The sequence below is a fragment of the Actinia tenebrosa genome, unplaced genomic scaffold, assembly GCF_029948245.1.
Source record: "Actinia tenebrosa isolate PJP-AT-01 unplaced genomic scaffold, QUT_ActTen_1.0 PGA_scaffold4__44_contigs__length_22323623, whole genome shotgun sequence".
NCBI classification, from domain to species: domain Eukaryota; kingdom Metazoa; phylum Cnidaria; class Anthozoa; order Actiniaria; family Actiniidae; genus Actinia; species Actinia tenebrosa.
Genome location: NW_028292581.1, coordinates 8,216,184 through 8,272,766, shown reverse-complemented (window position 1 = coordinate 8,272,766; position 56,583 = coordinate 8,216,184). Strand labels below are relative to the sequence as shown.

Sequence of the window (56,583 nt, the reverse complement as noted above, 5' to 3'; positions counted from 1 at the left end):
AATAAATATGGTTGAACGTTGAATAAGGGGTTGAACGTTGAATTATAAGGGGTTGAACGTTGAATAAGGGGTTGAACGTTGAATAAGGGGTTGAACGTTGAATAAGGGGTTGAACGTTGAATAAATATGGTTGAACGTTGAATAAATATGGTTGAACGTTGAATAAACGAGCTGAATTGAATATTGCTACATTCGGCTTGCCATATAGGGTCATCACGGCGCTTACAATCGATTTAGGTTCACATGAAACACTTTATTTACACTGTGAACTAAGCGAATATTTTATAGAAATTCGTTTAGGAATACTATTTCTTTTGACTTCATTCAAGTCTGTAAATTACTAATTATTTATTGGAGCGAATTCTCGTTAGTCTCGAGCGACATCTATTGGGTAGATTTGTACCTTCGCAGTTAGATACAAGAACATTGCCTCAGCTGTTTGTGATGTCCGATAATCAATCTATCTACTTTTTATTCTGAACGGCTTATTTAGATGACAAAACTAGCCGAACTTTCTTCAAGACTCCATGACTCTCGTTTTGAAATCGAATGAAAAGTTATTTTTTCGATGCATCCGGCTCTAACTACGAGTCTTCTGAGAGGATCTAAATATGTTGACGATTGTACGTAAGCGTTTCTGTTTACTTTATCGCATCAGCAAAAAAAAGTTTGACTAATTGGAATTTGGGTGTGCCGGAAACCTGGACCTTGGCCATGGCCCTACCTATGGCCTACCTTTATTTCTAATAAATTCTCTGAAATATCAACATTTTTCACAGTATAATGCATTTATTGCCAGAAATCCTCTGAAAGAATCATAGCTGACAATGGCAGCCCGACAGCCATCTTGTTAGCAGGAGCCCAAACTTCTATTGTAACTAATATTGGTCTTTCTGTGCATTTATTTGAGACAGTTGTTTTGATGAGTCAGCAGATTTGTTTTTCTTGACTTTTCGAGCACGAGGTGAGTTCGTTTGAAATGAACTGCTGATGTTTCATGTGGGACACTTTCTAGCAATAAGGACCCACTCTGCACATGCGCAAACTCGCACTTAGTTTTATCTTCGGATTATTTATATCAAAAGAATCAAGGAAAGATGCAACTTGAATACGATTAACGCCTAAAACTAAAATTCCAAGGGTGTGCCGAAAACCTGAACCTAGGTCATGGCCCGTGACACATTTGCATATTCAGACCCCTCACAATAACTCGTTTCTACGCTTCGCGTATCCACGAGTTAAAAAAGAACACTCAAAGTAAATTTGCTTCTCGTTTAATAAACATTTAATATTTTCACTATCGTTACATAAATTGTCTCAAATCTGTCAAGGACAACTCTAAAATCATGAAACACATTTGAATGGTTTGTTCATAGTTCATAGTTCTATTAACTATGGTTTGTTACAACAATGAATATGGAACTGCGGCACAGAATTATGAAATAGATTTCAAGCTGTCAAGGGTATCTTTCTAATTATTCTAGTTATCTTGATAACTAGAATAAAATTAATTTTTTTCCCATGATAAAATATTCGGGATATTTGCCTCTAATTTTTAAAATTCGGTCTCAGACTCCCAAATTTTAACCCTAAATTGTAGCAAAATTTTCGAACAAAAATAAAAATGTCAAGTTGCATGGGTGGATCCAGGGTAGTTTATATGATTTCCGGAAACTTCTCAAACTTTTTCAAACCTAAAATTTATTATCATATAAAGACGAATGTGGTTGTTATTTCTCTGTAGAAACTACTAGAAACCACTCATCTTCTTGTCTTGCAATTTATAATTTAAGAGAAAACAAACAAAAATGAGTCATCTTGTCATTTCTGTCATAGGCAGGCAAATTAACCATTTCCGGGCAAGGTTTTAGGTTTCCGGCACGTGGAGTGCGTGGCGTCATCGTTCCTGCTAAAACGCTTCGGAAAGCAATCGGAAATGGATCGGAAAACGGTCCATGTCAATTTAGTAAGCAGGGAGTGGGGCTGGATTGGGAATGTCTTGACCAGAAACTACTGAAATTGCTTCTTTGATTGGCTAGACGCGCTTGCATTGTTTCGGAAACTACTCAGAGATGTTTCTGATTGGCTAACGACATCGGAAACTACTTTGGGAAACTACCGCAAAACTATAAAAGACTTGACTCTCCCGGTAGAGTTATTTCGTTCTTTATGTTTCCAACCGAGATAGTATCAAATATGCGTGGCGAACCGATTTTTAGGGGGGGGGGGGGGGGGGGGGGGAGACTGTTCTCCCTTCAAGGAAATTGGGTCTGCTTCACCACAGGAAAAGCTGAGGTTCATTGACAACGTGTGGAGACCAGGTGAGATTTTTGTTTTTTCTGTGTCGAACGAAAATTCGAAATCACGCAAGTTTGTCTTTGACTGGCTCAAAAGATACCCCTGGTTTGTTTACTCAAAATACCTCGAGTGCATTTTGTGTTACAGGTTGATCATCCGCGGTCTCGAGGCTTAGTAAACATGCCAGCGGGAATTACGAAGTATTCTACATGCATAATTATTTTGTGCCAACAGGCCATCAGTGTTTCTTGAGTACTTGTAAGTTATGTTCCATCTGGGTTACATATTTTTAATTAAAATCCTGAAACTAATGGAGAGCTGGTGTAAGTCTGTGGTACAACAGGAATTATTACAACTTATTTTTTTCTAGCGTCAACTATGATGATATTCTATATATTTTGTGTTTTAAATTTGCAGTGGGTTTTCATTAAGCTTAAGAGCGACTGTCTGTAAAAATCAAACATACGGCGGAAAGGCTCAAATTTTCGAATTCGCTCTACTTTTGGATTTTAGTAGTGTATGATGAAGGAAGAAACGCTGTGTGGTTAGTTTTGAAAAATACTTTTTTGTTTTCGAGAAATAGAGAAAAATCGGTTTGAGCTCCAGGGACGATTTTCGCTGCCAAAAGATGACTGAAAATTGTTTACTTTCGCTTGGTCCGTGTATCAAAACTATTAATCCAAATAGCCTTCTAATACTTTCTGCCAAAAGTACAACTCTTATTTGCTCAATTAAGAGTAGTTTTATAAAAATCGAACAACTCAGAATTATTTTACACAATAAAAAGCAATGGGCACTGAGTTACAATGCTGGTCAGTGGTTCTCGAAAACTGCGAGTTTCCCTATGTGCCATCCTTCCAACTCTTATGAAATTATAGTCAACAACTATTGGGAAACTACTCTTTTGAAAAATGTATTTTTTATTTTGGGGAAATAATTGTGCGCTTTTTGCGAGAGCTTTTATTTTGACTCATTAAATATGCAGAAATCATTGTTTGGCGATTGCGTGACTAAAGACTTCTCGAAATAAATTCCCTTGAAACATCATTGTTTTTCAAATCTAGTCTATACAAATAAAAGAAAACATTAACATACTAACCTTCAACACGAAAAGGTCTTTTCCGTTGCTCCATTCATCGGAGTTATCAAGAAATTAGAATTGGCAACCGTGGCGTTGGCTTGTTTTATGCAACCGATTTCCGAAAATACCATCCATCAGTAACTTGTCAGATTTCAATAAGAAATATACAGAACAGTATAATAATAATACTTTATTCAAAAAATGTAGATTACATATTTTGAAAAGGAAGACATTGAGGTTAGCCCTATATAAGTCCCCTAATTTAAAATAAATAAATAATTTTAAGAACTAATAATATATATATATATATATATGTACAATACTAACTTCAAAAAATGTTCATGTGTTTCTTAAGTCTTGTTTTAAATTTATTTACGTTGGGTTCATCTGTATGATTTACTACGTTATTAGGAAGATCATTCCAAGATTTGATTATTCGCACAAAAAAAGAATATTTGTAACAATTTATTCTAGCAGATTTGGTCTGTATTTTAAATTGGTGATTAGCTCTCGTTTTCGTACTTTTACAAAGTTCAAAATAGTCACTGAAATCTAGACCGTTCATCTTGTGTACAATCTTATAGCACTCAACTAGAGAGAGGAATTCCCTTCTAAGTTGCAAAGAGTTCCATTTGAGTATCTTACATCTGTCTTCATATGCCATCTCTTGTCGTTTTTGACCTAGTGCGATGCGTGGCGCTCTTCGTTGTATAGATTCAATTGCATGGATATCCTTTACTAGGTGTGGTGCCCAAACTGGGCATGCATATTCCGGAATGGGACGGACCAGTGATTTATAGAGTATGGAAAAGATTTCCTTATTTCTACTACCCGTGGTACGTTTAACTAAACCAAGGACTTTATTTGCTTTATGTACAATTGCTTCTACATGTTTGGACCAACTTAGATCGCTCGACATTATAACTCCAAGGTCTTTGTAGTCATGTACGTTCTTTAATGCTGTGTCGGATATGTGATATTGTGTTCTATTCTTATCACCCTTATGAGTTATCCTCATGGCTTCACACTTTTTAGGGTTAAACTTGACTTGCCAATCCGCCGCCCAGTCTTCTAAAGAAGCAAGGTCCGACTGTAGAGCTGTTACATCCCCAACGTCGGTTAGTCGTCGATAGATCTTAGTATCATCAGCAAACAATTTGATGCTTGATGTGGCTACATTTGGAATGTCATTTACATATAACAGAAACAAGATCGGCCCCAGAATTGAACCTGCGGGACACCCGATGTTACTGGAGACCAATCAGAAAAGGATCCACGTATTTGCACTCTTTGTTTTCTATTAGTTAGAAAATTCCTGAACCACTATAGTAATTGATCGTCAATGCCATACCTGTTAAGCTTGAAGAGTAGGCGTTCATGTGGAACGCTGTCAAACGCCTTTGACAGGTCTAAAAAGATAACATCTGTCGCTTTTGAGGTATTTCTTGATAAACACCAGTCATTATAGCTGCTTAGAAGTTGGCCTACCGTTGATCTGCCTTTTAAGTATCCAAATTGATTTTGGTTTAATAGTTGATGTTCTGTCCAGAAGGCTATGACTCTTGATCGTACTATTTTCTCTGCCACTTTACAAATGATAGATGTCAACGAGATTTGACGGTAATTTTCCTTGTTGTGTTTTGGACCTTACAGTATAAGGCCAGGGATCCACCTTTGGCTATTTCTTCCAAGAACTACTAGTCAGTAGCGCGTTGATAAATTGGTTTGTAATATTTAACAGATCGATCGGCAATTGTTTGCGAGTAACTGTAATAAACTTATACCGAGACAGCATTCCAGCGTGCAGATCGTGTTGTGGGACCATAGTGCACCGACCACTGTTCTTCAACGAAGGAGAAAGAAAGAAAACAGGAATTTGTCTTGCAACAAGCTGGCTTCTTAAAGAGAAATCTAGTGCAGGAACTAATCACAGGAAACAAAATTATTTAATGAAATATATCAAAACGGAGCAGTATGGCATAGTAGTTCGCACAGGTGCCCCTAGCCGACTCCACCATAATCTATTGAGAGAACCACTTTTAAAATTGCTCACAAAGGGCTTTTAATGTTAAAATGGCATAATAGTGTATATCTCGACTCTTTTTCTTGCCAAGGATAATACATAAAATTCCAAGACCACTAGGGTATGGACAGAACCGGAAGAAACTACGGTACGCTCTTTTCTCGCGCCAACTGTAACAACTAAACAACTTGCCAGTGAAGCTAGAATAACCTACTGGACTCTGTAGGAATCGAATTTAGTATACTATTCTGTATATTTCTTATTGAAATCTGACTAGTTGTTTGTAAAGAAACACGAACTGTGCATGTCGACTGGTACTGATAGATGCGGTATTTTCGGAAATCGGTTGCATAAAACAAGCCAACGCCACGGTTGCCAATTCTAATTTCTTGATAACTCCGATGAATGGAGCAACGGAAAAGACCTTTTCGTGTTGAAGGTTAGTATGTTAATGTTTTCTTTTATTTGTATAGACTAGATTTGAAAAACAATGATGTTTCAAGGGAATTTATTTCGAGAAGTCTTTAGTCACGCAATCGCCAAACAATGATTTCTGCATATTTAATGAGTCAAAATAAAAGCTCTCGCAAAAAGCGCACAATTATTTCCCCAAAATAAAAAATACATTTTTCAAAAGAGTAGTTTCCCAATAGTTGTTGACTATAATTTCATAAGAGTTGGAAGGATGGCACATAGGGAAACTCGCAGTTTTCGAGATGCACTGACCAGCATTGTAACTCAGTGCCCATTGCTTTTTATTGTGTAAAATAATTCTGAGTTGTTCGATTTTTATAAAACTACTCTTAATTGAGCAAATAAGAGTTGTACTTTTGGCAGAAAGTATTAGAAGACTATTTGGATTAATGGTTTTGATACACGGACCAAGCGAAAGTAAACAATTTTCAGCCATCTTTTGGCAGCGAAAATCGTCCCTGGAGCTCAAACCGATTTTTCCCTATTTCTCGAAAACAAAAAAGCACCTTTCAAAACTAACCACACTATGGCGTACGAAGCCGTTCAAAATTCATCCGGGCTATTATCGATATCGGTTATTCAATTATCGATGTCGGGTATTGCATTATCGAGGTCTGACTCTATTATCGATATCGGGTATTCCGTTCGCGTGGTCTGAACTTTATTATCCATATCCGGTTTTCCATTCTCGGGGTCTGAACTTTATTATCCAAGTCCGGTATTCCATTCTCGTGGTCTGACACTAATTCTCGGGGTCTGACATTTAATAACAACGATGTCGGATATCGAATTGCATTTCAGTTTCACACATTCAGTAATTTTATGTAAAGTAAATGAAAGAGATTGTGTTATGTAAAGTAAATGAAGGGATTTTTTTGTGGAAAGGAAATGAAAGAGATTTTTTATGGAAGGGAAATGACTTTTTCTTTAAGGATATTATGGAATGAATGTGTGAGCATATGCTTCGAAACGTTGCCTTGGCTACAATTCTTTTCTATTCTCAGATCTGTACGTAGTCACGTCTTTTATTATGCAGTCGTTAAAAAAGTACACCTCCCGAGTAATAACCCTCCCTTCATCCTTAGCTTGGCCGGGTCCGAATACCTGTTTTTGCATGAATATATTCTTGTACATTTTTTGCTTGACTGATATTCTTGCATATTTATAAAACTAAATATAAAAAGAAAAATGAAAAGAAAGAAAAAGAAATTTGCTCGTTTGAGTTTTTACTAGTTTCTACTTTTCACTTTTGTTCATTTTCATCGTCAATTTATCAGTATATCGCTTTCACCTAAAAGAGCATTGAAAAGTGAGTAAGCAGGGAAAGTTTCAATACTGAGGTGTTTTTCTGATAAGACATCATGGAATGAATGTACAGATATAAGTATGAGATTTTGCTGATCAATAACGACTAGCCTCGCTTTGGTGTCATGTAGCACTTTACAACTCCTAAAATAATCACTTTTTTCTGTCAGATTGTTCACAGAATCCTTACTTATCATTCATTTCTTTTCAGGCATTAAATTTTAAAAATATATAATTTAAAGCGGCCATTTCCCGAATGGGTTTATATACAGGGTTTTTCCTTTCCTTTTTCATTCATTTTGAATCATTTTAAAAACTTTTAATCTTTAAATATAGGGACACATAATGACTGAACCGCTGAATTTTGAATATCTTCATTTGTCATTTATTTATTCATTCATTCTTTTTTTTCAAGATATCCATTTTAACACATGACATTTTATATAGACAATAAATATAGAATATCTGATTCAAGGAAATGTAAGTGGCTACATTAAGTCGATATATTTTATTATGACTTTTTTCCAAGGAAGAAAACAAACTAGAAAATTTTCTTTTACACTTTCCGTAACTTTAACAAAGGTACAGAAGTTAAAAACGATGTAAATATATATGATAATTATCTTTAAAAATTCCCCACGCACAAACTAAGACATGTACAAGTTTTGATTTGTAAACCTGCCCCTCCCTGTCATACACTTTGAACGCAGTCTTATCCCCCGTCTTTCGGGTCCTAGACGTTTCAGAATGCCTAATACGATTCAAAATCGTCTCCGTCCAATATTAGGGATCGTATAAAATATCAAACTTTTTGTGACCTAACAAAATGCTTATCATAGTATTTTGCAAAAAGCGAAAAAGTATTTTCCTTGATTGTTTCTAAACTTGAACGGTTGTCTATTTTATCTACAATTACCTCTTACTCATTATTGGACAATGGCTCATCCCTTTGCAGGGTTTAAAATAGGAAATATGCCAAAATATTGTTGGAAAAATCGTAAAAGTAAGAAAATGTATACCTTAAGTGCACTTTAGAATTGGCCAATTTTTTCGCCTTTACATTAGTCACCCTTTTCTTTATTACACCTTTGTAAAAGGATTTATTCGTCCCTGATAACCCATTATTGAAAAAACTAACCAAAAAGTTTTTTTAAGGTTACTGAAATTATAGATCGCAAAGCCTAGTGGGATCGAAATGAGGACAAACTTTGCAAAAAGGGTTCGCCGTTACATGGATAAGACTATCAATATCAGTAAAAAGGTATAAGTACGTTTATTCCACGAATTGGAAAAACAAGAAAACTGACAAAATATTGTTGCAACATTGTTGCAGCATGTGTTCTGGGCTCGGTTTGTCTGCATTTCAATCCTATAATGTACTAATACTTCTAGTTGTCATCATATTGGATATTTGTCATTTCATATTGCACCGTTTCTATGATGACCTTAACCCTTAAGTCTTTTGTGCCCTCGGCTATTGTTTCTAATGCCGAAAGGTGTATCTCTGATCCATACATCTGACCTTCCTTCAAATGTATTGGCTCAACAGTAAAAACTGTATCTTTTAGTTCATCAGATACCTCTATCACGAACCTACAGGCAGCAAAAAATAATCATTATTAATCCTGAAAACTTCTGCTATTGGGGTGTTGGTGCATCGCATACTGAAACCAAAACATCGCGTAAGAGTAAGGCAGCCTGATCTACTAAATATGTAATAAACTACTGCTGGCACAAACCTTATCCCAACATGTATAGTTGTGGCGGCCGACACAAGCTGCAAGTAGAGACTGCATTTCTCTGCAATTTGAAGAATCAGCCTCCACTTGCACCCATGAGCATCAATATTGGGGCTTGTTAGGGGCTCTCGGCGCGTATTCCCTCCAAAGCCAGCGAATATTCTTTTGAAATCTCTAATTTCCCATAGGAAACTTACAATATTTTCTTTCCTAAGAAATAAAAGGTCTGTCTTCTGTTGAATGAAAGAAGAGTATGTATTAGAAATACGATGAAACACCACAGCATACTGATACTATACTACTTTATTCGTTTTTGGGCTTTACCTTATGTAACAACGACTCCTTGAACTTTTCCTCACTTCTTAATAATAGCTTCACGTGTTGGCAGGCATGTTCAACATCGTGTGCAATTTTTTCTTCTTTATTTCCCCAGAAGTGGCACCCAGATATTGAACAATTATTTCTTCTCTTGGTGCATCTTTCAGTATGTAGATGGAGTTCGTTCCTGTAATAAAGTACGGAAAAATGGAATCCAAAATACCTAATTAGTTCGCAGAAGAAATCGCATTTTTAGGAGTAGCAATGTGTATATCGCATTGGTGCAACACGATGGAAGTGATGATAATTACAAAATGGAATACCTTTTTATGCATTCTTCACAACCTAGCGGACAATACATGTCTCCGTATGGACAGCACAGCTCGCTATGTTCTTCCATGTTCTTTGCCAGTATCTCTTTCTTGCATCCCGTGCAGTTGTTCTTTCTGTGGTGACACTCTTTTTTGTGCACTTCTTTTTCTTTTCTTTTCACTTTCTGCGTGCACCCCTCGTTTGTGCATGACATCTCTTCCTCGGGACAAGCATGAGTCATAAGCTGTCCTATTAGCCCCTCAGCCTGGCAGAGATTACATTTTCCTTGCAGTTTTGCAACCACTTGCTTCACGATGAAGTTACAATGCAATATAGTGGAATAATGTATTCCCTTTCGGCAATCTGGGCAGTGCCTATTGAGAACGTTCTTTTTAATCCGCGATATGCAACAGAGGCAAAATGTATGGCCGCATTCCAATACCATTGGCTCGAGCATGACGTTGTTACTGCAAAATGAAAATGAAATGCATACTTTATATTCATTTCAAGGTATTTACGAGGAAACTAATTAGTGGAAAAATTATATCGGTAATATATTTTTTCGTTTTTATTTAACGTTAATCGATTATCTTATCAAAACAATACCGGAGAAAAGTAGAGTGCAAACAAAATCAGTTATCAGTTCTAACGTTATCCCAATAATGAATTTATATGAAAACATTAGATTTAAAGCGAAATAATGCCAATAGCAAGATAAAATACCTGTTTAGCAAGTATACAATTAACTGTCGCTCTTATTCCCGCGTAAATAACCTTTACTATATATGTAACTGCTAAACTACATAACTGCGGTTAAGACTGGGAAGCTATTGTGTAAAACGGATCTTTCACAAGCAATAGTAAATTACACCGGTTGCAAAATTTGATGACGTTCTTCGAGAACGCACTACCTCACAAGGCACAGTTTATTCATTTAACTATACGAAATTGCAGTAAAACATTATTGAAAGCGATTCTCACTTAGACATTTTGTTAAAGGTGGGTTTTATAGTCAAGACAATGTAGTTGTAAATATTATTTAGCGTTTTTCTTAAAGAGTCAATATCGAATTAATTTGTGTTTGGAAAATTGATTCAATATCTTTATCGTTTTTACTTTGTAGTCACAACCACCTTCAGCTTAAATTTATGATTCATAATGAATGTTTGTCTTTTTTATACCTACTACCTCAGACATAATTTCTTAACGCCTTTGTTTTTCAAAATCGGAATCGATCACATGTGTTTTAGAGAGTTCTCAAAATAACAAAGTAAAAAAACCTACGCTATTGTGCAAATTTACTCGTTCAAACGTATTCCGAAATTGATCGCAGTCGCAACCATATGTTCATACAAGAACAGTTGTAAACGCATGATAACTGAGTTTCAACAATAATATATTTCGTTTCGATACTCGAAATGCGCAATGGAGCATTTGAAATTATAGTTTTCCGCATTTTCTCTATGTTCCCTTGGCAACGGTTGTCAGGGACGCTACGAGACGATACGCGTCGTATATCGCAGTTCAAACGGTTAAATCTTAAACATTTCCGTGTTCTTCTACCACCACAATACTTACTATAACAACTTGTTCTCATTGTGTCTATTAAAAAGTTCTGCCACATACGTTGTGACAAAGAGCATAGGGTTGTTGTGGACAGTTTCAACGTCATATTAGGGTTACATACGTCTTGTCCGACCATCGTTTTGAAAGACGTCAACATCCTCCCAAAGAAACCAACAAACAAAAAACTCAAAGTAACTAATTATTACCAAATGCTTCAGTATGTTATCCATCCTATTTAGTTTTTCCCGCTTCGACTATAACAATATTATTCAAGCAGTTACGACTACTTCATAACTTGAAAAAGGTTTCTTAGCTTCTGGCTGTATACACTAGAGCTCGAGCTTTAATCACTGAATGCTTATTCATTACTTACCAAACGTGGCATAGATACTCCTGTGGTACTTCATTTATGGCGCAAATATTTTCCATTTCCAAATGCTTTGCAATTTGCTCTTGGTTATTTTCCAAAATGTAACACGAAAGTGACACGAAAGTTGGATTAAAGCTCTTTTTTTATCTTTTGCACGTCGAAGGATAGATTCTAAATGGTGTGACGTGTAGTTGATTTTGCATATCTAATTGGGCAATAACGTCATGTCAATGACGTAATTTTCAAACAATAGCGAACCAATCAACGTTGCAGAGTTTTTCTAATGGAATAAAAAGTCTTGTCCAATAAAAAACTACACTGGATCTGATTTAAAAATAACACAAGGCTTTCCAGGCAATTTTCCTTTATTTGCACAAGAAAGTAAACCATTGAAACAATTAATCATCAATCTATTTTCCGTGATCTGAGATATTATAACTAAGAACAATGAGGACTGAAACAATCTGCTTTTCACCCAGGATTATAACAATTATGTGCTGGTCGAATTCAAATACCTTGTGACAATTCTTTTACATTCAACATACATGGGGATGTAGTGCTTTGTATCTACAGATGTCAAACTATTTTCTGTGATGCCCCGTAGTTCTGTCAAGCAAGCAGATGGCAGATCAACTTCAATGGTCGGGATTCTAATGTTATTGTCTCTGTTTTGAGAGATAACTTCCTCCGTTTCAGGTACATTTGTTCCGTAATGTTCCTCGTCTATGCTGTCTGGCTCAAAAAATTCGTTTACATTCCTATAATTGGAGCCAAACAGTCGCAACATTCCTTGAATGTACAACTGATTTGGGGTTCTGCCTTGTTCAGTGGAAAGTTTATGATTATTTCACGCCCCTTTAAATTTGTTTAGTGCAGAATTTATCTTTGGGAGGTATACAAAAAGCAAACAGAATAAATCTGTTTCACTTGTTGGATCTAACAAATTATTTTCTTCCATAAAAAAGAAAAGTTTACGGTAATACTCCGACACTATCCTTCTCATGTCTCTCCACAGTCGTTCTATTCGCTGGTTGTGAACGAAGCTTCCCAGAATCATGCTCCCCCTTCCCTCTCCATGTTTTTCTATCATCATCCTCAAGACTTGAACATTTTCCGTTCCTTTGTCTGCTCTTACTCTTGATGGCCAACAATACTCTTCTGTTGCTTTAAGAAAAAGCGATCCAACAGTCGTTGCCTTGTTGTTATTAGAGCATTCCATGTACACAACTACCCGCGAGTACCCATCAATAGCTGCATGTACTACAAGACGCCACCTGTATTAAAAAAAAAAATGACGATATTCTGCATTTTTGTCAATTTTTAATCTCGTATTTCTTTCGGTACGGTAGTGTACTGTACACACCTTATTAGTTTGTAGATGCCATCTATATGCCACAGACTATTGGGACCTATTTCCCAAGAATGAAAAAAAATTGGAATACTATTCAGTATTCTAAAACCATTACATGACGTATAAATAGGGCAAAATAAATAATTTTTGGAATGACTTGATTCTTCATGAAATGGTAGGTAATTGATGTAACACTGTGACAAAGCAACAACCAGAACATCGTAAGTACTTCACTGAAAAAGACTGAGCTCTTTTTACCTGGTACACTGTACGTCACACGTGGGATTTGTTCATTCCACCTAATGATGGCGCCTATGGGGTCCAATATCCTTAGAACTTCTGCTATATCATCTCTTGATGACCTTAAACCTATACTTCTTAGTTGCCCTTCTATCATTCGTATTCCTATACCGGGTGCTGTTTCTTGGAGTTCCATTATAAACCCTTTCAATTCTGGTTTGGTAATTTTTCGTCCGTTGTCAGATCTTGTTTCCATATTGAACTTTACACGCCTTCTCCAAATGGTTGCTAGGGAGACGCCTTATAAGGAAATAAAATGCAGGTTTTAATCACAGTTCACAGTTCACAGAGCCATGTGCATAGAAGGTCCCGCGCTTCGCAATACCTCAACCTCAACAGGCTATATTTCTAAATTAATTCGATCAGCTGAGGTTACTTGGAGTAATGGTTATATACCTTATACCTCGGTGGATATGAGAATGATCAACCCGAGACGAAGCCGTTGTGTGAATATGAAAGAAAAAAACCGCCAGTGAACAAAAGAAACTGACACAATGATGATATAATTAATTAAGGTTTACCTAAAGATTTTGCTATGTCTGTCCATCTGAGTCCATAATAACGCATCGCTTCCAGCTGCTCTTTACTTATCAAATAGGCAGGCCTTCCAACTACACCGCTTTCTCGTGTTGGGGCTCGATACGATTGCTCTTCCATCAAGAATGTAGCAACGCTGGTAAGCCGATGTACCATAACTCCAACCTTTTCTTCTAGGCCGGACAGATTGTCAATAAGAGTAGTCAAAAGTTGATCCGAACATGCCTGTTGCGTCACTAAAAACCACTGTATCTTCTTTAGATGCAAAACTGCTGCATCAAGGCCGATGCTGTACCGCGATAACTGCTCTGGTTGTACGTTAGGATTTCCTATGTCTGTTGCGGCCTGTAAATATCGTCGATGCACTTCGCGTACAAAAGCTTCGATAGTTGTTACATCGTAGCAGGAACCTATGATAGTAATAAATCAGTCAGTTCCAATTTTAGCATTATCCTATGACAAAAATTTTGTTAAAACAAATTTTGTTACCTTTGTTTGATATCAAGGTCATGTAAAACAAAAAGAAGCCGGGAGGTAGATAAATGTTTTTCATTTTGTGCAATGGATTCCTTGCGTCAGAAATTCATGCACTAGCAGCAGTAAGGCGGACTCGCGGAGCGTCGGCAACGCACCTGGAATTATGCGGGTATTACTGGGGCTTGGGACCCCCTTGCGCGATCCGGCGACCGTGTCAAGGAGCGCCTTACTGCTGCTGTGTTTGCGAAGATCGTAAACGAAGGTTAAAATATTTCCTAGATATAGATGGACAACATCACGAGCATTCGAAATAGGACTGTACGTAGGTTACGAACTCAAGTGTTGGATCGTTTGGATGCCGACTTCGCCTTCACGACATTCACAGAAGGAGACATAGAAGAAATTATGGACGAAGAAAGAGCTGAAAGAATAATCGACTTAATGCCGGAAGGTGACTACCGTCTTGAATTGACGTTCATAAAGTATCTAGATGGCGATTGGGTGATAGAGAGGGGTCGTAATCCTATCCGGGCGTCAGGTAAGCGAAACTTGTTTGTATTAAACAAGGATACAAGACCTGGTGCGATGGTGGGTATAGACGCGTTATTCTATGAAGTTGCCTATCCTGTTACTGTAGTTGTCTACGGCGCGTATAAGATTGAAGAGCCAGACGTTAGGAGCCTCAGGCCGATGAGACATCCCGGTAACTGCGTTGGGAAGTTGATGAGGGAGTTCTTTGAGGATTCCTCTCGTGGTGGTAAGTTAACCCCAAAGAGAAAAGAAGCCATAAGAAAATGGGAAAACTCCACTTATAAAGCCGGAGCAACGATAGACAACATCAAACAATTAGAAACCCTCTTAGAAAGGCGCATACATGTGAAAGACATCACAGACGGATTCATTTACCCGGGGACGCATAAGTATGGAGGTAGGGGTGCTCCCATAGTCATTTATCAACATAATGGACACGCTTGGAGAGAGTTAAGATTCCCAAAGAAGAAAGAGACAAAGGTCTACGAGAATTCTCCATTGGTGGAGTTAATCCATGAGAATTCTATTTGGTTAATGGATTCGGAAGGAAGCCAGTTTATGACGCAAGATGGTACTCTTTACCGCCTCGAAATCGAACATCTACGCATCCAGAGCGCCTGCAAAACCCTTGGGGAAGACTTCTCAGATGAAGTGCTCAGCTCTCGCAGCTTGGACTTCTTAGCGGCCAAAAAGAGGAATGGATGGAAACCTACCCCAAAAGAGTTCAAAGATATCTCCAAAGCGTGCGTAGAACACGGTCATGGAGGTCTTTGGAACATGGAGTACGACGAAGACGAATACGTATCTTTAGACATGAAGCACTGTTATCCTGCCAGCTTCAAAGGCCTGGGGGATTGTAAGGAATATTATGATAGATACGGCCATCCAGATTCACAGTTCTTTCGTGTGTCCTTAGACGACAGCTACGACGCGCCAGCTACGGGGTTCGTCAGATTAACGTCTTGGAAGTTGGCTAAAGACTTGCACCCCATAATTTACGCATGGTACGGGAAGCATCTACAAGAGAAAGAATGGATACCAGTGCCATTGTTAAAGTTCTTTGAAGAGCGCGAACTCTTAAAATACACAGCGCATGAAGCCATACTTTGCCATAGCGCCTACACAAAGTGGCTCCCAGAGCACAACCCAACCGCCCGAATAGTCATAGGAAAGTTTACACAGCGCGCCAACGAAGGCGAGAAGCACATGCAACGGCGTTTAATAACAGACGGAGGAGAGTTAAGCTTCCTCATAAAACGTGCCCACGATCAAGGAACGATGGTGTCTGTAGAGAAATGGGATTACCTCGTAGAAGATCAGCTGCACAAATGGAATGCGCTGTGTTATTACCAGGACCATCGACCGCAATATTATCATCTGCGTGCCCGCATGTTAGCCTACGCGCACATTAACCTTCTCGCAATGCTCTTGCGGTTTGACAAAGAAGACATTCCACGCGTAGCCACGGATTCTTTGTACGTGAAGCCCAGTGTGTTGGAAAAGATGAAAGAATTCTACACAGAAGACGAGTTGGCGGAAAGTGGACAGTGGCGCGTCAAAGACGAAGAGATAAAAGCTTGGAGAGGCCGCGTAAAATATCACGGAGAGCACACCCGCGGTAGCATGGAGCCAACGGAAGAGCCACTTCCTCCAGTTGAGGACCCGATATCTTACCAACGCTTCTCTTATCTTTATGGTACGGGAGGAAGTGGTAAGACAACGCGCGCGTTGGAGCTTTTTCCTAAGATAAAGGTGCTAACGCCAACGCATCGCTTGGAAAGGGAACTTTGCGAACAGGGCTACGATGCGCAGACTTACCACAGCTTCTTTCGCTGGAATAGCCAAAAGTGGGTGCCGAAAGCTATCCACGAAATTCCGCCCGTCAGATTGTAGGATGAGATTTGTACCGTTCCCTTGGAGATCCTTAAGGAGTTCGTAGAATTCCTAAGAGGAAAGTGTCAGGTAGTATTTGCGGGGGATCCTTGCCAACCACCTCCTATAGCCAGAGAAATGCCCCATGAATGGTTAAAAGAAATGGTAGACTATCATGAAGAAATCAACGCCGACTATCGCAGCAAGGATCAGATAAGAAACTTGAAGGCCGAATTAAGGGGCCTTAGCGACGCCGAACAATCTAAAGTGTTGCGTAAGCGCGTGCGGTCAAAGACGTATAAGGAATTCTTACAAGCTTGGCATCCTGAGCATTTGGTATTGAGCAGCAAACGCGCAGCGCAGTCGCGCATACAAAAGGACTTGTTGAGAGTGCACCAAGAGCGCTTCCCTGGTCATCTGGTGCCGGTTTGTTATAAGCCGCGCGATACCCGTATGCAAAAAAGAGATGTCTTAGTACCAGGCACGAATGTTCAACTAGAGAACGCAGTTACCCACGATAAAGCCTGGGTGCCCATAGAAAAGGTGGAAAAAATAACCTCCCATCCAGACTGGCGCTTGGGCTATTGCATGACAGTCCACAGCGCGCAAGGGCTTACCATAAAGGAAACCTTATGGATCATAGACCAGCGGCTGTGTTGGAGTAACCTTATCTACACCGCCGTAAGCCGCGTAGAATATGCCAAACAGTTAAAAAGAGCCTGGGGGCCGCAACTGCGTTACGACCGCACCCCGGAAGACATAGCAAAGGAGAACATTGCCAAGAAACTCCTTCTCTACAAAAGACACGACGAAGAGAAGGGTCATGTCTTTGACTTATGCGTGGACGACGTCTAGGAGAAAGGGGCAAGGTGTGCCAAATGTAACATACCTCTACTATGGAGGTTTGACCCGAATGACGATCAGCAGTTCTCCGTGGATCGTATAAATAACAAGCGCGGGCATTGCAGAGGCAACATAAGGCTGACATGCCTAGAGTGTAATCGGGCGCGTGGAGCAGCACTACTCTGAGTCTTTGGGGACTATGAGCAGCTCTTCCTTGACAAATCCACGACTTGGGCCATTTAGGTAATACAACACAGGCTGCCCTTCCTTGGTGACGGACTTCGAAATCTCATACGTTTCCAGTGACCAGTTAGGATCCGTGGCTCTCTTACTGCCACCTTCGAGTTCCCCCGGCTGATAGAGGTATCGTACCACTATGTCGCGGGGAAGCTTTTTTTCCTTCAGTCCGACCGCCCTTGAACTTCTGACGTAGGACTTGTGTTCCACGTGTTTCTTTTTTATGGCATCCTTGGGTTTCATTCCCGTAGCCCTGGCCGCCTCGTTGTTTAAAGCCGCGACGACCTGGGGGAGCCTCTGAGTCCATTCCCTGTTGCGTTTGGAGGGATCTTCCAGCTCTTTCCAATACTGGTATCCAAATAGACGCTCGGCCAGGGTCTTATTGAATCTTTCGACGATGCTCTGACCCCTGTCGTACTCAGCTTCGGCTCTCCTAATCTTAGTGTCGTGGTCTTTCAGGGTCTTGGTAACCACGCCCATGAACTCTGTCCCCGCATCCGTTTGCAGCAGCTTAGGCCATTTCAAGACGCGCTTATAAATCTTACCTAGGGCTTCTGCGACTTCCCCAGAATCCTTGCTGGTTATGGGTTCGGCGTCCTTGTATCTGCTTGCGATTTCAACTACGGTCAAAGCGTATCTGTAGGTCTTTTTTCTCACCTTGCCGTGCGGTAAGAAAAGCAAATCTGCCTGATGGACTTCGTTGGGGGCATTTACGGTGAAGCTGGGCCTGGGAATGTGCTTAGGCACGGAAAGATGGACCTGCCAGAGGGTTTGTTTTTTTAACCAGTTCTTAGCCGTTTCTTCTGATACCCTGGCCGCGGTCGCGAGTTTCTTGATGGCTGACGCTCCTCTCCAATAGCCTTCAGGCCCATAGTAAATCCTCTTGAGTTTGTCCTCTACGCGGCCCATTATATGAATTCCAAAACAAGATTGATCTTGCGTCCGTTAAAATCCACCGTCTTTCCGTCCACCTTAATGGTGATGTTTATGCTTTCTACCAAATTAGACAAGTCATAGCTTAAAGAAATGGGAGTGTATTCTACCAGGTCAAATGGATTACCTTTGGGCAGAAACTTGGACATAAGAGAAGACGTTTCTGCATTGCTGTAACTATTGACCAAGTCGCAATAGACTTCGTAAGAGGATGCGACTTTCCATTTCACGGGTATGGCCGTGTTGGTAATCGTCTTGCCCGAGGCACATAATAAAGATCCCAATGGGTCAAACTTTCCAAAAGTTACTGAATAGTTTGGCATATTATGTTTGAGGGTCATTTCGTGCGGCAATCCTGTGGTGAGAGTATAACCGCGTTTGGCGAGCTCCTTAGCAAGGGTGATTGGCGTGTAATGTCCATCGGGTAGCGTTACGAGTTGATAACTGCCGGGCGACTTAAGTACGTTGACCATGCCCCCAATTAGGTTATACCAAGAATTGTACAAAGAGCAACTAACCAGCCGAACCTTACAGGCTTTGATGGGGGGATTCAAGTAAGTGGTAAAATCATTGTTGTCGCTTTCCAAAAAGACGATCATATATTAGACTAAATACGCCAAAGCCGCGCCTCCTGCCAGTCCTGCAACTCCTACGAAGACCAACTCATTGTCTTTTTGTTTCTTAGAAGGCTGGTAGTAATTCTTAAACTGAGGCCTTTTTAACCTCGTCGATGCCGCTGGGTGCGCCTGCGTATAAAGTTTAAATGCGTAGTCTGTATTTTCGAAGTTCTTATCCGCCTGCATTTTGTCTTGGTAGTTCTTATCCAACCAATCCCTGTAAGCTTGTCTTTTTTCATTCCAAGCCGCCACGTCTCGCTGATATTTCTCCAGCGCTAAGTCGTGCCTCTTTCTTTCGGCTTCGAGACTACTTCCGCCAGTTACCGCTTTTTCTATGTACTTACCCGCGTAACTAGCACCAGTAAATGCTAAAGCAGCAATTAGTGAACCTCCTATCATAGCAGCCATTTATATCTTAGAAGGGATGTACTTTTCCTTCTGCAGATGGTCCTTTAGCATGATAGCCCCGCCAACGGCAGCGGTCATCTTAGCAAAATTAGCAAAGCTCTTGCTTGGGTCTTCAGTAAAGTCTTCTTTGAGCACCTTTTTGCCTACTCAACCAATACCCGCAACGATGGAAGTAATGATAGCTGCTTCTTCAACAGTTTTCAATAACGCGGTTGACATTATATTACAAAGCGAGAAGGTTATTCCATCACGGGTATTTTGCTTCTCTTAGGAGGCTCCTGCGTCACATGTACGGGTTCTACTTTTGGCTTCGTAGCCCGCCATTGGAAGTAGAGGCTGCCTGGTGCTATAGGAACTCCCAACGCGCCAATGACTTGCCCAGGATTGATAAAGGATTCCTCTTCTCTTTCCTCCACCTTTTCTTCTTTTTTGGCTTTGTTTTTCCTGTTCATCTCTGCGAGCTTCTTACCGGCAGCAACTCTGCCTGGAGATTTAGCCTTGGTGATTAGTTGCTCCTCTACTTGAGGGGTTTCCTCCGCCTTCGATTCAGCTTCACTCATTTAATTCTAAGGACTTGAAGGACTTGATAAGTAACTTAAGACGACTTGACTAAGTACTTAAGGATGACTTAACTAGGTACTTGAGGCGACCTGGGTAATTCCCGCGAATGACTTGACTAAGTACTTGAGGTGCCTAAGCAAGTACTTGATAAGTCACTTGCAGGTACTTGACTAGGTACCTCAGCAAGTGCCGCCTCGAATACCCTTTCGACTTCTCTGTCCTTCTTAAAGTCCTTCCAAGATGTCGTAAGTTCCTTCAAGTTGACGTGCTGAGCTACGTGAAGTGCCGCAGAGGCGACTGCCATTAACTTACCGCACTTCAAAGACAACCAGCCGCAGGTTATCTTAAGTTCTTGGGCGATGACATAGTCATCTCTTATGTCCTTCTGTAGTTGCTCCACGTCGTCTATGGGCAGCGCAAGTCCGAGAAGCTTGGTGGCAAGTCGGATAGCGGAGTCTGCTACGGCGTCCGTGGTTTTACTTGCAAGGGCAGCCTCATACCTCTTATGGAACTTCTTAACTTCCTCTTCCGACAACTTATTAACTTGCTCATGGGTAAGTTCCTTGCCTATCATTTCTTTGCACTTCCCAGAAGACACAAGGATGTTAAGTTGTTCCTTAAGGTTACTTTCATCTAACTGTGTGGGGACTTCATCTATCAGCTGCTCAATCTCCATATACATTAGGAATCAAAGATTCCAACCGTGTAGGGAAACCTCAAAGAGAAGATCATCTTGGAATGTTGGTGCGTGTTTAAGTGCCGCATGTATTCGTGTAACTGTTCCTTGGATATTTCGCCGCCGTAGTCGCTTAAGATGGTTTCCAGGTCTGACTTACTTGGAGTATAAAATACGACAAGTGAACCTATGTTTTCCCTGAAGGGCTTAGAGACGCTGGTAAGCTGCTGCGAGAGCAACCAAACGCTAATGTTGTCATGTCTGCCGCTAAAGGCGAGCTTCACTAATTCGGAGGTGCGCCTTTTCACGTCGTCCCCGCAGGCGATGTCATCCAATATGAGCAAGGTTTGCGTATCTTTAGGGAATTGTTTGTGCCAAAACTTAAGATGTCCAGATAACTCGTTAGGGTCTAAGATATCTACAAAGAAGTCGTCATCTTTCGCGCCTACGCCCGTCCAGGTGCGGTTATTCACGTAGGTGGGACAAAGCAGCACGATATAGTCAAATCGGTATCTAAAGGGTCCTAATAGCTGCTCTACCACGAACTGGGTCTTTCCGCAGCCGGTGGGTCCTACTATCAGAGCGTTACAAGGCATGTGATACGGGTTCATTGTATTTCAGCAAACGAAGTTTGCTTCTAGTGAAAGTCGCAAGACTTTCTGAACTGGTATATATGGAGCCCGTGGACGCAGTCAGAGCGATGGTTAACGTCGTCAAAGAAAAGTCGGACCTGGAGAGGACGGTCGAAATGCAAAGGGAGGAGATCAATCGATTAAGAGAGCACGTGCAGGAGTTGTACGATGAAATGTGTGGTCTGAAGCGCGCGGAAAGGTTTGGTGCCCTGTTAACGATGGCCTCATGGGCTAAGGAATCCGTTAAGGACTTTATGAAGAATCCCATATGAGGCTTATTAAATTCTTATTATATCGATGGGGTGCAAGCATTGTGGTAAGGAGTTCAGCAGTAAGCAGATGTTAAAATATCACGTGTCAAAGAATGTTTGTAGGAAGACACAAAGTAGGCGTTGTGAACGCTGTAGCAGGTTGTTCAGCAGTAAGCAGATGCTAGCATATCACTTAGAAAACAAAGTGTGTATAAAGAATGTATGTAAGCGCTGCGAAGAACACAACGACGACGATTGGCATATGCTGCGCTGCCTGACGAACTATAATTTGAGCGGCGTAGCGTGTGAGACGCACGGCGACGTTGCCTCGCGCTGTTGCCCTAAAGAAACAACGACGGCGTTAATACGTCGAAAGAAGAAAATAGATACGCGCTTCGCATTTTTTGACCGCGTTGAAGGTGTGCGCTGGGAAGCCAGAGAATATTGGGAGGCGGACTGTCCGCGCTGCGGATGTCGTAGGGGCGAACAGCATGTGTGGCAGTGTTTATACGTGCACGCGGACGCACCAAGGACATTTAAAGAATTCGCTGATGACCTTGAAAGAAGCGCGCACCAGAAATGATGAGGAGCGCCTAATGAGATCTAAATAAGGATCGAAAAAGTATCGGGGGGGTCTGGAGGACCTCTCATCGAGTTACGGAAAGTGTTTCACGAAATCCTTTATTATTTATTAGATATTTATTACCCCTTTAATAGATAATAAAGACGCAATAAATAATAAAGGATTTTCCTTAAATAGTTTCCGGGGCATTCAATAAGGATCTAATAAATAATAAGGACTTCCTTAAAATAGTTTCCGACCTACCTTAATAATATATGCTAGCCTACGCAGCAGCATTCCTTGGGGGGTTCCTAATAACCCTTTCAATATATGGACTGTATTACATGCGAACCCTCTGCTGACTGCATCGTTAACAAAGAGTCGCCGACCCTCATTGTCAACGACCCTACCTTAGATAATGCTGCGCCTAACCACATAGGACCGAAGGAAGGATGCACTTTGCGACGTCAAACGCCCAGCGGCCATCCTTCTTACCATACGACCTCAGATGCGTAAACTCCTGTCCTTCGATGACGTAACGGACGCGATCCGGCGCCCACAGGCTGTACGTAACGCCTTCGTGCGCCAACAACAACCGTAGCCTGTCTTCAAAGGCTACGTAGTTTTTTATTTCGTAGGTAACACCCTCCTTTAAGTCTCTCCAGTGTATCTGCCTTACCGCGTTAAACGCCATATATTCTATGAAATATCTTTAAGTGCGTCTTTAAAGTGTCTGTGTTCCTAAAGCGCTTGCAGCACCACCTACAAGGCAGGCGAATTCCTCGCGCATACTCCGTGATGCTCCTGCAGATGTCGTCGTAGTCGTTGCTTATCAGCACCTTAAATCCATTTTCCTCGTAGCCGTCTAAGAGGCGGCGCTGATCCTCAGACAATACCCCGTTGCCTTTCGGAGTCTTCAGCTCGATGCAGAATCCACGGTACCGCCTGTGAGCATTAAGGATGAGCAGGTCGGGCTGACCGCGTTGATATCCTTTCTGCCAGCACTTTATGCGCTTGCCGTCGCTGTCCTGCAGTTCGCCTAGGCCGGGCGTTAAGAGCATTTGAGGGTAATACTTACGAATGTAATTTACCACCTTTTTATGCAGGTCGAATTCATTCTCTATTTTAAATACCAACTTGTTAGGGCTGTTAAAGCGCTTGTCTAATTCGTACTTACCAGTCTTCCTTAGCGCGGGTAGGACTTCCTCAAAAACCCAATCCTGGAATGCCTCTGCCTTTGGCATCTTCGAACTGAATATCAATTGATACAGCCCAGGTTCGGTTACGTACACAGAATGCGGGTGAATAGTAGAAGCATAACGATTCGTTACCCTTAACTCACTCAACCTTTTTTTGTGATTTTCAGAGACGTGGTCTTTGATAGCCTTTTTGGTGTTCTCATAGTCCAACGCAGCAGCCACTTCCTTCGCTTTGAAGTACAAAGTTTCGCCTTGCACTATGCATTGCAGTTTGGTGTTGTTGTTTTCGAATACGCGAAGCATATTATACATAAGGAATATTTTAATTTTTCGTTCACTTTGTTCACGAAACTAGTAAGCGACGCTCTTTAGTTGATTCATTTCTATGCTCAGTTGCGCGTCAGACACGACAAAGACGTACGCGTTTATCTTGTCGCCGTCGCCCGCGGAGGCATTCTTGGTGCGCTTGATCTCCAATGTTATACCATCCTGGGTATTTACTAGACGTAACCCCTGACCATGTAGGTCTTCGTCGTTCGTCGTGCGCATGTCAATCCACAGCGCATACTTATCATTAAAGAATTCCTCAGGGCTAATTTGGTCGCCAAACTTACGCATGGCCTCTCTGTACACGTCTGCGGGCTTTATTCCCTGGGAGTAGACCTTGTTTGGAACGCCGTTGACATTTACCCCCACGTTAGTAATGTTGGGGTTATGAAAGGCTTCGGAGTCGCGCTTACCGGCCTCGTAGGGTTTGGCAAACACCAACATTAACCCCGTGAGACTTCTTCGGGGGAGGTTAATGCTTTGGTTAATAACCTCGTCCGTCTTGTCCAAGAAGCTGAACGTCTTGTACATCACTACGTGGTCGTAAAGGAATGCCTTGCCGGAGCTGTATTCCATGCCAGCTCTACGGGCCAGCTCTTCGCTGTATACCGTCTCATACTGCAGCTCTAAGTTGGTAATGGAGTATGGAGTTGTTGTGGTAAGTGCAGTGGTCAGCCCACCAATGATGTTATTAGCATCTGCTAAGGTTACTTCAAACTGTAGCTCGGATAACTGTCTTGGGTAATACACACCGTTATTTGTGATTACTTCAAAGTCTAATGGTATGACATACTTACTACCATAGGCTGTCTTTATTCGCTTTGCGTCTGCTACTGCGGTTTCCCCACTGCCGTCAGTAGGTTGCGTTTTCGTAGGTGTGCGGACCTTACGCAGAATGACACCACCAATTCCTTGTTCTATTCTTTGCGCGCGGTCAAAGGCTGTTAGCCACATATCCTTATACGTGGTGTACAGATCGTACCTGTTCAAATCCAAAAGGGATTCCCCGGCGAACTTGATTCTCATCTTAGAGACCAAGTTGCGGCCCACGTTGTTAACGATAATCCTTTCATCCACAGTGCTGGGCTGCACCGCTAGGTCAAACCTTAGCGCTAACGTACCAGGAACTAAGACTAGGTTATCCGTTAGACGGGGCACGCCTACGTACAAGGTTTCTCCAGGCTTTGCGCTACTGGGGGTAAAGGTGACCCGGTGAAAGGTGCGTTATGCCTTTAGTCCGCCAACCTGCTTAGGTAATACGTTGGGGTTTAACTTTGTGCTTATCATATATAATGGAAGGAACGGATTTTGACCCCCTTTCCGAAGAAGGCCAAGTCGACATCAACGATGAAGAATACGAGTCTTTGCTTCCCGATGACAACGTAGACGGACGGGGCCTTTTTGACAAGCTAAGACGCAAATATGGCAGTAGGGCCCGCGATGCTATGCGCTCTTTAAGAGATAAATTCAAGTCTAAGAATTCCCACGAACCCGTCCCGGAGTATCTACAAATGGAAGACTTGGATCTCACGGACGCAAGAACTGAAATGTTAAGAGAAGTCATCGACAACGTAAAGCAGCGATATCCTAACGCAAATCTGGCTCTCTTAGAGTTCGGAGTAGGAGATAAAGGCCAAATCCAAGTTCGATACGCAGGTAGAGAAAAATGGTACGACTTTTATCAAAGAAAGGAGTCTACCTTACTTAACCACGGCCTTTCAAAAGAAATAACGGCAGCATTGGGAACTCCTAACCTAACGCTAATGTCTACCTTGAGTAAAAAGGAAACTACGAGGCTCCAAGAAAAATTCCTTAAAAGCGTCAAAATGCCAAGCACTACAGCAAGCCTTGAATCTATAAATGCATTACTTAATAAGCAACAAGAAAAACTCCAACAATTAGAAACCACTGAAGAGGAAAAGAGCGAAGAACTCAAAAAGCTTCCACCAAATAGTGACGCGACTGGAGGCTTGATGAGTTACTTACGAAACGCAAAAGCCGAAAAGGAAGCACTTCAAAAGGAAATACAGGAAAATAAGGTAACCATCAACGACCTTACGCGACAACTCGACGAAGCAACCAAGAAGGGGGGTGATATCAATAGTAAATTCGAAGCCGTCCAGGAGGAAAACCAAGCATTGCAGGGGCGCATAGAAGAATTGGAAGACGAATTCATGAAACAAGGCAGGCTAACTACTGAAAATCATGCCGTCGAAATTGCAGACTTAAAAGCTAGGCTCTCTAAGCTGCTAGAAGAAAAAAGCGCCGCAGGGAATCAGCTAAGGGTTGCTTTGAATGAATCGGCAGGAAAAGACGCAGAACTACAGCGCTTGGGAAAAGAATTAATGGAGTCCGTTGACAGAGAAAGGCAAGTAATGGCGGACAAGGCAGTGGCGGAGGAACGAATACGACAACTTCAACAGGCCGTCGAAGACTTGGAGGGGCAAATAGAGCGGCAGCAGGAAAAAAGTAATGACCAAACTCGTCCCGAAGAAGAAAGGGAAGCAGCTCAAAGGGAATTAGAGGCTCTTCAGGAAAGACTGGTGGAATTGCGTACGCAAAGAGAAGGCTTGGAAATGGAGTTGGGGCTTACCACCAAGGAAAAGATAAAAAAGCTCCTGGTGAAGTATGGTATTCCGCTGGCATTTGCGGTCGCTATTTCGAGCATAGTAGGAGTAATCCTATCCGCGCTTAAGGCTACAGGCGCGGGCGTAAGCAAGTTGGGTTCTGGTTTGACGGACTTAGGGAAAAAGATGGCAGCCGGCTTGCCTGGGCTGCTTGGTAGCGTTCTTAGCCTGGCACTTAGGACCGGCGGAGAACTGTTAAAGTTTGTAGGGAATAACATTTGGATCTTGGTCGTAGCTATTGGGGTGGTCCTCCTGAAGAAGATGAAGGCTTAATCTTATCCTTGTGCGTTGCTGGGGGCTTATCGTCGTCAGGCATCCTCGACTGGGGATAAGTAAAGATAGTATTCGCACCGCCTTGATAATGCGGCACCAGGGGCATGGCGGTCATGGTAGAAATGGTCTTATGATTCCAAGTAGCATCCGCCACGGCACCAGATCTCGAATAGGCGGTATTTATTCCAACGAAACCTGGATACTGGGAGGGATTCGAGAGGTCAGCATCACTGGGGCCAACTTGAAGCTTCGCATATTGACAATTGGCTATCATATGAAAAGTCACCGACGTTAGGTTCTCCGCACTTGCGGGCGTGGGCTCAAACGTGAAATGAGCCGGAGTCCTGTTATTCGTCTTTTTCCTGTAAGGCAATAATGGGGTGTTGGTCTCGTCAATGATCCTAAACCCGGCATTGCAGTTATTCCACCCGCTAATGGTAATGGTGCACATAGTCAATCCCAAACCCCCGACCTTCACCCACAACCCAGTGTCGCGCCAACTGTCACCCTTTCCATACCCCCCATCCTCCAAATAATGAAGAAACCAGTCCTCTTTTGCGTGTGGGTTCATATATTACAGGGAACAAGTCCTCTTCGTTAGAAGGGGCAGCAAACATAGTTTGCTTCTAGAGACTAACCACCGTAAGAGTGCTAATACTTTTGTGGTTATAAGCTGTATCTCTTTGATTTTCTATGCTATTTACCGTGACCTTTCCGGTATCGTCTACGCGCATTTGCAGCTTTACCTTTCCATGACAAACGGCGACCATGTGGAAAGTCCAAACGGAGTGATTCTCGGAGCTGCTGGGATTGGGCTCTACGGAGAAATGCGCAGGCTCCCTGTTGTTTGTCTTCGTACGCATAGGCTGCAGTATGCCGTTGTCATCCAGGAACCTAAAACCGACGTTGGCGTGACTACTCGTACCAATGCAAATACTGCAAAGGATTAACTTCTTTCCTGAGTAGTTCAAATCCACAGACATCCCCGTGACATCAACCCAAGAGCTCTGGTTGTTTTTTTTCTCGCCTGTGTAAGTCGTATAAACGCAATCTACTCCAGCTACATAGGGGTTGTTCATCGCCATATATAATAACTCAGACCAATGCTTGCGGTGGCTAGGCCGGCTTTTAGTAAGTTATGGTCATATTCCTCGGGTATCGTAGGCAGGTCCCTCTTCTTGATTACGTTCTTTGGTTTCCCTGCAGGATTCTCTACGTGCTCCTTCTTTGGCTTCTCCACGAAATGGGGAATGTTCCTAAGAGTGTCAGAGTTCACGTCATTCACCCCAAACTTCATATCCTTAGTAGCTCGTTGAAGTTTGTTGTTGTAACCCACGACGGAATCGGCGTTGATGACCAAATTACTTGGCATTAGCCAACAACCGGGCGACAAGGCGTAATCTAGCCGCACTTTAGATTGCTGCACCGCAAGTTGATATCTTTGAACTGACTTAGAAATCTCATTCTCGATAACAGCGCTTTCGAAGAGGACAAGGAATACTTGTTGCGTTTCCTGTGACGCACCACTGGCATCTACGATGGGGCTGCGAGTACTAACCTGTGCTCCTAGAATGCACTAAACAAAGGCTTCAATGCTGCGGTTAATCCTTGCTAGGTTTTTCAGTCCAATGCCCTTTGCGGCAAAGAAAGGCGCCCATGGATATCTCTGCTTGCTTTCTATGAAGTAGATCAGATTCCCTTTCGTTCCGCTGCCTCCTAAGTCGGAGAACTCGTAGGAACTGGGATACCCCATACCCGGCGTTTCTATGCTAGCACAGACGTAGGAGGCATAGGTGTAAGTTTCTCCTAAGCCATGGGCGGCACCCTCTTTGTTGCGGAAGTCGGGGTTATGGAGATGAAACTCATTCTTTAGACGCTCCCATGCGACTTTGTCATATTTGTTATCCTTTGGGTTAAAGACAGTGTCACCAGGAAGCGTCGCTCCTACCTCAAACAATATCCTACAAATAGTAAAGGCAACGTGAAATCGTAGGAAAGGAATATGGAACATATCCGCGGCTATACCACATCCTTTAGTAGCAGCCCAGACAGCAAAGTTTAACTGCTGCGGCCAATACCGCATGTTGGGAACTGATAACCATTCTCTGGATTCTTTCCCTGAGGTATGTTTCATGGCAGTTTCTCTAAAGATGTCTCTGACCTTTGTCTTGAAAGTCGTAGGACCCACGGGAATCTCCATAGAGGTAACCATCTTAGCAAAGTCTTCCGCATCTTTGTTGTCGTAAAATGGGTAATTCTGGGTTGTCGGTAATAAATTCTCCGGGAAATTAGGTTGCCTTTCTTTATGCTCGGGTTTTGGTTGTAAAATCTTAGGATGCTTTGGCCCCAAGTCCGCATTGCTGTACATCCTGGAGCCGTTAAAGTAAATCCCATCGGGTCTACGCTCAAACTTACTAGGGTCTGCATGTGGAAACATCTTCCTAAAGACCCTCCAGTTGGCATAATCCCTGTTGTCGTGATGTGGCTGCTCCTCAATATCATTCCCAAAAGCGTCGTACATTAGTATATATAATGGATGTTATACCATCAGCACCACAGTTGTACCCAGATGTTCCAAACTATCACACCACGGCACCCATCGAGAACGCTGAGAACTTTCGTTTGAACAAGGCTAATCTGATCCTGGCTTACTTGGACGCACAAGTTAAACACTACGAGAACGTAAGGAAGAAGTATGCCCGCGCCCGCAGCACTCTGCATAAGGTGGTGGTAACGACGGGATCTTTGTCTGTTGCTTTGACGGGCAGTGGTGTTGCTACTTCTTTGACGGGCCCCGGCGTCGTTGTGGGTGTCCCTTTGGCCGGCGTTGGGGCGGCTTGTGGTATTGTCTCCGCTGTCTCCACGGGCATCATGAAACAATTATCGAATAAGATATCCAAACATGACACGACCATAGCCCTAGCAAGGGCAAAGTCTAACACGATTGCCGACCTCGTCTCCAAAGCTCTTGTCGACCGTAAGATAGACGACGTGGAGTTTTCCTTGATTCTTGCGGAGGAGAAGAAGTACGAGGAGTTGAAGTCAGGCACCAAAAAAACAATCATAAGAGATCTGTCCGACGAAACCCGAAAGAAGATCTACGAACAGGCCAAGGAAGACCTACAAAGAAAACTCGCTCAGTAGACATTCACTTTGAATTCACGTCAACGTCTGGGTATCCATACTAACAGCGGATGCTCGGGGTCTATCTCCTTGAAGATCTCGTAGATCGCATCTGGATAGTGGGGAATATTCTCATCCAAACGGCAAAACAACCACTCAGCTCTACTCATCGCATCCCTAGACACCTCCGGGATGGGTTCATTGGTAATTTGAGATAAAAGGTAGGGAATAGCCTTGTAATATTTCCCTAGCTTTAGTCTTTTCAGCGTTTTTCGTAGACTTTGCGGGGTTGGCTCTTCTAAGTGGTCTATGATTTTCTTCTTTACTTCGTTGTCTAAATATACTGGTCGAAGTCCTCGTATGTGGTCCATACAGTCCCTAAAGTATTTTATTCTCTTATAAGGTGTTTTCTTACGACCTCCATTGGCGTAATACTGCTCTCTGGTAGCATTTGGTACGGCATTACGAATATTCTTACCACACTCGTAACACTGTGCTGACGTGTCGTCTTCTATTTGCATTTTTTTACCACAACACCAGAAACCCTTGGGCTTGGGTATGTTAACTTTGGGTCTTAGACAAATTATACAGAAGTCATAAGCAAACTCTTTACATTCATGCATATATAGAGCAAATATCTTCGCAAACACAGCAGCAGTAAGGCGCTCCTCGACACGGTCGCCGGATCGCGCAAGGGGGTCCCAAGCCCCAGTAATACCCGCATAATTCCAGGTGCGTTGCCGACGCTCCGAGAGTCCGCCTTACTGCTGCTTGCACTGCTTTACCTCTTGGAAATAATATGAGTCAGCATTGACATTAAAAATTGATTGACGCTGTCTATCATAAGTCAGCATACAATTGTTTTTGAAATCCAAAACCGATGAATCGCACAATACCTTTATTTCCGGTAGGTTGTTGTTTTTTGTTTGTAGAGTGTGATATACGATATTTTGAAATATACCAGGAAACCACTGCGGCTCTTTACATCGCAAACTCATGCGGTTATATTAACGCTTCGTTCGGTTGGAAAGCAGCATGGACGACGCAGAAGACACGTTCAACGGTCTACGAATGACGTTAGAGGATATGAGTAGAGAGTTAGAGGAAGAAGAAAATGCCAGTCAAATTGGCAACATAGGGGCACTTTTCAGTCCACGAAACCGTGGTGTATCGAGTGGACCACGAAGAAACCAACGAAGAGGCAATCATCCTTCTAGGATCTTTGTCTTTTTGGGATCAAGGAACCCAAATGATGTAGGGACTTCTGATTGTCCATCGAAAAAAAACTAAATTCCCTTCATCGTATACGCATGAAGAAATGATGGTCCTTTTAAAGAGGGAATTTACAGCTATGGGAACTTCTCCAAGGCAAGTAATTTTTTATATTCAAAACTTATATATGTTCTCGATATGCTCATGTAATCATACATTTATGCATCAACAATGTCTGTGAATTGATGCAGATCACATTCTTTGAGGGTAGTTTACTCGCAGGATAGTTAACCTAAAAAGTAAGCTTCAAAATGAAAGCGTTTTCACAAATTAAATGTTACTCCGCGCTTACTATCAATATGATAATAACAAGCGCGAAAATGGCGGGAGAAGCTTTTCTCGAATTCTCGTGGCACTTTTCCATCGCTTATGTGTAAATAGAAAATGGCCGGATAAAGTTTCTTAGTAAAGTTTATTTATAATATGAGCAACGACTGCCAGGAATAGTCGAAATCCATTACAACTAATAAATGCGCAATGAAAGAAAGAAGAAGAAGCATATGATTGAAGCATGACCTTTAAGGTCGACATTTTCACAGCTCATTTGTTCTTCTCTGTCATTGGTTAAGAACTCACATCTATCGTTTCCGCTTTTTCAATGATCTTTCAGGCATTTTGATGTCCAAATTTACAACAACAAAATCGTACGAAAACGCACCCTCACTTTCCAGCATTTTGCTAATTTTCCAAACTTTTGGATACCCCTTAGTAGAGTTCATAATTTGAACCATGTCTTGTTAAAAGCTTGCCACACTTTTTTTTTTTTTTTTTTATTTTGTTTTATAGGACTGTGTTCTACAAATCCGGCAGCCATGGGAACCATGCTCTCCATCGCATTGGAGAAAATCTTGACGCCAAAATGATCGTAACACATTTTAAATATGCTGCCACGAAAGTATACATTGGTGTGCAATCGGCTTCGCCACCAACGGCCACAATCACACATGATCCTACACCCACTACAGATGCAACATTTGTTGCACCAGCTCCTACACTAACTTCAACACCGACAAATACAGCATCAGAATCTTTCACCATTAGCGCTACCTCTGCCTCGGCATTTACCGCTAACCCTATCTCCGCATCTGCTGCCGCTGCCGGTGTGACTCCAGCTGTATCCCGCATCACGCTCACGGATTCGGATGACGAGTTAATATCCATTAACGCATTTTCTTCCCCACCACGTCCACAATATTCTGATGATGAAGATACAGTAGGTAAGAGGCCATCAGTTAATATGTTGGAGGAAAAGGGTTTATATATGTTTCATAAAGCTAGAAACTGAAATTGACTTCAGAAGCTCGCCCTGTGTAAATTAGTAATTCTGAGTTGATAATTTTGAAAGCGTTTGAGAAATTTTAATTATAGATTTGTGTGTTTTATTATAGGAGAGGTAATTCAACCTGGAAACCAACGGTCTTCCTTCTCTACAGGTACACATCTACAATTAAGATGTTAGCGAAATTCGTGAAATAATAAAAAAATAACCTTTTCTTGAGTTGATATATATTCAACAAGTTCTAGCAGTACATAGTTGCGATAATAATCCTTTTGAACCACCTTTTTTTCCCTTGCCAATATTTCAGGACGATATGGACCCGCGTTCCTATCACCTGGAGAACAAGATAAATATATTTTCATAATTATCCAAGTGGTTGTGGGAAAAAGGTTTTTGCGTTATGTCTTGCTGCTGCAATTTGAAATCCTTTGAAAAAAGACGTTATTTAAATAGAGTCCAGTGCATATGAAATGCTTTAGAAATCCTGCGTTTTTTCAATATTTATCATTTTTTGTTTTAATACATTTTCGAGTTAACACAAGAAACTGAGCTACTCTAACTTTTCTTATGATTTCAAATTTTATAGTTGGCACAATTCGTGAAGACTGTAGTGATAGAGGGCTATACTGTAGAGGTAAATAGAGGATATTACATGGGCGCGCGGAGATACGAAATTTATTTTCGAGGGTTTATTCTGTTTATTATATAATTATCCATAAAATCAACTTAATAAGTTTTTTATTTTTATAAAATGTTTTTATTTATAAATCAATAGCTTAAATACACATGATAACGAGATTTTTCACATGTGAAATTATCAGTTTTTCGAACAGGAGAAATATAGGTATTTTATGGATGATTATATGATAAATATGTTCATTTCATAGATACTGAGATTTACGCACGGAAATTTTTTTTTTTTTTTTTTTTTTTTTTTTTGAGTTTATGCTATGCTATATTTACTATGTAGTCAAAATTAGTAAAATTTAGTGAAAATTAGTTTTACTAATGTTTCACGGTTATATTGTTTGCACTATAATAGGACGTTTAGTAAAATCGTTTGAATATTCAATATGAAAGCTTGAGCTTATATTTAATGGACATTGATTTTATTTTATAGGACTGCTATTTTCACGACAGTTGAAATGCATTGCCCTAGCAAGAAACGTAATTGGGTACGCTGGGCCAATGTTTCTTGGTCACACGTTTAACAGTGTAAGTATTGTATATTTTTATCCAACTCAAATGAATAATAATATTATAAGCTTAGTATTCAATTAATTAGAGATTGACATCATTATTAATCAAATATTGATCATAATTTTTCAAACAGCTTTGCCACCTCATCCACCACAGCTTGCAGCCTGCAGTAATCATCCTTCTGAATGACTGTGGCAGACTAACTGCACTGGAGGAGAAAGTGTTAAGGTAAATAAATATCATCAACCTCATCTTAACCTGGACCTTTATTACTATCCAATAACTCTTTATGAAAAGTGATAAATATCCTCAATTTTGATAATAACAATGACCGCTATCATGTCATTATCGTTTTGTTTCACATTTAACTTAGTGAGCACTCTAAGCAATTAGTGGATGTAGCGCTATATAAACAAGTATAATTATTATTATTATTATGTCTACTGGAAGGACTTTTCTGAATAAGACTTCATGTAATATTATGTGTCACTATCATGCAATATCCTATATGACAAAGTGGAAAAAAGCTAGTAATGGGATCACATTGCTTGTTCGCCTCTACTTTAAAAATACCTTTAATACAGCAAAAATCCTTACGACCCCAAAATTATGATATTTATAGAATATATGATATGATATATATCATGAGTATATTACATGGGCGTGAGGAGATACGAAATTTATCTTCGAGTGTTGAAAAGATCTCTCATGAGTGAGCGCAGCAAAAGAGAGAGAGATTTTCAACAAAAGAATATAAATTTTGTATCTCTAAGCACCCATGTAATATTCTGTTTATAATATATTTATCCATAAAATCAACTTAATGAGCTTTTTATTATTATAACTAACTAAATAATAGGTTAAATACACATGATAACGAGATTTTTCACATGTGAAGTTATCAGTTTTTCGAAAAGGAGAAATAAAGGTATTTTATGGATAATCATATGATAATGATTAATATGTTCTTTCCATTCGCTTAGAAATCTTCAGCAGTGGTACTCCAGAAAGAAAGATCCAAAAATCCTCTTTTGGATATCTGCAAAAAATGTAGAAGATCACGACAGACAAGGTATACAAACTGCTAGAAAGAACGATATGGTTATTTTTATCCTAAATTTTTTTGAAATATTTTTCATATTTTTTCTGAACTTTAGCTTTGAAAGTCTTCAGATGCCACACCTTCACGTTTCCACAAGTGTTGGTAGCTAGTGCATCTTTAAGATTGCAATCAACCCCAACTCTTGTTGAACGTTTCTCAGGTATGTGAATTTTTTGGAATAATTTTTAGCTTGGAGTCAATGCTATTTATACTTGTCAAAATGCATTTGATGCCATTGCTATGCTTCAGTATTGTGACAGTTTGCTAACCATTATTTAATTGCCATTAATTTTGGAACAGTGATGTAAGGCCAAATTGTATATATCTTATATATATGCAGGGTCATAGCGAGGGGGTGGACAGCAGAGTATGCCAAAAAGTTTGACAAAGATCATAAACATTTTCCTTATTTTTTGGGGGGAAAAATGAAATAAAACATACAGTTTTTAGGATATGATTACAAGTTATCCTGTTGTATCTCCTCCCTATCTCAGCACCAGAATGTTAATAATTCAAATGTAAGATTGATGTGAAAGTGGTGGGGGGAAATGTACATATCCCACCCTCAAGTTCTCACCCCTGCTTTTAGGCTACACTGCAGGCATTGGCAAAGCTAGCACAGTGAGGCTTCTATATATTTAATTATTTTATACCATTGCATTTGTTTTATGTGCTTTTTCAGTCTTCTTGATCATATTTCTTAACTTTCGTATGGGTTCATGCAGGCACCATTTTAACTTCAGCAATTTCAATTTCTTTTAATAGGGTCCAACATTTGCATTGATGACCTTGACTTGTCTATTGATAGTGCAAGGCAAGCACTTGATGTGTTGAGAGTGAGACGGTAATTAATGTTCGGTGTAAATTCAGAAATGCAAAGGTTCACAAATTCTAGTTTAGTTCAATCAATTTTTATAAAAATAATAGATATTTCAAATTTTATTTTTAAACAGTGTCAATTATGAAAAGGAATGTGCCTTGAAAAAACAACAAGATGAGGCAATGAAACATCTAGGCACCAAAAAGGTAATTGCCATTGTATTTATGCCACATTTTGTTTAATTGTTTCATGTATCATGTTCATGACTTAACTTTATTAATTTATGCTATAAAATTGATTTTTATGTACTAACAATCAGCAAGTATATCAAAAGGGTATTCAGATATTATTATTGAATTTTATGCAAAAGACCAGTCAATGCAAACCATGCGCACAACACCAACTGATGAAGAAAGCACTTTCAGAATTGCTAACACTTATCATTGATTTTTATTTAATTAATTATAGACCTCAAGACAACAATTATCAGAATTATCAGAAACAAAATCAGAATCAGAAAAAGTAAGTAGAATTTTATAGAATAACCTAAAATGTTTCAAAACGAAACCAGTTTGATTAAAAAAGAATGAGAAATAATTGGAAAGGGATTTTCTAGGTGCAATTGATAACTCATAGTTTTTTGATGATGATGATGATGAATTCCTCCCCAGAGTGAGATTTCAAAATGGATGTAATAGCATTACTTTGTGTCATGCAATTTTGGTCTGTAATTAAACTAAGTGTTGTGGATTAACAAACTGCAGCACCTATGCGATTGTGCCATTTTTCATTTAATCATGCATTTGATCTCACACCAAATCACACTCCATGCCACTTAAAGTTCAATTACCATTAGCAGCAGGTAGGGGGACTCGCGGAATCCAAATCACCAAGCATCGAATTTCACGGGTATTACCTGCGTTTCAGGCCCCTCTAAATGTGTGCGTCTACATCGGGTATTACCCGCGCGACGATTCCCTTACTGCTGCTGTGTTTGCGAAGGTTAAAATATTTGTGTCGCAAACGAGGGTTAAAATATTTCCTAGATATAGATGGACGCCATCCAAAGCATTCAAAACAAAACTGTACGCAAGTTGCGAACCCAGGTATTGGGTCGTTTGGACGCCGACTTCGCCTTCACGACATTTATGGAAGGAGATACGGACGAGACTATGGACGACGCAAGGGCTGAAAAGATAATCGACTTAATGCACGAAGGCAATTACCGCTTGGAAGTAACGTTCATAAAGTATTTAGATGGCGACTGGGTAATAGAAAGGGGCCGTAATCCTATCCGGGCGTCTGGTAAGCAGAACCTGTTTGTATTAAACAAGGATACGAGACCTGGTGCGCTGGTGGGCATCGACATGCTGTTCTACGAAGTTGCCTATCCAGTCACCGTAGTTATTTATGCTGCTTATGAGATCAAGAAGCCTGATGTTAAAAAGCTTAAGCCAATGCGGCATCCTGGTAACTGCGTGGGTAAGTTGGTGAGGGAGTTCTTTGAGGATTCCTCTCGTGGTGGTAAGCTTACGTTGAAAAGAAGAGAAGCCATCAGCAACGATAGACAACATCAAAAAATTAGAAACTGCCTTAGAAAGGCGCATACACGTAAAAGATATCACAGACGGGTACATTTACCCTGGGACACATAAATACGGCGGCAGAGGTGCTCCTATAGTCATCTACCAGCATAACGGACACACTTGGCGAGAACTTCGGTTCCCTAAGAAGAAAGAGACTAAGGTCTATGAAACTTCCCCATTGGTAGACTTAATCCATGAGAACTCCGTTTGGCTGATGGATCCCGAAGGAAGTCAGTTTATGACGCAAGATGGTACTCTTTACCGCCCCGAAATCGAACGCCGGCGCATCCAAAGCGCCTGCGAAACCCTTGGGGAAGACTTCTCAGATGAAGTGCTTAGCTCCCGCAGCTTAGACTTCTTGGCGGCCAAGAAGAGAAACGGCTGGAAACCTACCCCAAAAGAGTTCAAAGATATCTCCAAAGCGTGCGTAGAACACGGTCATGGAGGTCTTTGGAATATGGAGTACGACGAAGACGAATACGTCTCCTTAGACATGAAGCATTGCTATCCTGCCAGCTTCAAAGGCCTGGGAGATTGTAAGGAGTATCATGACAGATACGGGCATCCAGACTCGCAATTCTTTAGGGTGTCCTTAGACGGCACCTACGATGCGCCAGCAACGGGGTTCGTCAGGCTAACATCTTGGAAGTTGGCTAAAGACTTACATCCCATAAGTTACGCATGGTACGGAAAGCATCTACAAGAGAAAGAATGGATACCCGTACCGTTGTTAAAGTTCCTCGAAGAACGTAAACTAGTCACCTACACCGCGCATGAAGCCATACTTTGCCATAGCGCCTACACGAAGTGGTTGCCAGAACACAACCCCACCGCGAGGATTGTCATAGGAAAGTTCACGCAAGGTGCTAAGGAGGGTGAAAAACATATGCAGCGACGCCTAATAACGGACGAAGGCGAACTAAGCTTCCTCATCAAGCGCGCCCACGACCAAGGAACGATGGTGTCCGTGGAGAAATGGGATTATTTCATAGAAGCCGAGCAGAGAGAACGTAAGTGGAATGCTTTGTGTTACTACCAGGACCATCGACCGCAGTATTACCATCTGCGTGCCAGCATGCTCGCATATGCGCACATTAACCTATTAGCGATGCTCCTGCGGTTTGACAAAGAAGACATCCCGCGAGTAGCTACGGATTCATTGTACGTGAAACCGCACGTCTTAGAACAGATGAAAGAATTCTATACCGAAGACGAACTCGCGGAAAGTGGTCAATGGCGCGTCAAAGACGAAGAGATCAAAGCTTGGAGGGAACGCGTAGAATACCACGGAGAACACACCCGTGGTTCCGCAACCCCCACCGCGGACCCCCTACCTTCAGTTGCGGACCCAATCTCTTACCAACGCTTCTCTTACCTCTACGGTACGGGAGGCAGCGGTAAGACGACGCGTGTGTTAGAACTCTTTCCTAAGATAAAGGTGCTAACGCCAACGCACCGTTTGGAAAGAGAACTCTGCGAAATGGGCCACGACGCACAAACCTACCACAGCTTCTTCCGTTGGAATGGTCAAAAGTGGGTACCGGAAACTATCCACGACGTACCACCAGTAATACTTTGGGATGCGATTTGCACCGTTCCTTTAGAAATCCTCAAAGAATTCGTAGAATTCCTCCGTGGAAAGTGTCAAGTAATATTCGCCGGAGATCCCTGCCAGCCTCCTCCAATAGCCGGAGAAATGCCCCACGAATGGCTGAAAGATTTCGTAGACCATGCGTAGGAAATTAACACCGACTACCGCAGCAAGGATCAAATACGTAAGCTAAAAGCGGAATTAAGGGGGCTCAGTGATGCCGAGCAATGCAAGACACTGCGCAAACGCGTACGAGCGAAGAAATACGAGGACTTTCTATGCGCCTGGCACCCTAAGGATCTGGTGCTAAGTAGTAAGCGTGCAGCACAGTCTCGCATACAAAAGGATTTGCTAAATATACACCGAGAGCGCTTCCCTACGCATCCCGTACCTGTTTGCTACAAACCTCACGACACCCGTATGCAAAAAAGAGACGTCTGGGTACCTGGTACCGACATCCAACTGCAGAACGCAGTTACCCACGATAAAGCCTGGGTGCCCATAGAAAAGGTGGAAAAAATAACCTCCCACCCAGACTGGCGCTTGGGCTATTGCATGACAGTCCACACCGCGCAAGGGCTTACCATAAAAGAAACCTTATGGATCATAGACCAGCGGCTGTGTTGGAGCAACCTTATCTACACCGCCGTAAGCCGCGTAGAATATGCCAAACAGTTAAAAAGAGCCTGGGGGCCGCAACTGCGTTACGACCGCACCCCAGAAGACATAGCAAAGGAGAGCATTGCCAAGAAACTCCTTCGCTACAAAAGACACGACGAAGAGAAGGGTCATGTCTTTGACTTATGCGTGGACGACGTCTATACGAAAGGGGCAAGGTGTGCCAAATGTAACATACCTCTACTATGGAGGTTTGACCCAAATGACGATCAGCAGTTCTCCGTGGATCGCATAAATAATAAACGCGGGCATTGCAGAGGCAACGTAAGACTGACATGCCTAGAGTGTAATCGGGCGCGTGGAGCAGCACTACTCTGAGTCTTTGGGGACTATGAGCAGCTCTTCCTTGACAAATCCGCGACTTGGGCCATCTAGGTAATACAACACGGGTTGCCCTTCCTTGGTGACGGACTTCGAAATCTCATACGTTTCCAGGGACCAGTTATGATCCGTGGCTCTCTTACTGCCACCTTCGAGTTCCCCCGGCTGATAGAGGTATCTGACCACTATGTTGCGGGGGAGGTTTTTTTCCTTCAGTCCGACCGCCCTTGAACTTCTGACGTAGGACTTGTGTTCCACGTGTTTCTTTTTTATGGCATCCTTGGGTTTCATTCCTGTAGCCCTGGCCGCCTCGTTGTTCAAAGCCGCGACGAACTGGGGGAACCTCTGAGTCCATTCCCTGTTGCGTTTGGAGGGATCTTCCAGCTCTTTCCAATACTGGTATCCAAATAGACGCTCGGCCAGGGTCTTATTGAATCTTTCGACAATGCTCTGACCCCTGTGGTACTCTGCTTCGGCTCTCCTAATCTTGGTGCTGTGGTCTTTCAGGGTCTTAGTAACCACTCCCATGAACTCTGTCCCCGCATCCACTTGCAGCAGCTTGGGCCATTTCAAGACGCGCTTATAAATCCTACCTAGGGCTTCTGCGACTTCCCCAGAATCCTTGCTGGTTATGGGTTCGGCGTCCTTGTATCTGCTTGCGATATCAACTACGGTCAAAGCGTATCTATAGGTCTTTTTTCTCACCTTGTCGTGCGGTACGAAAAGCAGATCCGCCTGATGAACTTCATTAGAGGCATTTACGGTGAAGCTGGGCCTGGGAATGTACTTAGGCACGGGAAGATAAACCTGCCAGAGGGTTTGTTTTCTTAACCAATTCTTGGCCGTTTCTTCTGATACCCTGGCCGCGGTCGCGAGTTTCTTGATAGCTGACCATCCTCTCCAATAGCCTTCAGGTCCATAGTAAATCCTCTTGAGTTTGTCCTCTACGCGGCCCATTATATGAATTCCAAAACGAGATTGATCTTTCGCCCGTTGAAGTCTACCGTCTCTCCGTCCACTTTAATGGTGATGTTTATGCTTTCTACCAAATGAGACAAGTCATAGCTCAAAGAAATGGGAGTGTATTCTACTGGGTCAAATGGATTACCTTTGGGCAGAAACTTGGACATGAGAGAAGACTTTTCTCCATTGTTGTAACTATGGACCAAGTCGCAATAGACTTCATAAGAGGATGCAACTTTCCATTTCACAGGTATGGCTGTGTCGGTAATTGTCTTGCCCGAGGCACATAATAAAGATCCCAATTGGTCAGACTTTCCAAAAGTTACTGAATAGTTTGGCATATTATGTTTGAGGGTCATTTCGTGCGGCAATCCCGTGGTTAGAGTATAACCGCGCTTGGCGAGCTCCTTAGCAAGGGTGATTGGCGTGTAATGTCCATCGGGTAGCATTTCACCTTGATATTTGCCAGGCGCCTTAAGTACGGTGACCAAGGCATTGACTAAATTATACCAAGAATTGCACAAAGAGCAACTAACCAGCCGAACCTTATGGGCTTTGATGGGGGGATTCAAATAAGTGGTAAAGTTATTTTTGTCGCTTTCCAAAAAGACGATCATATATTAGACTAAATACGCCAAAGCTACGCCTCCCGCCAGCCCTGCAACTCCCACGAATACCAACTCGCTATCTTTTTGTTTCTTAGAAGGCTGGTAGTAATTCTTAAACTGAGGCTTTCTCAACCCCGTCGATGCCGCGGGGTGTGCCTGTGCATAAAGCTTAAAGGCGTAGTCTGTGTTTTCGAAGTTCTTATCCGCCTGCATCTTGTCTTGGTAGTTCTTGTCCAACCAATCCCTGTAAGCTTGTCTTTTTTCATTCCAAGCTGCCACGTCTCGCTGATATTTCTCCAGCGCTAAGTCGTGTCTCCTCCTTTCGGCGGCTAAATCTCCGCTTTTGTCGCCTCTGACTAATCTATCCAAATATTGACCACCATAATTAGCTCCAGTGAATGCTAAAGCTGCAATAACTTCACCTACGACCACGCTAGCCATTTATACATTAGGCAGGTACTTTTCCTTCCGTAGGTAATCCTTTACCATGACAGCCCCGCCTACGGCAGCGATCATCTTAGCAAAATTAGCGAAGCTCTTGCTTGGGTCTTAAGTAAAGTCTTCTTTGAGCACTTTCTTACCTACCCAACCAATACCCGCAACGATGGAAGTAATGATAGCTGCTTCTTCAACAGTTTTCAATAACGCGGTTGACATTATATTACAAAGCGAGAAGGTTATTCCGCATGGGAATGACCTTGCTATTCAATTACGGGTATTTTGCTTCGGGGCTCTTGCGTCACATGCACGGGTTCTAATTCTACCTTTGGCTTTGCTGCCTTCCATTGTAAGTAAAGGCTGCCTGCTGCTATAGCAACTCCCAACGCGCCAATGACGTACCCAGGATTAATAAAGGATTCCTCTTCTTTTTCCTCCACCTTTTCCTCTTTCTTTGCTTTGTTCTTTTTATTCATCTCCGCGAGCTTCTTTCCGGCAGCGACTCTGCCTGGAGATTTAGCCTTGGTAATCTTTTGCTCCTCTTGGAGCTGCTCTACCTTCAATTTACTCATTTATATCTAAGGACTTAAAGGACTTGATAAGTAACTTAAGGTAACCTGGGTAAGTACTTGAGAAGGACTTGATAAGTACTTGAGAATGACTTAAGGACGACTTGACTAAGTACTTGAGGCGACCTGGGTAATTCCTGAGGACGACTTGACTAAGTACTTGAGGCGACTTGATCAGGTACCTCAGCAAGTGCCGCCTGGAAGACCTTTTTGACTTCTCTGTCCTTCTTGAAGTCCTTCCAAGAGGCACCAAAGGTGCCCGCAAGTTCCTTCAAGTCGACATGCTGAGCTACGTGCAAAGCCGCAGAGGCGAGTGCCATTAACTTACCGCACTTCAAAGACAACCACCCGCAGGTTATCTTAAGTTCTTGGGCGATGACATAGTCCTCGCTTATGTCCTTCCGCAGTTGCTCCACGTCGTCTATGGGCAGTGCAAGTCCAAGTAATTTAGTCGCGAACTTAATTGCTGAGTCTGCTACGGCGTCCGTGGTTTTACTTGCAAGGGCGGCCTCATACCTCTTATGGAACTTCTTAACTTCCTCTTCCGACAACTTATTAACCTGCTCATGGGTAAGTTCCTTGCCTATCATTTCCTTGCACTTCCCAGATGACACGAGGATATTAAGTTGTTCCTTAAGGTTACTTTCATCTAGCTGTGTGGGGACTTCATCTAAGAGCTGCTCAATCTCCATATATATCTACGCTCGAAGCTCGCGTAGCGAGATTTGGACATCATACGGAAACCTCAAAGAGAAGATAATCTTGGAATGTTGGTGCGTTTTTAAATGCCACATGTATTCGTTTAACTGTTCCTTGGATATCTCACCGCCGTAGTCGCTTAAGATGGTTTCCAGATCAGACTTGCTCGGAGTATAAAATACGACAAGTGAACCTATGTTTTCCCTGAAGGGCTTAGAGACGCTGGTAAGCTGCTGCGAGAGCAACCAAACGCTGATATGGTCATGCCTGCCGCTGAAAGCAAGCTTTACTAATTCGGAGGTGCGTCTTTTTACGTCGTCCCCACAGGCGATGTCGTCCAGTATGAGGAGGGTTTGCGTATCTTTAGGGAATTGTTTGTGCCAGAACTTAAGATGTCCAGATAACTCGTTAGGGTCTACGATATCTACGAAGAAGTCGTCATCTTTTACTCCTATACCCGTCCAGGTGCGGTTATTCACGTAGGTAGGGCATAATAGCACTATGTAGTCGAAGCGGTATCTAAAGGGTCCTAATAGCTGCTCCACGACGAATTGGGTCTTACTATCAGAGCGTTACAAGGCATGTGATCTGGGTTCATATACAATGGAGCCCGTGGAAGCAGTCAAAGCAATGGTTAACGTCGTTAAAGAAAAGTCAGACCTGGAGAGGACGGTCGAAATGCAAAGGGAGGAGATAGACCGGCTGAATGAACGCGTAAAGGAGCTTTATGAGGAAATGTGTGGTCTAAAGCGCGCAGAACGGTTTGGCGCGCTGATAACGATGGCAGGTTGGGCGAAAGATTCCGTGAAGGACTTTATGAAATATCCTATGTAAATTGTGTGGACAAGTGTTCGAAAGTCATTTAAATGATGCCTTAGGATGTTGAGGATGAAGTTGTTATCTTGTTAAGTAGGGTACGAAACTCCTCAAAAAACCCCCGTAGGATGTTGAGGATGTTAAGTAGGGCTGGAAACTATTCTGAGATGCCCATAGAATGTTGAGGAATGTGTTGTTATCTTGTTAAAGGATGTTAAATGGAGGCTAAAATATAGTTAAGTATATATGGACTGTTTGATGTGTAAGAGGGTGTTTAGCACCAAGCAAAGACTGCAATACCATGTTCGGCATGGAGTTTGCACAAAGAAGCCAATTAGTAAGGTTTGTAAGGATTGTAATAAGGAATTCAGCACCGTTCAAAAGATGCAGCAACACCAGGAAAGACGCGTCTGTAGAAGCGCCTGTAAGGATTGTAATAAGGAATTCAGCACTCTTCAGGAAATGCAGCAACATCTGAAAAGAGGGGTTTGCTGTAGGACTAGGCAGTGTAGTTTCTGTGATAAGATACTTAGCAGCCGTCAACGTCTTCAGACACATAGAAAGAGGCATGAGGAGACTTATCGATTCCTTTCTAGGACCTACGACATGGAAGGAGTAGATTGTTACCAGTGCGGTGATATTATGAGTCGTTGTGAACATAAAGAGGAATATCCAAGGAATAGAATAGACTACCATAGGAAGATAATCCATACATTTCCTTTCTTTGAGCGCACCGAAGGAATTCCATGGACTAACAGAGAATATTGGAGGCAGGAGTGTGACCGCTGCGGATGCGTCAGAGAAGAGGAACACATCTCTAACTGCTTAACAAGATAACAACCTCATCCTTAACATTCTACGAGGGTTTCTGAGATAGTTTCATACCCTACTTAACAAGATAACAACCTCATCCTTAACATTCTGAGGGGGTTTCTAAGATAGTTTCCGACCTTCCTTAACAAGATAACAACCTCATCCTTAACATTCTAAGGGGGTTTCTGACAAGGATATATGATAGCCTACGCAGCTGCATTGGAGGATTTCTAATCGCCCTTTCAACATATGGACTGTATTACATGTGAACCCCCTGCAGACTGCATCGTTAAAAAAGAGTCGCCGAGCACTGCCGACGAGCCTATTTTAGACGCGCCTAACCACATAGAGGCGAAGGAAGGACGCACTTTGCGACGTCAAACGCCCAGCGACCATTTTTCTTCCCATACGACCTCAGATGCGTAAACTCCTGCCCCTCTATCACGTATCGGACGCGATCCGGCGCCCACAGGCTGTATGTAACACCCTCATGCGCTAATAACAACCGTAGCCTGTCAATATCTTCAAAGGCTACATAATTTTTTATTTCATACGTAACGCCCTCCTTTAAGTCTCTCCAGTGTATCTGCCTTACAGCCTCAAACTCCATATATTCTATGGAATATCTTTAAATGCGTTCCCAGAGTCTGCGCGTTCTTAAAGCGCTTACAGCACCACCTACATGGTAAACGCATTCCTTGTGCATACTCCGTGATGGCTCTGCAGATGTCGTCGTAATCGTTACTGATCATTACTTTATAACCATTTCTTTCGTATTCGTGCAACAGGCGGCGTTGGTCCTCAGATAATGCCCCATTGCCTTTAGGGGTCTTCAGCTCGATGCAGAAACCACGGTATCGCACGTGTGCATCAAGAATTAACAAGTCGGGCTGACCGCGTTGGTAGCCCTTCTGCAAGCACTTTATACGTTTGACATCCGAATCGTGCAGTTCACCTAGGCCGGGGGTCACGAGCATTTGGGGGTAAAACCTGCGGATGTAGTCCACTACCTTTTTATGTAGGTCGAATTCATTTTCGATCTTAAATACCAACTTGTTTGGACCGCCAAACCGCTTTTCTATTGCATATCGACCGTCCTTACGCAGCGCGGGTAGGACTTCCTCAAAGACCCAATCCTGAAATGCTTCTGCCTTTGGTAGCTTTGAGCTAAATATCAGCTGATACAACCCAGGTTCGGAAATGAACACGGAATGTGGGTGTATAGTACAAGTGTCGCGATTCACGACCCCTTTTAACTCAGACAGCCTTTTCTTGTACTTATCCGAAACGTGAGTAATTAAAGCATCTCTAGCATTGGAATATTCCAACGCAGCTGCCACCTCCTTTCCCCTGAAGTACAGTTCGTTGCCTTGCACTATGCAATGCAGTTTGGTTTCGTTGTTTTAAAATACGCGAAGCATATTATACGTAAGGAACATTTTTTGTTCACAAAACTAGTAGGCGACGCTCTTTAGCTGATTCATTTCCACGCTCAGTTGCGCGTCAGACACCATGAAAACATAGCAGTTTATCCTATCGTCGTCGCCCGCACTGTTGTTCTTGGTGCGCTTAATCGCCAAGGTGATGCCGTCTTGGCTATTTATTAGACATAAACCCTGACCATGTAGGTCTTCGTCGTTGGTGGTACGCATGTCAATCCACAGCGCGTACTTATCCTTAAAGAATTCCTCAGGACTTACCTGGTCGCCAAACTTACGCTTTGCCTCCCTGTAGATGTCTACGGGCTTCATTCCCTGGGGGTAGACCTTATCTGGAATGCCGTTGACACCTATTCCTACGTTAGTAATGTTGGGGTTATGAAAGGCCTCAGAGTCGCGCTTGCCGGCCTCGTAGGGTTTGGCAAACACCAGCATTAGCCCCGTGAGACTTCTTCGGGGGAGATTGATAGCTTGGTTAATAACCTCATCCGTCTTATCCAAGAAGCTAAACATCTTGTACATTGCCACGTGGTCGTATAGGAATGCCTTGCCGGAGCTGTATTCCATGCCGGCGCTACGGGCCAGCTCTTCACTGCGCACGGTTTCGTACTGCAGCTCTAAGTTGGTAATAGAGTATGGAGTCGTTTTGGTAAGTGCAGTGCTTAGCCCACCAATGATGTTATTAGCATCTGCTAAGGTTACTTCAAACTGTAACTCGGATAACTGTCTTGGGTAATACACACCGTGATTCGTAACCACTTCGAAGTCCAGTGGTATGACATACTTACTACCATAGGCTGTCTTTATTCGCTTTGCGTCTGCCACTGCGGTTTCTCCGCTGCCGTCAGTAGGTTGCGTTTTCGTAGGTGTGCGGACCTTACGCAGAATGACACTACCAATTCCTTGTTCTATCCTTTGCGCGCGGTCAAAGGCTGTCAACCATAAGTCTTTGTACGTGGTATACAGATCGTACCTACTTAACTCCAGCAAGGATTCCCCTGCGAACTTTACACGCATCTTAGAGACTAAGTTTCTACCCACGTTGTTAACGATAATTCTTTCGTCTGTGGGGTCAGACTGCACCGCTAGGTCGAACCTTAAAGCCAGGGTGCCAGGAACTAAGACTAGGTTATCCGTTAGACGGGGCACGCCTACGTACAAGGTTTCTCCTGGCTTCGCGCTGGATGGTGTGAACGTGGCCCGGCGAAAGGCGCGTTCTGCCTTCAGTCCGCCAACCTGCTTGGGTAATATGTTGGGGTTTAACTTTGAGCTTATCATATATAATGGAAGTAGAAGGAACGGATTTTGACCCCCTTACCGAAGAAGGCCAAATCGATATTAACGACGAAGAATACGAGTCTTTACTTCCTGATGACAACGTTGACGGGCAAGGCCTCTTTACGAAATTAAGGGGTAAGTATGGTAGCCGGGTTCGCGAGGCCTGGCGTTCCTTAGAGGATAAGTGGCAATCAAGGAACCCAGGGCGACCTATTCCAGAATATTTGAAATTGCAAAACTTGGATTCCACGGACCTAAGAACTGAAATGCTAAGGGGGCTTTTAGACGACGTAAGGGAGAAATTTCCAAATGTGGACTTGGCCCGCCTTAATTTCCAAACCGGAGATAAGGGGCAAATCCAAATCCAGTATCAAGGAAGGGATAAGTGGTATAATCTCTACTAAAGGAGAGACTCCGACAGGCTCACCAGTAATCTCCCAAAAGAAATCAAAGACGCATTAGGAAGACCTAATTTGGTGGAAAGACTAAGAGAAAACGATGAAAACACCAGCGAAGCCTTTGAAAAGTTCAAGACCCTAATGCAGCGGCAACAAAAAGGCAACGAGGCGATAAGGGAAGTCGAAGGACTAAAGGAAACAATGGAGGAAAGGGAAGCAGAATACATGCGACAAAACCAACTACTCCTTGATGCTGAAAAGAGAGAACTTAACGATAAAAACCAAAGAATGATAGAAATGAGAGAACAAAGAGACAATGCCCTACGCGAAAGAGACCAAGCTCAAAAGGCCTTCAAGCTCGCCCTGCAAGACTTGGACTTAAGTGGTAAAGAAGAGCAAATCCGGCAAAGAGATCAGGCTATCGAAGACCTGGAGGGGCAAATAGAGCGGCAGCGAGAAGTAGTTGCGGACCAAACTCGTCCCGAAGAGGAAAGGGAAGCAGCTCAAAGGGAAGTGGAGGCCCTCGAGGTACGCCTTGCGGAATTACGGGCGCAAAAGGAAAACCTGGAAAAGGAGTTGGGGCTTACCACCAAGGAAAAGGTAAAAAGAGCCCTTTTGAAGTATGGCGTTCCACTGGCATTTGCGGTCGCCATTTCGAGCGTAGTAGGAGTTATCCTATCCGCGCTTAAGGCTACGGGCGCAGGCGTGAAAAAATTAGGCAATGGGCTGGCGGACTTAGGGAAAAAGATGGCAGCCGGTCTTCCTGGGCTGCTGGGTTCAGTTGTTTCCTTGGCACTTAGGGCCGGCGGCGAACAGTTGAAGTTCGTGGGCAACAACATTTGGATCTTGGTCGTCGCTATTGGAGTGGTACTCCTGAAGAAGATGAGGGGTTGATCTTATCCTTGTGTATTACTGGTGGCTTATCGTCGTCAGGCATCCGAGGCGTCCTCGACTGGGGATACGTAAAGATAGTATTCGCACCGCCTTGATAATGCGGAACTAGCGGCAGCACACTCATGGTGCTAATGGGCTTATGATTCCAAGTAGCATCCGTCGAAGGGTTAACAGTCGGGGCGGCATTTATTCGTATGCGGCCGTTACCATCGCTGGGGCGAACTTGAAGCTTCGCATATTGGCAATTAGCTATCATATGGAAAGTTACCGGTGTTATGTCTTCCCCTTGCGGAGGAACAGGCTCCGACGAAAAATGAGTTGGATGCCTGGTATTACTTTTTACCCTGTATGGCGGTAATGGGTGGTTATTCTCATCAACGATCCTAAAACCGGCATTGCATGAGTACCCCGCCGAAATACAAATAGTGCACATGATCAATCCCAGGCCTCCAACCTCCACCCACAATCCGGCGTCTTGCCACTTGTCGCCCACGTACTCCTTTTCCTCCAGGTAATGGAGAAACCAATCTTCCTTCGCGTGTGGATTCATATATTTCAGCAAATAAATTTGCTTCTAAAGGCTAAACACCGTAAGAGTGCTAATGGTAGCGTGATTATAAGGTCGATCTCTTTGGTCATGTATGCTATTTATCGTTACTACGCCCGTGTCGTCTACTCTCATTTGCAGCTTTACCTTCCCGTGGCAATCAGCAACCATGTGGAAAGTCCAAACCGAGATGTTTTCGGCGCTGCCGGGGTTGGGCTCTACGGAGAAATGCGTAGGCTCCCTATTGTTTGTCTTATTTCTCATAGGCTGCAGTATGCCATTGTCATCCAGGAACCTGAAGCCCACGTTGGCGTGGCTGCTCGTGCCAATGCAAATGCTGCATATTATCAACTTCTTTCCTGAGTAGTTCAAATTCACGGACATCCCGGTGACATCAACCCAAGATGCCTGGGTGTATTTTTTCTCGCCTGTGTAAGTCGTATAGACACAATCTACTCCAGTTACGTAGGGGTTGTTCATCGCCATATATAATAACTCAGACCAACGCCTGCGGTGGCCAAGCCGGCCTTTAGTAAGTTATGGTCATATTCCTCAGGTATCGCAGGCAAAACCTTCTTTGATGGTTTCGTAACTACGGGTAGCTTAGTTTCGTGTTCATTTTTTGGCTTCTCTACGAAGTGAGGAATGCCCTTGGTCATGTCAGAGTTTACGTCATTTGCCCCAAACTTCATGTCTTTGGTTGCTCGCTGCAGCTTGTTGTTGTAACCCACAACGGAATTGGTGTTAATAACCAAGTTACTTGGCATTAACCACAACCAGGACTCAAGGCATAATCTAGCCGCACTTTAGATTGCTGCACCGCTAATTGATATCTCTGCACCGACTTGGATATGTCATTTTCTATTATTGCGGACTCAAACAGGGTTAGGAATTCCTGTTGCGTTTCCCGCTAAGCACCTTGGGATCCAACAATGGGGCTGCGGGTATTTACCTGCGCTCCCAGGATGCAGTAGACAAATGCTTCAATGCTGCGGTTAATTCGAGCTAGGTTTCTTAGGCCTTTTCCTTTTAATAATACAAACGGATCCCAAGGACTGGGGTAAATTGTCTCAATCCTATCGATCAGCGTAACGTCATTCTTACGACCACCCAAGTCGTAAAACTTTAGGATCCCGGGGTATTTTTGATGATACATGTCGGCCGGACGCACGCCGTCAACATGCCAAGCATAAATAATGCCCAAGCCATGCGTGGCGCCCTCCCGATAACGAAAGTCTCTTTGCTGCGGCTTAAACTCATTCATTAGTCTTTCTAGGGCAGCGGAATCGTAGTGGTTATCCATTCGATTGAATGGCTTTTCCCCCGGCAGCGGTACGCTAAGCTCCTTCAATATGCGCCGCATAGTAAAGGCAACGTGGAACCTTAGAAAGGCAATGTCGAACATATCCGCGGCAACCCCGCAGCCCTTTGTAGCCGCCCAGACGGCAAAGTTTAACTGCTGCGGCCAGTACTTAAAGTTAGGCCCCTTTAACCATTCGTGGGCTTCTTTTCCTGAAGTGTGCGTAAGGTTAAAATCCTTAAAGATATCCCTTATTACTACGTCAAACGTTTGCGTACCCACTGGAATCTTTAAATGCGTCACTATCTTATCAAAGTCGTTTATGCCGCCTTCGGCATCGTAAAATGGGTAATCCTGGTTTGTTATTAATATATTCTTTGGAAAATTACGTAGCCTTTCTTTATGCACGGGTTTTGGTGGCTTGGTGTTCGCCTTTGGCTCCAAGTCCGCATTACTGTACATTCTTTCGCCGTTGAAGTAAATCCCATCGGGTCTCCTTTCGAACTTACTAGGGTCTGTATGCAGAAACATCTTCCTAAAGGCCCTCCAGTTGGCATAATCCCTGTTATCATGATGTGGCGGGTCCTCAATATCATTCCCAAAAGCGTCGTACATTAGTATATATAATGGATGTTATACCATCAGCACCTCCACTTTATCCTGAACTTCCTAAGGAACCTAACGAATTAAAAGCTGAAAACTTTTGTCTTAATAAGTCAAACTTAATCCTGGCTTACTTGGAAGGGCAAACAAAACACTACGAAAAAGTCCGAAAAAAGTACGTCAGAGCCCGGAGTACGCTACATAAGATTGCGATAACTTCAGGATCCATATCCGTTGTGTTAACGGGCTCCGGCGTTGCTACTTCGCTTACTGGGCCGGGAATAATTGTTGGAGTTCCTTTGGCCGGCGTCGGGGCAGCCTGTGGTATTATTTCTGCTGTTGCTACGGGCATTATGAAACAGTTGTCAAGCAAAATATCCAAGCATGACACGACAATAGCTCTATCAAGGGCTAAAGTAAATACTATTACCGATCTTGTCTCAAAGGCTTTGCGTGACAGAAAGATAGACGACGTAGAATTCTCGCTTATTCTGGCCGAAGAGGAAAAGTACGAGAAATTAAAGTCGGACATAAGGAATAAAAAAAACAGTCGTAAAAGATCTTTCCGAGGAATCTCGCAAAAAGATCTACCAGGAGGCAAAAGAAGAGCTTCAAAGAAAGCTTGCTCAGTAAACATTTGCTTTGAAAAAAGCGTGACGGAATTCTATTTACATATCGAACGTCAGTCTAGAAATATGCAAATTAGAGTGTAAGACATAAATATAATAATTTTCACATTCATGAGCGTCCAGATGTGTCTGGCGTTCGCTTGTGATCGTGGGACTTTGGAGCTGGGGAGGCCTAAAGTCCCGAGTTCAAGCCTCGCTGCAGACACATTTGGACCGGTTGCTGTGAGTGAAAAAAAAGCCTCCCCCACTCACAGCAACCGTGGGGGGAGGGGTGGAAAAGATAGAAAGTGCGATTCAACCCCGCGATGGGGGGTTTCGCGAGGAAAAGTTGGAAAAGTCAGGGGGTGTCTCGGGACGCTGTCCGGAGTTCACCCTCTGGTGGGTCGTAAGAAAGATATATGTGTATGTACTAGAGGGCCTCTGGCGCGGGATGAAATAAGCCCCGTAAGCCCAAAATGCAAAAAACCCCACTGGGGATAGCTTGGTGTTCTGCGCGATGCATTCCCCAGTGGGGTTTCTGGCAAAATAAACGCCAGTTTTGCATTCTTATTTTCTCGGAATTCATTCTAACAGGGGGTGACTGGGGTCTATTTTGTAAAATATTTCGTAAATTACGTCGGGGTAATAAGGAATATCCTTATCCAGCCGACAAAACATCCACTCGGCTTTTGTCATATCAAAAACCTCGGGAATAGACTTACCGGTAATTTCAGACAAAAGATAGGGAATAGCTTTGTAATATTTCCCTAGCTTTAATTTTTTCAGCGTTTTCCGTAGACTTTGTGGGGTTGGCTCTTCTAAGTGGTCTATGATTTTCTTCCTTACTTCGTTGTTTAAATATACCGGTCGATAACCTTGGATATGACTCATCCAGTCCCTAAAGTATTTTATTCTCTTATAAGGTGTTTTCTTACGGCCTCCATTGGCGTAATATTGCTCTCTGGTATCATTTGGTACGGCATTACGAATATTCTTACCACACTCGTAACACTGTGCTGACGTGTCGTCTTCTATTTGCATTTTCTTACCACAACAAATATACTTATTTGGCTTAGTAGGTACAAACTTGGGGTTCAAGCACTTTACACAGAAATCATAAGCAAACTCTTTACATTCATGCATATATAAAACAAATATTTTAACCTTTGTTTACAACGCAGCAGTTAAGAGTATATTTTTACCCATTGTTTCGGCAACCATTTTTGGCTACCTTTTCTACTCTCGCAAACACAGCAGCAGTAAGGGAATCGTCGCGCGGGTAATACCCGATGCGGACGCACACATTTAGAGGGGCCTGAAACGCAGGTAATACCCGTGAAATTCGATGCTTGGTGATTTGGATTCCGCGAGTCCCCCTACCTGCTGCTCCATTTTTACTACAATCTGGTGGCCATGACTAAACTATATATGCAAGAGAAGATGAACTAAGGGTAGAAATCCCTGTGCCCTAACCATGAAAATGAACTTAAAAATCGCAACTATATCCTTTAATTAACCCACAACCTGCAATTAACTCCCTCCAGAAAATATAATATGCTTAAAGACAAAGCTTGCACAAGCTTGTAATTTGTTAGTTTTTCCTCTGAAGTGAACTAAGTTGATGCCTGCACCCTGTCATTAAGGTAATGATAAATGTAATTTTATAAGTATTAATCTTTTCCAGGCTTCTAAAGATACTGTAACTTTATATGATGGTGATGAACCAGAAAAGGTAGGAAACAGTTCTCAAATATAATATTTTACTCACATTCAGTTGCAGAAATAAAATTGTATGATACAAAATGAGATGCAAAAACTAAAAAAATATTGAATAGTATAGCACAACTTTCTGCAATGGAGTGTATATATATATATATATATATACAATCAGAATCAGAAACATATATAAAATTTCTTCATTTTTTCTTCATTCTTTATTTGATTTTAAAATTACCACTGCTATGTAGGAAAAAAGCAAGACTCAAGATAAGAAAAAGGAAACTGTAAGTTTATTTTGTTAGGTGTTAAAATAAAGGTGTCATCAAAAGAAAGAAAGAGAAAGAAATAGGAAAAGAAAAGGAAGAAAGAAAAAGAAGAAGAAAATAATGAAAAACTTATAATGTCGTATTCAAGTTTATCATGTCTTCCTTTCTCTATTTCTCTCTCTCTATCTATTAATTCCTTCCTTCTTTCTTTGCTTTGTTTGCTTCACTGAAATTTTAATTCTTATTGTTCTATAGAAAAAAAACAAGGTTCACGCTGGCGAAGATAAAACTGTAAGTCCATTATAAATAATGCTCCCCAAAATTTTATATATGATAAATTAATTTCTTCAATCATTGTTATTTCTTTTGTTGCATGTTTCCATTAACAGATTCGGGCTTCGAGGGCTTTACGCGTAGAGCAGCAGACTCAGACGGGGAAACTGATCCTCGTGAAAGGGATGACCCCCATTGGTACCATAAAAAGAAGTTTTTGGGAATGCGCAAAATATCAGGTACGTTTTTTCGTTACTTTGCTTCGGTTAATTAGGTAACGATACAGTCACTTATTTTGTCCCTAACTCGCTCGTTTATTTATTTAATACACAGGAAGTCTACGACTGGCTGGGAATGAATCCGTCGTTGCCCCTGTATTTTGTATTACAAAATTTGGAGGGGTTAGTCATGAATCCCCATGACGAAATTACCACTGGGGGTCTGCTCAGGCAGATACAATATGTAAGCAAAAGTTGTCTCAATACCACTATTACTGCATCATTATCATCTATTGAGTCTGCCATCGCATGTTTTTCTAAATGACGTAATCACAAATTCGCACAATTGCACAAGCTGATCCTAATGATTCTGACTTGAACAACGTAAATCATGAAAACGTAAATCATCCTTTGAAGGATGTATTAGCATGGAAATGTAAAATTGATCTCAGAACAATTTTTTTTGTAGGAATCAGCACCCCTACCCCCCCCCCCCCTCTCAAGGCCAAATGGCGTTAAAATTCATACGTAAACGAAAGCATGAAAATTGTACGAATCATTCAACAATGTATTCATGCAAATTGATTTTCAAAAGAAAGCTAAAAGTTGACAAATAACTCTTCTTAAAACAAACATACGACATTATTTACAGAATGGAAGAGAACTAAAGGACAAGTTCGGGAAGGAATCGGTAAGTAAATAACAACTTACGTGGTGGAGGTGAACAAAAACAATTGCTAATTACTTTATTAGTGTTAATACCTTTGCGGCCTGAAGGGGAGAGTGTCCCGATCACCACTAGGAACCTTGGGCTACTAGAAGTGAGACGGGCATTTGGCGTGGATGGCCTCGAAGTGTTAATACTTTTGCGGCCTGAAGGGGAGAGTGTCCCGATCACCACTAGAAACCTTGGGCTACTAGAAGTGAGACGAGCATTTGGCGTGGATGGCCTCGAAGTGTTAATACTTTTGCGGCCTGAAGGGGAGAATGTCCCGATCACCACTAGGAACCTTGGGCTACTAGAAGTGAGACCGGCATTTGGCGTGGATGGTCTCGAAGTGTTAATACCGTTGCGGCCTGAATGGGAGAGTGTCCCGATGTCCACTAGGACCTCTATAAAAATAGCCTTTGTTTCTTATCCAATTTGTTTCTTGCTTACCAATGATACTACCCGCCCACTTTCTTTTTAGGTATTCTTCAACGGCACAATTCCCCACACTAGTACTGGCGATGATTCGACTCTCGTCGATGAAGGTACTTAATTGATTCTTTCTTTGTACTATTAGTTCTTTAGAAAGCACATCAATAAATAGAAAAAATACTGATGCGAAAGGAAGCAACGTGAGAAGTTGCGAGTGGATTTTGCTATTCATCTTGTGTACGTGTGGTTTTATTTGTTTGTTTGTTGATGTTGTTGTTTTGGTTTGTTTGTTTGTTTGTTTTGCTTGTTTGTTTTTTTTTTTTTTTGGAGGGTAAAATCCCTTTTTCGAATTTTATGTAAAATATTTTTGTTTTAAGGACCCGAATTTCTTTGTTCATAGGAGTACACGGAAAAGAAAGGGAGCAGCAAGAGAAACAAGGGCAGAATGGGCAAGAGAAACAAGGGCAGAATGGGCAAGAGCAAAGGCAGAATGGGCAAGAGAAACAAGGGCAGAATGGGCAAGAGCAAGAACAGCATGGGCAAGTGCAAGAACAGCATGGGCAAGAGCAAGAGCAGCATGGGGAAGAACAAAGGCAGAATGGGCAAGAGCAAGGGCAGCATGGGGAAGAACAAAGGCAGAATGGGCAAGAGCAAGAGCAGCATGGGGAAGAACAAAGGCAGAACGAGAAAGAGCAATTAAAGAGGGAAAAAAGAAAGAGAAGAAGAATGCACGCTAAGGAGAACAAGAAGCAAAAGCATAGTTAAGGGTGCTTTTTATTACTATAAAAAGCTTTTATTTATAAACTATAGCTTAAATACAAGTGGTAACGATATTTTCACATGTTATTTTCGCATGTGAAAATTTCGGTTTTTCGAAAAGGAGAAATATAGGTATTTTATGGATGATTGAATCATATGATATGATATAAGTCATATGAAATGATAAGAGTATTAATTTCACCGAGAAAAAAAAATTGGTCGGCGCTCGTTGACTGATTTTCATTTATTCCTTCATTCATATTGTTTTTAATGTTGCTGTTAATAACTTGCAGTGTACTTTATACAAGCTTTCATATTTTGAATGATTTTTTGAACTCTTGGAGTATATGGCCGCTGCATAGTTTTAAATTTAATTAAAAGAAAGAAGAACGAATGAGATTTTTGTATTCAATGCAAGAACGATTTCCACCATACCTTTGTTTTATTAATAAGTGGAAATGTGGGAAACTTATTACAAAATAAATTTGCTAAGCAATTGTTAAATCGACCCTCTGTTTAGTACTGGCTCAACGTTAGTTTTAGATAAGAAATGGAGGAAGTG

General features: G+C 42.2%; 2 protein-coding genes across 2 annotated transcripts; one reads left to right on the top strand and one right to left on the bottom strand.

The window, feature by feature from the left end:
• Positions 1-8,569: 8,569 nt before the first annotated feature.
• On the bottom strand, positions 8,570-10,007 carry LOC148906951 (TNF receptor-associated factor 5-like). Its single transcript, XM_089036486.1, has 4 exons — positions 9,562-10,007; positions 9,245-9,425; positions 8,921-9,153; positions 8,570-8,774 (listed from the first exon to the last, which is right to left on the bottom strand). Exons 1-4 carry the CDS (start codon positions 10,005-10,007, stop codon positions 8,570-8,572), a joined length of 1,065 nt encoding a protein of 354 aa, XP_088892612.1.
• A 24,889-nt stretch (positions 10,008-34,896) lies between these two features.
• LOC148906950 (uncharacterized) lies at positions 34,897-56,027 on the top strand. The gene is made up of 12 exons (XM_089036480.1): positions 34,897-34,924; positions 35,442-35,520; positions 35,630-35,702; positions 35,965-36,018; positions 53,330-53,377; positions 53,613-53,648; positions 53,886-53,921; positions 54,020-54,142; positions 54,237-54,365; positions 54,774-54,812; positions 55,312-55,375; positions 55,663-56,027. The coding sequence occupies exons 1-12, from the start codon at positions 34,897-34,899 to the stop codon at positions 56,025-56,027; spliced, it is 1,074 nt and encodes a 357-aa protein (XP_088892606.1).
• The last annotated feature ends 556 nt before the right edge of the window (positions 56,028-56,583 follow it).

Bases quoted from the DNA above. Each gene is read 5' to 3' on its own strand.
- LOC148906950 (XM_089036480.1), top strand. From the start codon at position 34,897: ATGCATTTGATGCCATTGCTATGCTTCA. The intron at 36,019-53,329 runs GTAAGTAGAATT...AATCTTTTCCAG, and splicing joins CAAAATCAGAATCAGAAAAA to GCTTCTAAAGATACTGTAAC. The intron at 53,649-53,885 runs GTAAGTTTATTT...ATTGTTCTATAG, and splicing joins AAGATAAGAAAAAGGAAACT to AAAAAAAACAAGGTTCACGC.
- LOC148906951 (XM_089036486.1), bottom strand. From the start codon at position 10,007: ATGCTCGAGCCAATGGTATTGGAATGCGGCCATACATTTTGCCTCTGT. The intron at 9,426-9,561 runs GTATTCCATTTT...ACTTTATTACAG, and splicing joins TGTGAAGAATGCATAAAAAG to GAACGAACTCCATCTACATA. The intron at 8,775-8,920 runs GTTTGTGCCAGC...TGCTGCCTGTAG, and splicing joins ACTATACATGTTGGGATAAG to GTTCGTGATAGAGGTATCTG.